The sequence below is a fragment of the Benincasa hispida genome, chromosome 2 (genome assembly GCF_027475165.1).
Source record: "Benincasa hispida cultivar pf3 chromosome 2, pf3_genome.v1.1, whole genome shotgun sequence".
In the NCBI taxonomy this organism is placed as follows: domain Eukaryota; kingdom Viridiplantae; phylum Streptophyta; class Magnoliopsida; order Cucurbitales; family Cucurbitaceae; genus Benincasa; species Benincasa hispida.
Genome location: NC_143479.1, coordinates 54,546,374 through 54,618,462, shown reverse-complemented (window position 1 = coordinate 54,618,462; position 72,089 = coordinate 54,546,374). Strand labels below are relative to the sequence as shown.

General features: G+C 34.1%; 4 protein-coding genes across 8 annotated transcripts; 2 read left to right on the top strand and 2 right to left on the bottom strand.

The window, feature by feature from the left end:
• The first annotated feature begins 12,177 nt into the window (after positions 1 to 12,177).
• LOC120071603 (Ubiquitin-associated/translation elongation factor EF1B protein) lies at positions 12,178 to 16,115 on the top strand. Of its 4 annotated transcripts, none has more exons than XM_090311362.1 (4): positions 12,224 to 12,467; positions 13,073 to 13,207; positions 13,732 to 13,835; positions 14,067 to 16,115. In XM_090311362.1, the coding sequence occupies exon 4, from the start codon at positions 14,091 to 14,093 to the stop codon at positions 16,050 to 16,052; it is 1,962 nt and encodes a 653-aa protein (XP_090167488.1). In that variant the 5' UTR covers positions 12,224 to 12,467; positions 13,073 to 13,207; positions 13,732 to 13,835; positions 14,067 to 14,090; the 3' UTR covers positions 16,053 to 16,115. The 4 variants fall into 4 exon arrangements, with proteins under 4 accessions (XP_038879876.1, XP_090167488.1, XP_038879878.1 ...); XM_039023950.2 differs by lacking the exon at positions 13,732 to 13,835 and adding an exon at positions 12,952 to 12,974; XM_039023948.2 differs by lacking the exon at positions 13,732 to 13,835 and having other exon boundaries at positions 12,178 to 12,467.
• Positions 16,116 to 16,383: 268 nt separating this feature from the next.
• On the bottom strand, positions 16,384 to 21,716 carry CDPMEK (4-(cytidine 5'-phospho)-2-C-methyl-D-erithritol kinase). 2 transcript variants are annotated; one of them, XM_039023952.2, is made up of 11 exons: positions 21,243 to 21,716; positions 21,054 to 21,149; positions 20,887 to 20,955; positions 20,081 to 20,182; positions 19,936 to 19,992; positions 19,617 to 19,817; positions 19,132 to 19,224; positions 18,939 to 19,038; positions 18,198 to 18,297; positions 17,915 to 18,000; positions 16,384 to 16,732 (listed from the first exon to the last, which is right to left on the bottom strand). In XM_039023952.2, the coding sequence occupies exons 1-11, from the start codon at positions 21,414 to 21,416 to the stop codon at positions 16,632 to 16,634; spliced, it is 1,179 nt and encodes a 392-aa protein (XP_038879880.1). In that variant the 5' UTR covers positions 21,417 to 21,716; the 3' UTR covers positions 16,384 to 16,631. The 2 variants fall into 2 exon arrangements, with proteins under 2 accessions (XP_038879880.1, XP_038879881.1); XM_039023953.2 differs by having other exon boundaries at positions 18,198 to 18,294; positions 21,243 to 21,686.
• Positions 21,717 to 38,045: 16,329 nt separating this feature from the next.
• Positions 38,046 to 54,255, top strand: LOC120071373 (Tryptophan/tyrosine permease). The gene is made up of 14 exons (XM_039023619.2): positions 38,046 to 38,551; positions 38,651 to 38,691; positions 39,155 to 39,247; positions 44,758 to 44,832; positions 45,450 to 45,499; positions 46,631 to 46,720; positions 46,846 to 46,902; positions 47,596 to 47,665; positions 48,137 to 48,238; positions 48,310 to 48,362; positions 49,077 to 49,227; positions 49,318 to 49,402; positions 53,654 to 53,782; positions 53,885 to 54,255. Exons 1-14 carry the CDS (start codon positions 38,263 to 38,265, stop codon positions 54,064 to 54,066), a joined length of 1,467 nt encoding a protein of 488 aa, XP_038879547.1. The 5' UTR covers positions 38,046 to 38,262; the 3' UTR covers positions 54,067 to 54,255.
• Positions 54,256 to 54,899: 644 nt separating this feature from the next.
• On the bottom strand, positions 54,900 to 57,334 carry LOC120071374 (cysteine proteinase inhibitor A-like). The gene is made up of 3 exons (XM_039023620.2): positions 57,176 to 57,334; positions 56,154 to 56,365; positions 54,900 to 55,113 (listed from the first exon to the last, which is right to left on the bottom strand). The coding sequence occupies exons 1-2, from the start codon at positions 57,275 to 57,277 to the stop codon at positions 56,162 to 56,164; spliced, it is 306 nt and encodes a 101-aa protein (XP_038879548.1). The 5' UTR covers positions 57,278 to 57,334; the 3' UTR covers positions 54,900 to 55,113; positions 56,154 to 56,161.
• Between the last annotated feature and the right edge of the window lie 14,755 nt (positions 57,335 to 72,089).

The following is a 72,089-nucleotide window of genomic DNA, read 5'->3' as shown; positions in this document are numbered from 1 at the left end:
AGGGTTGGCTCAATAACGTCGGCTCAATGAGCCTTCCATTTTAGAGATAAGACTATGCAGATAGCTAGGGACATAGGGTGCAAGACGGGATTCACTCCTACCTGCTTATAGGGATAGTAGAGAGGTTGTTCCCTTAAGTGCTGATTCCGGGTCTTGAACAAGAGGTCCCACCCTCTCATTGACCCGAGAGGGACTCAATTTGATGATCGGATCACAAACCAATTGTTCATTAGAGGATTAGTGTAGTGGGACTTAAGGAACAAAAGGTAATATTGGGGTAAAACAACCTTTTGACCCAATCGTTATTACGAATAACCTGTGAAGGGTTAACTTACTAATTATGGTTATATTGAGTGGACACAATATATCTACAGTAAGGGGAGTGTAACTACTGAGTTTTAGTGAAGTGACCCAGTAGTTAATGAGTAAAGAGTTTAGCTAATTAATCTCGGATCGTTGAAGCCCACGATCTGTAGGGCTATTAGATCCCCTATTAGCTCACAAACGGAACTAGCCTTGGAATAGCGTGATAAGTTGATTTGAAAAGTTTAAATTTGAATTCAGAGAATTAGTAGGTATATGTGATATAATTACACGTTTAGTTTTGGAATTAAATGTAATTGAAGAATCGATTAATATATAAATATGATTTAAATATTAATTTCATGAATAGGGATTCTTGGTGATGGTTGGGTGAAAAATTAATTTAATATTTGATATTAAATTAATAGAACTAATTAAATTGTTTAATTAATTATTAATTATTAATTAGATTAAAAAAATCAATTATTGAATTAATTTTTGTAAATTAATAAAATTTCAATTTTAATTAAAGAATTAAAATTAAAAATTGATTTTAATTTTGAAATTGAAATTTACAATTCAAAATGGAAAAAAATTGGAAATTTGGAAAAACCCATAAAGTGGGATTTTCCAGTAAACCTCAAAGCACCTTAATCATCATAATCTACTAATTCCACCAAGTAGGTGGTGTCTTCATGGGATGAAGACTTCAAAGCATGAGTTGATGGTTTAAAATACAAAAGGGATTCAGCTGAAAAGGACATGCAATTGCTGAATTACTCAGCTTTTGAAAGTTGAAGAAGTTGTTCTTCAACAAGCTTAAAAACCAGAAAATCTCTCCTCAAATTTTCCGAAGTTCAAGCTTATTTTGAGTCCCACAACTCAATCTAAGGTTTTTAAAGAATAGTAGGGAAGCTCTAGTGGTGGTCCACGGCCTGAATTGGAGAAGATTGTTGTTGTATTTCGTTGAAGAAGATGATCTTCAAAGGTATATATTGAAACCCTCTTAATAACCTATGAATATGCTTAGTTTGATGTCAAAATTGAGGAATTAGAATGCTTAATGATCCTGTTTTCTTCCGCTGCATGTTTCTGTAAACCAACAGACTGATGAATAAATATTCTATCTGCTAAATGCTCAATTTGCAAACCAAGGGAAAATTTTGTGTTTCCGAGATCTTTTTTCTCAAATTCTTTCTTAAGATATTCTATTGCTTTTGAAAGCTCTTTAGGAGTTTCAATTATATTCAAGTCATCAACATACACAATAATAATAGCTGATCCTGATTGTGATTTCTTTATAAAAACACACAGACATATTGTATATCCACTCAAGCGATTGTACCACATCCGTCCTGATTGTTTCAATGTATATAGTGATTTCTGTAATTTTATTGAATACCGTTCCCGAAAATTTGATGTATATGTTTCAGATACCTTGAATCCTTCTGGAATTCTCATATAAATATCATTATCAAGAGATTCATATAAATATGTTGTGACTACATCCATAAAATGCATATCTAAACTTTTATACGCAATCAAGCCACTTAATATATCTTAGTGTAATTGCATCCACCACTGGAGAATATATCTCCTCATAGGTCTTTATGAAAAACCTCGTGCACCTAGTCTTGCTTTGTATATTGTGACCTCATTATTTTCATTTCTTTTTCTCACAAATATCCATTTGTATCCCACAGATTTGACACATTCTGGTGTTTGGACTACTGGTCCAAAAACCTACCATTTTGAAAGTGGATTTAATTCTGCCTCGATTGCTTCTTTCTACTGAAGCCAATCTTTTCAATATCGACATTATTCAAAAGATTTTGGTTAAGAATCCTCATTTTCAGATATAATATCAAGAGCAATATTATACGCAAAAATGTTGTCAATAACTACATTAGTTCGATTCCATCTTTTTCTTGTCATGACATAGTTTATTGAAATCTCATTATTATCTTTAGATGTTCACTTTCCTCACTAGTTATGTCAAGGATTTTTTTCATGGCTATTTATATCATCAACCAAGTATTTTTTACTATTAATTATTTTTTGTTTTTTAGGATTTTTATCTTTGGAACCTACTGGTCTACCACGCTTCTATCGTGTTCCGCGACAACTTGTTGTGTTGGGATATCAATTTTATTGCAGCCGGTATATGTGGTTTAGTTACTTTCTTTGCATCTATAAATGCATCTGGTAATTAATTTTGCTATATTTTGCAAATGAATTATTTTTTGAACTTCAAGTTCACATTGATCTGTATGGGGATCTAAATGAGACAATAACGATGCATTCCGTATATAATTTAGTTTTCTAATTTCTTAATTCCTCCCTTTAATGTCGAAAAATTTGTCTCATAAAAATGACAATCAACAAATCGTGCAGTAAGTACATCAGTCCTCAGGGGTTCAAGATATTTAATAATTAATGGGAATCATAAACATATATTCTTAATCTCCTTTGAGGACCCATCTTAATGCGTTATGGTGGAGAAATTGGAACATATACTGCTGATAACTTGTAGAAATACAATTTATTTATACCATCTTACTTAGAATATGCGGCAATAGGAAGGAAAAGTTGCGTCAAACATATTAAAATTGGCTTAGAAATGTTGGGGTTTGTGCCTTAAAGTCTCGTGTCCAGTAGTTTGTAAATAACTTTGTACGAACACTTGTGATGTATAATATAAATGATATTTACTTCACTACTTGACTTTGCATATTTGGATTTTACCTCAAACCAATAAACATAAAATCCCTGGTTATTTGTATGTGACTCAAGCATCGATTTTTGTTCATTTATTGTCTTTCATTCATATCTCTATAACAAACACTTTATCTTTATCAGTTAATATCATTATCATGTTCATCTTCATCTCTCTGTTCACCATAACACATTCATATTCCATTTCTCTCACCATGAGTAACTAAACCTCTAGGGTGCGGGGGAAGGATTGAGCGAGTAAGTCAATCCATGTTGAAGAAGTCAACTAAGTTTAATTAACGCATGCTCAATGACATCTTCACCTGCGTGAGCATAAGTGAAGATGCTAATCCACTTCTCGAAAGAAGGTTGATAGAATGCGTTAACTAAAGCAATAAGGAGATGGAAATAACCTCACGTTCGCAAATGTTCATCCCTGATCATCATAGAGATATGGTGACGGAGGCGATCACCGAGAGATGTAAGCCAAAGGAAGACGAAACTTTAGTTGCGTCCTCAACAGGATTGACAAACTTGCGATGTTCTTTCCCCAAACCCGTTCTCACTCTGATTCGATCCACAAGACTTGTCATCGCATTCACTCACACATACTTTGCACAACTTCAAATTTATTTACCTGTTTATTCATTTATCATCGCATTTTACTCTTTATCCGTTTATTCATTTATCATCACATTTTACTTTTCAGCACCTCACAATCTTAATTTGATTACGGTCGCATACCTCACATCATTATCGCATTAGCATCACAAATCCCCGTGTTCGACCTCGGATCACTCTGAGAAACTTGTGGTGGAATTATACTTGGTTTCATCGCAAGAAAACTTGTGACACGCATAAGCTACATGAACGCATTCTACAGTGAATTTTGTAGCATCGCATATATTATCTGGCAGCGTGATTAAGACATCGTATATTGTATCATCAATCTTGCGGTGGCATTACATCCTCCGCACAACAACAAATTTTTGGCGTCATTTTCGTTAGCGACTTTAGTGCTGATATTTTTGTGATATTGTGCAAGTGAGATTTCTGGAGTATAGTGTGCTTAAGCGAAGAGCAGCTGACGGTGCATGAGTACTAGAACGGATCTAGAATTCAACGCCAACCCAGAAATTGAGAGAACCTTTCGCAGGAGAGCACACCAAAATTGTAATAGGCGTCTCAGAGATATGAAGAACAACAACAATGAAAGGCCCGAAGTAAATCAAGGAATGAATCAGCTGCCGCAAGACCCAGTCTTCCTGGCTGCTGATCGCAATATTCCTATTAAGAACTATGCGACGCCCAATTTATATGATTTTTCACCGGGTATCGCAAGACCACAGTGGAAGATAACACCAGGTTCAAGATTAAACCTGTTATGCTCCAGATGATACAAAACGTGGGTCAATTTGGAGGTTTGCAAGGAGAAGACCCGTATGCACACTTCACTAGTTTTGTCGAGATGTGCAATACATTCTCCATTCCTAGCGTGACACCCGAAGGCATCAGACTCTATCTATTTCCTTACACACTTAGAGATGAAGCCAAGAAGTGGGCCCATTCTTTAGAGCCAAACGAGATTAACTCCTAGGATCAGTTGGTAGAAAGATTCATGAAGAAGTTCTTCCCTCCCACCATTAACGCAAGTGACATTGCATGCAAAATAGCATATCCACATATAGATGAAGGAAGCTTATCTAAGTAATGGTTTTGCAATTAATTACAAACGTTTCATGAATGATTCTGCTAAACTATTTTGTGTATGAATATGAGCTACAAGATGTTTAACACTTATCACAATTGACATACAATAATTATCCAAAGCTTAAGATGTAAATTCACCAGCATTATCAAGACAAATGGTCTTAATTGTATAAATCAGGAAATTGTGCTCTTAACTTAGTTATTTGAGCAAGTAATCTTGCAATGCAAGATTTCGACGTGATAATAAGCACACGTGTGACCATCTACTGGATGCATCTATTAATACCATAAAATATTTAAATAGTCCACTTGTTGGGTTATTAGTCTACATATATCACCATGAATTCGTTCTAAAAATGCAGGTGATTTAGTCCCCACTTTAGATGCTGATGGTCTAATTATCAATTTTCCTTGAAAGCAAGCATTACATGATAATTCATTATATTGAAGAATCTTCTGGCTCTTCAATGGATGTACATTTGAATTCTCAATAATTCTCCTCGCATTATAGATCTTGGATGACCCAATTGGTCATGCCAAATTGTAAATATGTCTGGATTCATGAACTTCAGGTTCATTGTTTCATATGTTTCAATTAATTGTATATGAGTATAATATAATCTAAAAGATAAAGCAAGCAACTCTTCCAATATACTTTTTTCATTTGAGATAGTGGATATAATATATAGATATTTCACATTATTCTTACTATCGGTCTCAATATGATAACCATCACAACGTATATCTTCAAAACATAGAAGATTTCTCTTCGATTGACTAGAAAACAATGCATTGTTAATTGTAAATTTTATTCTTCTAAGCAAAATTATATTTGTTTTTCCAAAACCTTTGATCAAGTTTGCAGAACCTGATATTGTATTTACTTTTGCTTTCAGTATTTTCAATTTGGAAAAGTATTTTTTATTTCTAATTATTGTGTGTGTATTTGCACTATATGCGACATAGATCTTCTTTGTTCATTTTTTAAACACCTAACATATGAAAATGATCCATGTTTCTTCATTAAAAGAAAATAGTTACAATAAGAAAAACAACACTTAAAATATACAAAAAGTTTACTAAAAAAACACGAAGATGGATAAAAGAAAACAACAATATTAAGTCTAGATATTCTCAAAGTCAAAAGAAACACTTGATATTCCACCAACTGTGTTAATCTTCTTTCTCTTCAGGAGATTCAAAGAAGTTTGTCTCATCCAAATTTATCATGTGGGATAGGTCAAATATGTCATTATCCTGGTATGCAAAATTTGCTTCCACATTTTTCTCTTTTTCCTTTAGGGAGGCTTGATAGAGGTCAACTAAGTGTTTTGACGTACGACAGGTACGTGACCAATGCCCAGTCATTCCACATCGGAAGTATTTATTTTCAACACTATTTGAACTTTTATCTTGTGGTGCTTTTCCTTTGTGATCATCATTTTGTGTGGTTCTTTTGAAATTTAAATTATTAAAACGACCACGAAAATAATTATTATTTCTTCGTCTTCCACGGTCATGACCTCGACCTCGACCACAACCACTACCACAATTATTAACATTCACAACATTCACTCCAGGGAATGGTGTTGTTCCAGTTGGTCGAGATTCGTGGTTCTTCATCCATAATTCATTATTTTATTCGGCCATGAGAAGACATGAAATTAGTTTAGAATATTGTTTAAAACATTTCTCTCGATATTGCTGCTGCATGAGCATATTCGAGACATGAAATGTAGAAAATGTATTCTCTAACATATTAGCATTAGTAGTTTTCTCTCCGCATAACAACAATTTCGAACTGGTTTTAAATAATGCGGAGTTGTAATCACTTACTGATTTGAAATCTTGTAGCCACAAGTGCATCCACTCATAACAAGCTTTAAAAAAAATAACTACTTTTTTTTTTTTTAATCATACCTCTCTTTCAAATTTTTTTCACAAAACACAGGATCTTTTATTATAAGATACTCCATTTTCAATCCTTCGTGGACATGATGACGAAAGAAAATCATACCTTTTGCTTTGTCCTGATTGGATGATGTATTTCCTTATTTAATAGTCTCCTCAAGATTCATAACATTCAGGTGGATTTCAGCATCAAGTACCCATGACAAATAATTATTGTTGTTAATATTAAGAGCGGAGAATTCTAATTTTGTCAGATTTGTCATGGCAACACTATCATAAAATATTATACTTATGTTAGACATTTAATAGATATTGAATTTGCAAAATAACATTAAATTTATTAATTATACCGAAGAGAGAAAAAACTGACATGCCTTTAAGACCTACCTTTAACGAAGAAAACGACAAAAGCTCGTGATGATAATGTGTTGTGAAAATAAGGAACACGATGGGAACACGGATATGGAGAAAATATAATATAATAATAATAAATAAAATAAAATAACTAAAATTATAAAATTGGATAATCTGAAAATTAATGGAATTTTGAAGTGGATTTCTCATCAATGTGCATTATATTGAGATCCACCAAATGCCACTATTTACAAACAAAGTGGCAAGTAAGATGTGGACTTCCATGGACACCAAGCATGAATTATCATAAGGCACATGGACAATATGAAAAAGGACATATGGTTTTTAGGACCCTAAGCATTGGGCATCTATTTTTATGATATTTATGTTGGGATTGATGCCCTAAATCTCCTAGGGTCCCGTAGTTTGTAAACATCTGTACGAACAAATAGTTTTGTTATATATAATATGAGATATTTTATTCACTTCAGTTTATGAAATATGAGATATTTTAGTTGCATTAACCACAAATCAATAAACTAAGATCCCTGGTTATCATTGTAACTTAAGCATGTATGTGGAGACATATAAGTGGATTGTGCTTTAAGTGATAACCTAAATGGTTTATAGTATATGGATAAAGGAGGGAAACCTTATCCTGATTACACCACAAGTCTGGCCCTTTTGTAGATGTTACAAATGTTGTAAAGTGCTACAAATGGTCTGTTCCTGATCATTCGTGTATTAGACATGCGAGCGGAGATACTCTATACAAAGGAGTTTGCATAAGATCGGACCATGAAATGTTTAATCTCGTTATATAACGTCGTTCATGATAAAGACTTTCATTTCACTGGGATGACCATAGGTAACATGACCTTAATCTTGAGTGAGTTGTGAATGCCTATGAGGGCAGTCGTTTGTTTTGCATGGGTGCGAGTGGTCAGATCGTCGATTCAAACCTACCACTTTGAGGATTCATCTAATTGGGGGAGCTGGGAACTCAGCTACACAAGACAGAATTCACTCCTTCCTCGAAGCAGGGGTAAGTAGATAAATTGCTCTCTTAAAGGCTGATTCCAGGCTTGAACAATGTGGTGTCACACCTTTTCTTAGCCTGAGAAGGGTTTAGTCATAGTGAGACTATGATATGTTGTTCATTAGAGGAATCAGTGGTACTTAAGAAGTTAGATGTAACTACAGGGGCAAAATGGAAAATTGGCCCAACTGTATTTACGAGCGATTTGTGAAGGATCATCGTACTGTTGATTGGTTATATCCGATAGACACAAATATATTTGTAGTGCGAAGAGTGCAGCTGTAGGTCTTTAGTGGAGTGCCCGACAGTTAACGGAGGGTGGATATCGTGATTAAAGAGTTTAGTCAGTTATTCACGTACCGTTGGAGCTTCAAGCTACAGGTCCATAAGGTCCCCTGGTAGCTCGATGGATTCATGTTGAGAATTAGTTTTTCGGTTAATTTGAAATGTTCAAATTAACAAGAGGGAATTTGATTATATATGATATAATTCAATTAATTCAATTATATGTGATATAATTGATCTATGTATTTGATACATTATTTGATTGGAGGAATTAATATAAATATGATTTATATTAAATGCCATAAAGGAGAAAAAGAACTATGGTTTATATGTTGCATATGATGTGATATTAAAACTATAGGTTATAAATATAATGTGATAAATTAGTTATTATATTTATTTATAATAAATTAATTATAAGATAATTGATTTCGATTTTTATCCATATAACCACCTTAGTTGGTGGTTTTAGTAAGTTTATGGCAACCGTATGGATAAAAGATGAAAATCATTTTCATTTTTTAAATAACACGCACAAAAGGGCTTAAGTTATACGATAACTAGTTAAGAGAGTAAATGATCAATTCAGTTTTTCTATACAATAGATACTCGTTGCTAAACGATCGAGTACCCAAGTCTATACGATAGACTTCTCCTTTCTCCCACTTACTCGATCATCTAGTTCCTCCTTCCCTCTTTCCAAATCCATACAGAGCCCACACTTCCTGGATTCTCACACCGAGAATACCAAGGTATCCAAGTGGTGGCGTTGAGTTTCCGTTCGAGGGTCGAGGATCGAGTATTTGATAGTTCGTGCTGTTTGCTGAGTTTGCTCGTTGCGTTCGTGTTGATCAACGCGTTCGAGTTTGATCGAGGGAATACGTAAAGAAAATATTTCTCCAAAGGTATTGTCTTACTCAATCTTTTTGTATCTATCTTTGAAGCATGTTGTATGTTAGTCCATGATGCATAACTATTGTTGTTTGATTGTAAATATTCTTGTTCTTTCACAATGGGATTTGGAACGATTTGTTTCCGCTCACTGGTTCTCTAGATTTAGAGTTCCTTCAATTTATAATACATAAGTCATATGATATATAAGATCATAGTTACTTTGCATGCTTTCATATATATATATATACACACATATATATGGGAGGGGAGGAAGGAGGGGACCTCGTCACTATTGCGAACATTTCTTGTCGTCATTGGCTATCATCACTAGCATCATCATCATTATCACCACCTTCGGGGTTCAGGGTTCTCCCATCTCCTATCTTCCTCTTCCTCAAACTAATGTGCATGGTTAGATTGGGTTGGGTCATCAAAATATTATTGATAAAAATTTAAATTTTATATACCCTAGCTCAATATCTCTCTCTCTATATATAACAAAATTAGGTCAGGCCAGGTTGACCCAACCAAACAAACCCGAGAATCCAACTTGAACCAAAAAGGGAAAAAAATCTAGCCTAACCAGACCCTCACACTTTAAGTTAGGTAATTTTCGAGTTATTGAGTCATTTACTAGCCGCATTTTAATTATCCTCTTCACCATGCCTTACAATCATTCTCGCTACAGTTAGGTCACTAGAGGAAGGGTTACGACCCTGTTTGGGATGACAAGTTTTTGCAATTGTAAAAAAACTCTTTTATGAGATTCTTAACTGCCTAGATTGTTTGATAAAACAACTTATTTACCGATCTTCGAATAATCACTTTAAATTTGTAAAAATTTGGGATCTTCCCATACCCATCTGAGACTTCGTTTTAGATTGTTATAGCTTTTAAAATAACCGTGTGCTTTTAGAAAAATCAGCTGTGAAAATAAGTAAAATAATGTTTGGTAAATTTTAGCTTAAATTGAAAAAGTAGGTTAGAGTGTTTGGTAAATAAATACAAAAATGTCTTATTTTAGATATAATAACGAAAATAGATTTGTATTCAATTTTTAATTTTTTTTGTAATTAAAAATTTCAAATAATTAGTTAATATGATAAATTTTGTTTGTTATAGATTAATTTTTAAATATTAAGGAAAATAGCTTTATTTAAAAAAAAAATGGATATAGTATATATATTTTCAAAAGATGATGCATTTAGTTCATAAAAAATAGAAAATAGATTTGATTAGGAAATAGATAAATATATGAAATAAATCTTATTTCTAAAAGTATAAAACTGAAAACTAAATATTAAAAATTCTACCTGTTTTGAGAATTTAAAAGCTAGAATGATACTGGTTTTAAATTCACCAAAAGAAAAACTAGGAGAAGATTGTCGCCTATCCAAAAATCATATATGCTTTATTTTTTTCATTTTTCATTTCTTTTGTTTGAGAAAAATAAGAGATGAATCCTATTCACGATATCCGTTAAATGAAGTGTTTTAAAGAGTGATTTTAAAACTATTTTACCAAACGCAAACAACTGTTATTTTTTCTAGTTGACTTTTTGATATAGGCTCAAATTTGTCATTCATTTATTTTATCACATCTATTCCATTTAATTGATTCAATTTTCTTATAACTATTATTTTAAAAAATATTTGATAAAAAAAATTAGATTAAACAAACTTAGTTGCAATTCCACCCATATTTATTTTCAAATAATTACATTATAATAAATTATAAATTAATTATGAATATAAAAAACAATTGAAATGATGGTCTACTTTTGTTCTAACTAAGGACCCATTTGTTAACCATTTCGTTTTTAGTTATTGGTTTTTTATTTTTAAAAAAAATCTAAGTCTATTTTCTCCCTATTTGTATATTTCTTAAATACAATGGTTAAATTCTTAACCAAATTCCAAAAACAAAAACAAATTTTTAAAAGCTACTTTTTGAGTTCTCAAACTTTTGGATTATTTTTTAATCTATCGATAAAAAGTAAATAACAAATAAGAATTTTGGATGTGGAAATAATGTCTAAAAACAAAGAAATTGAAAACCAAGGCTCTATTTGGTAATAGTTTCATTTTTTTGTTTTTTAAAATTAAACCTATTTCCTCCTCATTTCTTACCATGATTTGCATCTTTCCTAAGTACAATAGTTGACTTTTTAGCTAAATTGTAAAAACAATTTTTTTTTAAAAGCTATTTTTTTTTAGTTATCAAATTTTGGCTTGGTTTTTTAAACCATGTAAAAGGTCAATAACAAATGAAAAATTTTAGAGGCGTAAATAATGTCTATAGACTTAATTTTCAAAAAAAAAAAAAAAACGAAATGGTTGCCAAATAGACTCAAATAATTACCAAACAAGGCCTAAATTACACAAATTTAGTATGAAGTTACCAAACATCATAACTATTTGTTTTTAAAGTTAAAATTAAACTTGACCAAATACTATTTGACTATTTCTCAAGGTTGATTTTTCCAAAAATAAAACTACCAATAATTATTTTAAAAACTACAATAATCCCTAGCTAAACTTACACCAGATAGATTAGAAAAGACGATGAAAGATATGAAGAAAAAAGAATACGTGGAAAGAGGGGGAAGAGAGAATTTTTGAAAAAAAATTATTTTAATTATAATTATAATTTTTTTATCTAAAAAATTGTAAAATCAAATTTATCGCATATTCAATAAATCATGATAATTTAATGATTCAAATCGAATATTTTATGTCAAAAAGAGCATAACTTAATAATTTACATATATTCTCTCCTTAAAGGTCGATGTTTTATCCTCCATATCTATCATGTCGAAATTTAGACGATTAATTAAACACAAGCCCTAAAAACCTAACTTGTCCAAAAATCTAATAATTATTTCAAAGAATTCTAACCTATGATTTGATGTGTATATATAAAAATTACGTAATAAAATTGTAATTTAGTTGGAGAATAAAAGAATTAACTTAAAATTTATCTCTATATATACATACCCATACAAATTCTTACAAACTTTTTGCGATGTTGAGAAGTCCACATTTCAGTTAATTAGTAACATTTGGAATTATCAAAATCTCTCTCTCCTTTTATTTCTCTCTCCTCAAAACCCTAATTTCTTCTGATTCAGCTTCAGCCTTGTGATACCTATCCCATTTCTCTTCACCATTATCGTTCATCCGTAAATTCCTCGATCTGCCGTATCTAATTTCCGACGTCAACGACGAGAACTCAGAACCGTTGTTCAAGCTCCAAGGTTGCTCTCTCTTACTCTCTCTCACTTGCTGTAATGGAAAATTTTTCTTCTCTGCTCCCCAGCTATGTTCGAGTTTGTGTTCTTCTTCTTCTTCTTCTTCTTCCTGTGTTTTTTGGAGTTAATCATTTTCGGTCAGCTTCAAGCGTTAGGATGTTGTCTCTGCTTTTGATGGAGTTTGGCTACTCCGAAGTAACAATTGCCGTCGGTATCCTGTGGATTTTGTTGCTTTTTTACTGTTTTCTGCTGAATCTTCAGTTGTTCTTCCGCGTCGTTGCATGTTTGTAATTTGTAGTTGATCTTTTGTGGTTTAGAGAAACTGGAGCGAAATGAAATTGGATGTTGTGCGTAAGCTTGGAATGAACTATGGAACTTTTTTTTTTTCTTTACTAGCTCTTCTATATTGCACCGTTTGTTATGACTTTTGTGTTATTTTTTTTTTTGTATATTTTGGCTTATTTTCTCATACTCTCTGCAATGTCACTAGTGTACGAGAGCGTGGAGAGGTTGGTATGTGCCTCTTTCTATCATGTTTTTGTAAGATTTAGGTCTCGTTTCTCATATCGTAATTCCAATTACCTGTATAATTCTGCTATTCATATTGCTAGAGTTCGAAGGACCATACTAGTTCGGCCTGCTTAATGCTTATGCAATGGTTGGCTGGGCTCCTCCGTGATGTTAGATTCAACAATGCTTCTTGAGTTCTGGATTTGGAGGAGCTTTTTAGGATATGTTTACGCTTGGTAAGTTTTCTTATCGAGTGTAGGATTTCTGCATTTGATTTTAGTGAAGTATTGGTTCTGTATTGTAGTAGTTGGGGACTCATCTCTTACTTAGGGGTCTGTCTGATCTCAACTGTTCTGGAATCGAATCCTACTCTCTTTTATTTGGTAAACTGCTCTCCTCCATAAGCATCAATGGACGCCATGGAATTGCTCTTGGTGCTCACCCTTTTATCAGGGAGATAAAAGTTTTATGGTTACCTTACAGTTCATTAGAGCCTCTTTTGGAACTTATGGCTTGAAAGGAAATGAGGAGTTTAACGATGAAGAGAAATCTCTTCTGTTTGTATTTTATTTAAAAAATCGCAAAGTGGTTTAGGGAGGGAAGAGCATAATCAGTAGTAAAGTACAAGGCTGATTGCAATCGTGTTCTTTCGTACCTGGACCGATAACTATAGATAATCTCAACTATTACTATAACTATTTCTTTTATTCATAATGAATTTTAGATTTAGAAACTCCATGTCATGTTGTGATTTGAACAGATGAGTTACTGGCTTTGGTAACTTGTTAACTGGAACAGTGGAGATTTGCTACTACTCAAAACAATAGAGCTCACTTTAGAATTTTCCAGGAAAAATTGCATCAGGTAAGACTATAAAGCAGTGTCACAGGCTATTATTTGAACTAACGGTGCTAATCAAATCAAACATAAAAAATATAAATATACAGTTCATGTGTATATTTATGCTGATTGTGTATGTGCTTCGTTGTGATGTGTCTTGATCAATTTAGTCATTTATCTATTTAGATGAATTATGCAATTATCAAGTGGTAGATTACATTACTGAAATCTGACGTAGTGTATTGCACATTTTAGAAGGAATTTTCTAGCTGTGGAGAGATGTCTCCAGCATCAAAATCTAAATCAAAAGACAAGAAAGCCAGCAAAGAAGTACAGAAGCCTACACCGAAGCCGACAGGACCTGCTGCTGCTGGTAGTAGCAGTGTTCCAGCTAGCGCGTATAATCCTCTTTCAGGAACCTTCCATGCTCTTGAATCAGCAGTATCTGTTTCTTCACCTCTTCATTCCAATGGTCGATTCAAGAACATAGATGACACAGATGCTCAATCTGGGGTTCTACTTTCTTCAGTGGCAGAGTATGATACCGTTTCTAATAATGGTAGCTGGTCTGGCGAGTCAGAAGACCATAAAGACAGGAAGTCTAACCCCACTGTCCGGCAAGAAACAATCCCAGGGGCAGACATTGATAAGCGAGAAAAAATCCGTCAAAAGAATGAGAAGAAGCATCAGCGTCAAAAAGAGAGACGTGCTCAGGAATTGCACGAACGCTGTAGTGGCTACCTTATGTCCAGAAAGCTCGAAGCTCTTGCTCAGCAACTAGTTGCGATGGGCTTTTCACAAGATCGAGCGACCATAGCTCTCATGCTAAATGAAGGAAAAATAGAGGAGTCAGTTGCTTGGCTTTTTGAAGGCGGTGAAGAGGCAAATGATTCAGCTAATCAAAATCTTGGTGGGCAAAATTTAAAACTCGACATATCAGAAGAGCTCGCTCGTATAGCAGATTTGGAAATACAGTACAAGTGTACAAAACAAGAAGTTGAGAGAGCTGTCGTTGCTTCTGAAGGTGATCTGGAGAAGGCAGCTGAATCGTTGAGAGAATTGAAGCTTGATCCGCCTGCTGCTCCTCCTAAGCCTGAAGGAACCGGTGATCCTCCAACTACTTTAAGCGGTAAGTTTCCTGGTAATAATACTAGTCAAGCCTCCTTAAGAACACAAGCTAATCCCAATCCTCCTTCAATACAACAAAGAAAGGAGGAAAAGGATTTTAATTATACAAAAGGAGCAATCACAGCCGGTATGTCTATAGAATCTCTCGGCAAGAATATACCGCAGCCTATGAGGAGGAATCAGCCAAAGATGGAATGGGGAAATTATGAACAAATCACAACAGCTGAGAAAAGGTGGCCAAGTTCAGGTACTAGTCCAATTTCCTTCTCTTTAGCATCAGCACCGACACAATTGTCATCTCCGCCGATCAAGAATGAAGCTCGTTATTTAACAATCGGAACCGAGTTTAATGGTCTTCAATCTGGCCCAGTGAGAGAACTAAATTCCATAGTACAGAGTCGGAACCTATCATTGCATACCAAGCCGGCATCTGTTGGTACTATAAGTTCATCACCTCCTGCTAGTTGGTATTCTAGCAATGGCCTCGGAAACATGACGTCGTCTAGTGGGTTCTTGCCGCAGATTCGTGGCTCGAGAGGTTTCAAACCTAGTGAGATGACATTGAATCAAATGTATCCTCAAGTTCAGTATCAACAGCAACAGCAACAACATTTTGTCCCTGGTAATAGCCGTGGGGACTTCCTTGAAGCCACCCACACCAATGCTTCATGGAGTAGGACAGGTGCATCTTCCTCCATAGCTCCAGCCTCCTCCCTCGGACTATTTTCAGGGGCAAGTTCAACTCAATCAGGATCGTCATCACCTGTAGATTGGAGTACGGGTAGCTCGATGCCGCATTTAGACTACTCCGACATAGACTGGTCTGTGGATAAAGGTCTAACTTCAGTTCGACCTGGTGGGTTGTTGCAGGGGTTGAATTCCTATATGCAGAAGAATCCTCACCTTTACGAGTTGAATACTTCCCGTTTGGTGGATGCTCAGCCGTTCGTGCCGTCGGTGCCTTCTAATTTCAATAGAGTTCCAATGGCTGGATTGCAAAATGGAGGCGTCGCTACAGAAACATCAGCTAATGGTTCTAGAGAGTGGACTTCTCCCTTTGAAGGGAAGGATATTTTCAGTTTTCCTAGACAGACTGTTTTCTCTCCTCCATAAGAGAGAGGGAAATTTGTGACAATAAATGAAAAATTAAAAGAAAAGAAAAGTGAGTTTAATGAATTGTTTTCCCCTTTTTTTCTTTTTTTGCTGGTTTATACTGTTCATGTCAAATGTTTTTTGTCCTGAAATATCGTTTCTATTTTATGCAATTTGTTTGGAAAGAAGGCAGAGAGAGAGAGAGAGAGAGAGAGGAGGCTTAGAATGCATTATTTACAAATATATCCTTTTTTATTTAGGAAATTAAATTCAATAAAAATATCTGAGTTCTCGAATTTTTGATTCGTCCTAATAATGATTATGAAAAATCATTACAAGTTAATAAATAAAATTTGATTTAAGATTTGTAAGATTATTATCATTGCTTATATTCATGCTTTTGACATTTTCACTACCAAATTTTGCACTCTTTGGTCATGGTTTTTTTGAGAGACCAAAGATTAAAGGTTGGTGGCCACAGAGAGAACTCGAGATCACCTCCCAAGTTCATCAATGGAGGATGTAGTTTGAACTGTGGTTACAGAAATTCTCACAACAACAGGAAACATAAGCTGAACCTCTTTCATTCCGAGGAGGAAGCTATCTAGCTGATTCAGGATGCTCGAAAGGTGGACTAGAAGCCGATGCCGAAGCAGGTTCTTGATACCATTGATTTGCTTCACGAGTAAGAAAGTTGGCCTCTGCATTCAGAATTTTTCAGGCAAGATTACATCCAAACATTTGATTTTAGTAACAGAGACTACACCAACAAAAATCAATGGAACTTGAGAAATCTATGTAGGTTCTTGAATCATACTAGATTGATGCATTTTTCTAGGACATCTTGTTCCACGACAAGTAACGGACGATGTCAAAAGTTGTGAGGGATGAGTTTGGAATGAGTTTTATAGTAAAATGCCTGATATAGTATACGAATATTAGATGAAGGTTTTACTAAACCAAATCAGAGTTCACGTATTCACCTTAAAAGGTCACAAGTTTTTGCAGCAAATATCGTCATAGTTTATTTCAGTTGTAACAGCTTATCCCCAAAGGACCAAACTAGCAAGCCAAAAAATCATTCTAAAAGGTAAATTCTCATTTTCATTCTAAAATCGCTAAAATTACCCTAGTTATTTTTAAAATCACCCTTAAATATACTTTAAATTATTTGATACCATTTACAAGTGTAAAATTAAATATTAAATTAACTTTGAGTAATTAAAACAGTGTTTCGGAGTGATTTGAAACAAAAGTGATTTTAACACTTTCAAAATCACTCCCAAACAGGCATAGAATCAACTAAATCAACTGCAAGTAGTACTTTCCAATTGTTTTGGAGACAATATAGAGTAAGGGTAGAGTAATAAATAAGCTAAATCAGACACTTATGAAAAGCTGTACCAATATAAGTCTATTGCTTTATCACCTCTCAACTTCATTGTTAATTTGATAGGTATTTTTTTCCAAATATGAGACCTAATGTCTCGTAGCTATACTTCCTTTCGGCTTGCAACAGAACAATAGTTTCAATAAATGTCTAAGAGATCAAAGAGTTCAATCCATGATGGTCACCTACTTAGGAATTAATTTCCCACAAGTTTCCTCAACACCCATATGTCGTAAGATCAGGTGGTTGTTCCATGAGATTAGTCGAGGTGTGTGTAAACCGGCCCGGACACTCACGGATATAAAATAAAAAAATAAAAAAATAAAATAAAACACACACACAACAATACTAGAAAAATAGCCAATGAATAATATAGCTTCTCTAAGATGCATTGGGTATGAAAAAGGTACCAGCAACAAGGATTTATGCATTGATGGTGGCATTAGGTCAAAAAATATAGAGGAAACTAGTCAGGGAGCATTCAGGTTGTTACCTGCCAAAAATACGTCCTGGAATTCATCGTCATTATATATGAAGCCTGGAGGATCTGGGGACCCAATCCCTACGATTGTGCTACCACTGCATGAAAGGAAATTTGATGTGGTGATAAGATGTTTGTACTAATAATCTTACTTCAACAGATGCTCTATAAAAGAACAAAACACATCCATCAAAAAATAATAATAATAATCATAATAACAGGAAAACATGTGATATTGTCTAGCTTACAAACAACATATGAAAAAAGATCAAGTGGTGTTCACAGAAGTTCTTACCTCCCGGACATAAATACGGCATCGAATTCTCCACGGCTGGCAGAAATTATACGTTGTTTCAATCTTTTAAGAGACGGGAGGACCTCAAAAGCAGGAGCTTCTGAAGAGAAAGAATGTCAAAGATTGAAGTACAAGTGTGTCAACTAAGAGGCACGGACACTTTAGTTTGGCTAGCGAATCCATGTTTGATACTTGTTAGTGCAACAAATGTATTAGACATGCATAGAAGACTTGTTGAGTAGATAAAAAGACACATATATGACAACAATAACAAATTTTGAGTGTGAAATACATCAAACTAAGTTTTTCTTAAGCAAGTAAACACATCAATTCATTTACTTTGAATTTCTCTTGGTATAAAAATTATTTATATTTTAAAAAATGTAAAATTTAATAATAGTGACCTTGTTGTATTGTGTCCTAGATTTTTTTTTTAAAAAAGTGGCGTGTCTCCGTGTCCGTGGCATGTTATATCCGTGTTTCGCATCCATATTTGTGTTTCTGAGTGTGTCAATATAAAAGAAAGGGCCATGTAAGACACAATGGATGATTCAGAAATAGTGTCAATCAGCAGTAGTTTTAAAATTGATATGCAAAGCAAGTCAGTAATGTTCATCCATCACTTAAAGTAATCAGGTACGATATTATCTCCATCAAACTTGAGAGAGTTCATTATATCGCATGTAATTTATGGCACATACAAATATCACCAACCCAAAGGACTTAAACAAATCAACGTACCCAAATCGTTGATACACACATCTTGGGATATTCCATTCTTTGTGATTTTATCCAACAACGTTAAAGGATCGACGTTGCTTGTTTGATCCAAACGTAAGCGCTGAGGAATACAACTCGGCCTTGATTATTTAATGGAAATAAGAACTAATTCTAATTTTTTCTCTCTCTCAACTTATACTAAAATTTCCATTACCTTATAAACTTCTGCTGTAGAGCATGCTTCCTGGGGTTTTATGAGAACCATAGGAACATCCAATGGTACTGGAGGTGGAAGATTCTGTACAACCTGGAAAAAGGAACATAAAATTTATCAAATGCTAGCCTAGAATAAAGCATCCATCCAGAAATAGCAATGGGCAATTGAAATATTATAGCCGATGCATGCAGAAATACTATTATATACATCCAATGGATAGTACTAAAATAAAGGAGCAAAGACATAGGATTTCGAGTATAGAGCATGTGAACAAGTGTATTCATATATAGATAAAAGCAAAAGTATCTTTGATTTAAGTCTATTGATTTATAGATCAAAACAGACACACTGACTCATTCTAGTAATCTGTCTCAAGATGCCAATATCTACAGCTTCTGTGTATAGATGTGAAAGAGAGAAGAATTTGCATTTCCAAATTCAATTGTATATTTCTTATATTTCTTGAAGTCATTTAAACATACCTCACCTCTCCCAGTGCAAAAGGCTGCCCCTTCCGAGAAAAAGAAGGGAATATCAGATCCAATCTCGCCTGACCATTCTTGAAGGTCCTTTTCAGTAGCAAAACATCCACTGAACTGATTGGCTGCCCACAGAGCAGTTGCAGCGTTACTGCTTCCTCCACCAAGCCCTGCTCCAGTAGGTACTTTTTTGTCGAGATGGATCTGCTCGTGCGTAAAAGAATAATTCGAAACTTTACAATAGACCATTGACATTTTCCATTCATAAAGGTGGATAGCGTGACAATCGTCGAAGATATTCAATCTTTTCATAGATTCTCACCCAGAAAAATTTGTCACTGCCGGTCTTTTTCCTGTAGAGGTTAAGAGCCTTGATAATCTGCAAATGTAGGCAGACAAAGAAATTAAAGGAAACAAAGAAAATCATCAGAAGAAACAAAACAAGAGCATTATGTTAAAACAACTACCAAATTCCTATCATCAAGAGGCACCCCTGATACATTGGTAGAAAGACGATCCTTCTTCGATGGCGACATAGAGAATTTAATAGTATCCCCTAAGCTTATCACCTAAAGACAGAAAGAAAAGGGGAAAAAAAGCATCCAAAATTCAGCAACTAAGAGAAATAAAAGATACTGCTCAAAGTTATTTAACTCCTCAACTCTTTCTAAAAGACTAAAGATGAGTTTGGTATGACTTTTTGAATTATAATAAAGTGCTTTTAGCCAATAAAAAGTTTCATGGCATTCAAAAAAATTATCAAAAGAGATTTAAAAAAAAAAACATACTAATAACAGGCATAAACTTCTCAAACTCACCCCAACTTTAAACTCAACTGCATCCTAAGAAACATGGATACAACAGATGCGACACGATAGGGAAACGCTGACACGTCATTTTTTTTAAAAAAAATTAGGACACGAATATGGCAAGACGGGTTAGAACATACATCATTTTTAAACAAGAAGAAAATTCAAAGTCATTTATTCATTTATATGCTTAAAATATTAGTTTGATGTATTTTGCTCTCAAATTTATTATTTTTGTTGTATATGCGTCGACTTAGTTATGTAATGAGTGGTTGATGCATGTGTATCAAAAGTTTGTCTTATTTTGACTTTGTACAACTAGCCTCTAATGTATCACTCTTAACAAATATCCGACCAACAGGAATGTCCTAGTATCCAACACATGTTGGACAGGAAACACTAGCCCAGGTTGTGCTTCTAAGACTGCATTTAATATCATCAAATAGAAAAATCCCATTACTTACATGAAATAGAGATGCCAAATCATGATATCCATCTTCCCTCTTCTTGGTTATTCTCAAGAAAACATTAATCTGCATCACTAAAACTCAACATATAAATCAACAAAATAGGTTCAAAAAAGAAAAACCCCACCATTGCAAAGCTTAACTTGAAGCAACACCATTGTTACCTTGCAAGGTGAAAACAGAGTAAGCCTCGAAAGAGGAGCATCCCGGTCCACTTCATCGGCTAATTTGTTTATCCTTTCATCAGGATCATAAACTATCTAGTTTCCAACTCAAAATCCCAAATTAAACCAATAGCAAACATAATTAAAGAACCCCAGAACACAATCCCACACAAGAATCCAAAATTTTACCTCAAATTGTTGTTTGGAAGCGGTGGAATTGCATGTAATGGCCCTTTGTTCCTTCAACCTCGAGGCAAAAGCGGGTGACCGGTGAGAACTATGTGAATTGAAAACGAAATTCTTTCTAAAAGAAATGGAGTGAAATTGGAGCTGCGAACTGCAAGGGATATTGCAGGAAGCCATTGACGAGTACAAGATTCTTCACTGGCTACGGACACAGATGATCAGAAATGAGAAATTGAAGAATTTCGAGCAAAATTAAGACGGAAATTAAAGTTTTCGCATGAGGGGTTGAGATTTTTTCATGGTATTTTGGGAAGTAACTTGTGTATATATATATATATAGCTGTATTCAGGGTTTTTTTGGCATCCCAGTCAGCTTCCTTCCATAGAAGCTTGGAATTAAGTAGGATTAATACTAAATAGAGAGCCTTCACATTCAATTTTCTCCCCAGTCACACTTCATTCTCGAATTTTTATTTAAATATTGCAGTTTTAAAAACTAATTACTAAAATATGATGGTTTAAAAACTATCTAAAGATTTGGTGTAGTTTCAAAATTTTATGATGTTGTGAGTTAAAATCTCGATCTAAAAGAATTCGAGGGTAGAAATTTGACCTTAAAAAAAATTAAAACACATGTTGAGGGTTACTTAATAGGTAGAGATTTCAACCCTGACAACCGTAGCATTTGCGGTGAGTTTTGAAAACTCGACCCATTTTTTTTAAACACAATCTTCACCCGTTTTGAGATCACAAAATTTCTACTATTCGTGCTCTCTCTTGCTGCTCTCTTCTTCTATTTCTTGGACCTTACTTTGTTCTTCTATTTCGTGTGATCCCAAAGTATACATGTTTGTTAATTCACTTTCCTATAATTTTTCTTTGTAAAGAATAATAATAAAATTTGTTTCTATTCTTGTATTATTATTATTTTTATATAGTTCTTATTGTTGTTCGAAAAACAAAGGTTCAAAAAGAGATATACGTTCGATCAACTAAATTACTATTTTTTAATTAAAACTATAAGTTATAGGTTCTGATATTATTATTTTTCCTTTTTAATTTTTGTTGCCGGATAACAAATAACAAAAAAAAATGTGAACGTTGTCACTTTGAGGAAAAAAAAACTAATATTGAATTTGTAAGTTTAACTTTTATTCATTACTATTTTTTTGTTTTTAATATTTATTTATACTAGATATATCATTTTAATTCCTTATATATTGATGTTAATATTTTTTTAATATTATTTATATATTGATATTACACTTAATTGAATAATATTATTGATCTACCATGTTAATGTCTACCGAGTTAATATTTTAGATCTACCATGTTAGTCTTAATTCAATAATAGTTCTTTAATAGTATGAATTCACTAATATTGATATAATAATGTTGGTAGTTTTTTTTTTTAATATTATGTTAGATCTATCATATTAATGTTTTATTTTGTATTTTAAATAATATTAGTGTTAGGAGTTTTAGGATTTTTTGGATTTATTGTTGGCTTTGAAGATTTTTTTTATGTAACTTTACGTTTATAATTTTAAAGTTTAGTTTTTAATTTAATACAAACTTATTGTGATTTTTTTAAATATACTTCCTAAGATATTTTATTTTTTTAGTATTAACTTTAAAAAAATAGTTTTAAGAAGTTAAGTATTTTCTAATCGTTTTTTTTATTAAGAATGTTTAGTTTATGGTCTAATACAAAATTATTAATCGGATGTTTAAAGTTTTTTATTATAAAAAGTTTAGTATTAATTTGAAGTTTAAAGTTTTTTATTATAAAAAGTATTTTATTCGATTCTTTTAGTTTTTAATAAGTTTAATGTTCAAACTAAGTTAATATTTTTAATCTTTTTTAAAAATATTTTTGTTTGTTTGTTTGTTTGTTTTTTTATTTAAGTTTGATCATCAGTAAAATAATTAGTAATGTATTGTTTGTCTTTTTTCTTTTAGAAAATGGCGGACAAATGTTTGAGATTTATGTTGGTTACAAATGGTAATGTGATTGATGGCGTTGATTATGACCAACCACCATGGGGAGGTTTTTGCATAAATGTGAATAGTAGAATTTTTTTGAACAATTCATTAAAATGGTAGCGATATCACTTGGTAGAGATGTGAGAGCAAATCAATTAGAAATAATATATAGAAATCCTAATCTAACACTATCAGGATTTTATGTCATTCCTTATTCCCAATGAACCAGCAATGAACTTAATGTTCTCATCGCGATGCCACCCTTGGATTTACATGTTAATGTGAGTGGGGTAGGGTTGGATATAAACTTGAATGTACCCTTTAGTCAGTTTGAAGATCCGACTCGATGTATTTACCCTAATCCGGAATACGTGGCACCACCTATGTTGATGAAGATATAGTGGCTAACAATCAATATATGGATTTTAGAACAATGAATTTGAATAGTTGGATTTTTATGGTCGTGAACATGAGTTACCTTCAGATACATTCAACGATTTGGATATAAATGTAATAGATAACATTTGATAACACGACCTAATCTTAGTCCCTGTGGATGTTGGCAATACCCAATTGTATAAAGGGATGATTTGTCAAAATAAAGAAATGTTACAACACGCGGTCAAATGTTTTGCTATTAAGTGTCACGTACCATACGAGGTTGTGAAATCGACACTAATGATTTGGGCAATTCGTTGAAAGAAATGGGAATAAGGTTGCAAATAGAGATTCGTGCGACTAAGAAATAGTCATATGGCTTGTTTGAGATCACTAAGTATGTTGATGAACATACATGTTTTTACTCAGAACTAGTCAAAGTCATGTTCAGTTAGATTCATCAATGATTGCACTAGAGTTTTGTGATGCCGTAAGAGAAAAACTATTTATCAGTGTGTGGCACAACTGCAGTTCGACATAAAAACAGAGTTTGAATATCATGTTCCTTACCATAGGGTGTGGGAGGGCAAAAGAAAGGCGTTTGGTTAAAGTGTTCGATACAGGGACAAGTCATACAAATTGTTACCCAGGTAGTTGTATATGGTTAATTAGACCAATCCTAGAACATGTGTGGAGTTTAGAGTGAAATAAACGCCAACTGGAGGACATGTTATCCTAATTTATGTATTTTGGGCATTTGGTCCTTGTATAGAAGCTTTAATAGATGTCGACCGGTGATTCAGATAGACGATACCCACTTGTATGGAAAATATCGAGGAAAGCTACTGATTGTCACATCAGTTAATTCAAACGGGCATCCTCTTCCACTTGCATTTGTCGTTGCAGATGATGAGTCTACAGACTCATGGGGATGGTTCATGAAACATTTGAGAGAAATTGTTACATATAAAGATGTGTGTTTAATTTTAGATCGACATGCTAGCATTATCTTAGCAGTGAACAATCCAGCAAATGATTGGACAGGACCAAAATGTCACCATCGGTTCTGCTTACGACATATCATCAACAACTTCAATAAAAAAAAAATACAAATTTAACACATTAAAGAATTATGTTTATCGTGCCATATGTCAATTTCAAATTTGAAAGTTTAATAAAGCCATTGAGGACATTAAAGGAATAAATCAGAGTTGTCTGAGTTTTTTTTTACAACATTGGTATAGTGCAATGGACTCAAGCACACGATGGAGGGTTCAGATACGAGTGGATAACGACAAATCTATCAGAATGCATAAATGGCATTCTCAAAAGAGCTCGAATGTTGCCGATAAATGCTCTTGCTCAAATAACATTCTCCAACTGCGTAAATTATTTCGAAAAAAGAATAGAAGAAATAAGAGTTGCTTTGGAGCATCAAGATAAATACACCCAGTAATATATATATTGAGGCTTTGTAATTAACAATTTGTTTCAAATATATTTATAATACTAAGTGAGTAAAAATTCAGGTACGCACATGAAAAAATTAATAAATGGGCTGCAAGGTCTAGTAAACATGAAGTATAATCATACGATCGATATGAAGGTGTGTTTCATGTAAAGACCGGACATCACAACCTCAATGCTAAAGGAGAAAATGTTAAAATACTGAGGCTAAAAAGGTCCGAGCAGTACTATTCATGTAACAAATATTGGGATTGTTGTCCTAATTCTCCCGAAGTCTCGTAGTTTGTAAACAGTTTGTACACATTGTTATTAATAAAATAATAGTTATTTTATTTGCATTTACTCATATCCAATTAACTAAGATCCGTGGTTATTTTATGTAAACTTAAACATGTATGTGAGACATACAAGTGGATCATACCTTAAGTAATAACCTAAATGGTCTGTAGTATAAGGATAAAGGAGGGATACCTTATCTTGGTGACACAACGGATACGGCTGCTTTGTTGATGTTTACAAGTGTTGTAAACTGCTGCAGATGGTCTGATCCATCGTCTTTTTCCTGCCTCTCTTTCAAAGTTAGACGACGTCTTTCACCTCCATCGTCTTTCTTTTCAATCTTCTCTCCTTTCATTTCAAGGAAAACTTCAGCAGGGTCGTATTAACTACCATAGTTTCCTTTATGGTGCTCTTCACAACCTTCTTAGCGCCTTTTACATCTTTTTTATCCTTCCTCACCTCGGGGATCAGGAAATCCTTCGTTCCTTTAATAGCGATGCTCAGCTCCATGTTTGGACACGAGTTGCCAATTCTTCAAATGCACGGGGTTTTATTCCCTACAAAATATAGAGAAGTCTCCAATGCATACCTTCGGTGCACACTTCTACAATAGACAGTTCGGTGAGTCGGTTTTTGCAGTCCAGACTCAGAGCTCTCCATCAGTTGATGTAGTCAATGACTGGCTCTCCTTTTCGTTGCTTGGCATTCATCAGCTCCATCATGCTGACAATGCATCTAGTGTTGTAGAAGCGGTTCAAGAATTCTCTTTCGAGCTGCTCCAAACTGTCGACCACCTCAAGCACTAGGTCTGTGTACCAGTCAAAAGCATTTCCTAAAGGTTCTAACAAACTACTTGACAAGCAGATCTCCCCTGATTACCGCGTTCTCGCACATTTCCACGAAGTTGGCAATGTGCTGCTTTGGGTTGTCTTTTTCGTCGAATTGTTGGACTTTCGGAGGTTGATACCCAACTGGCATTCTCAGGTTGTCGATTCTCTAGGTGTACGACTTAGAATACATGAAAGAGGTCTAAGACGAGTCTCCTAAAGGAAATCAAGCATGAATATTTCCATGAGCAGTGGAAGAGATTGTTCCAAATTCTATTCGAGTTGAACATAAACAATTACAGTACAAGAACGGAAACTAACAGGTCATGCACAACACGAAATCACAGCATGCTAAGATATAATTCAAGGGATAGAGTATGCGTATTTTTGAATAAACATTCTTGAAGAATCCCTCAAACTGTCCAATGCGTCCAAGAACAGCAACACAACCTTTCAAACGCGACGATCGGTACAACACAATCAACACCACGAACACAACGAACGACCAACAGCTTCTCGAACCAATCGAGTCCAACTCGATTCACGAAGTGAGTGAGAACACTGCCACAATGGTTACCTTAGTATTCTCGATGTGAGAATTCAGGAGTTGTGGGCTCTGTACAAACTTGCCTTAAGGAAGAGATAGAAGGACAACGATCGTGTAGACGATCGAGCAAGTGGGAGATAGAAAGTTGTCTATCGCATAGACGATGTGCTCGATCGTTTAGCTATGACCAACTGAATGACTATCGTATAGTCAAAGCTTTATGATCGTTTACTCTCTCTATAGTTATCGCTTAGTGAAACACTTTCCGAATGAGGCAACTCTCTAAATTTAGAAAAATATGTTTCCTTTTATCTCACGGTTACCATAAAACCACCAATAACCTCTCACTCAATTGGTTATTAGAGAAAAATAATTAATTATCATATAATTAATTCATTATAAATAAATATGATAACCAACTTACCATATTATATTTATAACCTATAGTTTTAATATTTCATCTCATGAAACATACAACCCATAATTCTTTTTCTACTTTATGGTACTTAATGTAAATCTTACTTACATTAATCCTCCACTTGATGTATCTCATACATCACACTAATTATATCATATATAGTTGAATTTTCTCTTGTTCATTTGAATATTTCAAACTAACTCCAAGAACTGATTCCCAACTGGAATCCATTGAGCTACCAAGGGGACCTTATGGATTTGTAGCTTGAAGCACTAACGATACGTGAATAAACGGGATCCACCATCCGTTAACTATCGGACACTCCACTAAAAATTAACAGTTGCACTCTTCTCATTACAGATATATTTATGTGTCCATATCAACCAATCAACAGTGCGATAACCCTTCACAAGTCGCTCGTAAGTATAGCTGGGCCAATTTACCATTTTTTCCCTATCCTTAAGTACCACTGATTTCTCTAATGAACAATAAGTCATAGTCCTACTATGACTAGGTCATCTCTTTCAAAGAGAGAATGACCATTATGTTCAAGACCTAGAATCAGCCCTTAAAGGAGCAATCTATCTATTTACCCCTACTTTGGGGAATGAGTGAATTTCATCTTGTGTAACTGAGTTCCCAGCTCTCCAATCAGACAAATCCTAAAAAAGGTAGGCTTGTTGAGTTGGCAATTTGGCCACTCTCACCCATACTAATCAAAATATCGTCCTCAAAGGCAAGAGTTTCCAAAACATTCAGGATCAAGGTCATGTCATCTATGGTCGTTTTAGTGAGATGTAAGTCTCAAGTATCAACAGCGTTATATAAAAAGACCAATCATCTCGTGGTCCGGTCTTATACAAACTCTTTGTATAAGAAACACTTGTTCGCATGTCTCTACATGAATGGTCAGGATCAAACTATATGTAGTAGTTCACAACACTTATAGACCTCTACAAAGCGGGTTGTATCCGTAGTGTCACTAGGATAAGATATCCCTCATTTATCCTAATACTACAGACTTTTTAGGTTATTAATTAAGGCATGATCCATTTGTATATCTCCTATACATGCTTAAGTTTACATACAATAACCATGAATCTTTGTTTATTGGATATGAGTAAATGCACATAAAATAACTCTTATTTTATTCATAACAATGTGTACAATGTTTACAAATTAAGAGACTCCAGGAAAATTAGGACACCAATCCTAACACCTCCCTACTGAGCCCTTACAGAGGTCACGATCATATCCTGCAACTGTTGGACCGATAGAGAGGCCACCGAAGTTGACTCACCAGCCTCTCGAGATTGCATCTGTTCTCTTAAGGCAACGATCTCGTGATCTCGCTCCTCGACGACTTTCATCAGAAAGTTTATCTTTTTCTCCATTTATACCACGCGCCTCGATAGTTATGTCCACCATCATGACTAAGATCACATATGGGTGTGACTCCCTTTTCGACTTGCTGGAGGCAGAAGTAGAGTTGTCAAACAAATGATTCTCCTTGATGACAATCCTGCCTTTCAGAGACTCTTTCATCTGCCTCATGATGTTGTGCGTGATGACGAAACCTTGTTTTTGCCCCTGTATGACTTCCTTTAAACAACTACGGGTGACAAGCCCTATGTAGAAGTTGCTTGCAGATGACGCTCTGGATGTGACTTTCTTTGGTATCATCGATTTTATTGGGTGCTAAGAGAGAGATGAGAGGTAGAGATGGTCCCACTGGGCGTGCCAATTTGTTCGCATGAGGTTTTCAGAGAAATTTAACTTGTGGAATTAAACTTGAGTTGGTGTTAATGTAGATGTTGATTTGATGCATTATGGTTCAATCTCTAACACTTGATCCTATGATTCTCTTTTGGATGAAAGTATGCACTTGACTTGAAGAAGCGAAGCGCCGAACGTTCTTGAAGTAGAAGTCTTGAAAGAGTCTTTATACCTTCAAAGAGGATTGTGTCTTCAAGGAGTGTGCAACTTAAGGAGTCTAGGAGCCTTCTGTTTGTTGGTGAAGTCTCTCTGAGCTCTCTAGAATATAAAATTGCTCCTTCATAAATAAAGAGAGCTTCTCTATTTAAAGAGTTCTCTGGTGAGCCTCGTGGACTTGGGCTTGTTTGGTCCATGGGTCTGACCTTAGGCCTAATTAGTTGATTTGGGTTTGGTTGGTCCATCAGTTTGGCCTTTGAGCTCAATCAATTGGTTTGCGTCTACTTTGGCATTTGAACTAAATTAAGCCCATTTTTTGGCATAACTAGAATAAAGCCCAAATTATAATGTCAAATTAGGCGAATTAATTTTACTCAATCCAACACTTGCGATGAAAACACGTGACACCATCAGAATTCGTCTTCAACTTTAATTTGGGACACATGTCAATTCCTAATTGATCCCAAATTTGATGATTTGCGATTTCGTTAACATGGCAACTTGGGATTTACCGAAAATTTTACCCTCAACAGGGACAATCTGCTTCCGCTGCGAACCCTCATAGGGATCCTTCAGTAGGGGACTTGAAGAAGATGAGTTTGATGAGATTACTCACAATGTGGAAGAATTGCCTCTCATGATACAGACACAAAGCCAAACGGATTATGTTAGTCCAATGGTGATGATGTCAGCAATTGGTTCAGGATATTATGATTCAGAGGTTGGTCCATCGTCTTCATATATGCATGGACATAGGCGCAACCGTGGAGAGCATAATGAATATTTATACTATGAAGCGCCTGCAGAAGTACCAAAGTAACTTCAAGAGGAACCAGAGCAACCTCAAGTTCGACGTCGACAACGACAACCAGCTCGAAATCGACAACGTTCATCTTGTGGGATACATTGATTTTTTTAATTGTTTTTAAATGAATGAGATAATAGTTGTATTAATATGAACATTTTAATTTATATTTTATTATTTTTAAATTATGAAAGAAAACGTGAACACTCGACATACTATTATTAAGAAATACAATGACAAATATAATTACAAATAAAATGGTGGTAGAAAATAATAACAAAGAAGATGAAAATGGTAGTCGAAAATAATAAATATTAAAACTACACTCGACATACTTGCAATTCCTCTAAATTGTTTTCAAACTACATTATTTTTCTAATTAGTTTTTAAAACAACAATATTAATCTAAATTTCTCCTTGATTTTTGGATACATTCCAAAAACTACCCCTAAAGTACGGGACAATTGTAATTATATGATTTTTTTTAATAATGTTTTTTTAATATATAATGACAAAAATAGGGTTGGAGGGAAAGCATTCCCAAAAATAGGTTTTTAAATCGTGTACCGGGTACATGATTAGCTCTAAATCGTGTACCGAGTACATGAATCTCTGTCCATCTGGCACGCGCAGTCTGCCGTGGCAGTCATGCAGGGTTGACTAATTACCTCAAGTCGTGTACCCGGTACACGACTTCCTCTTCATTAAATCGCCGCATGCCCCTTCTTCTTCCTCACCGAGAGCTTTCTGCCTTCCGAATGAAACTTTCTCCATCTGAACGATTTTACTTCTTTTGTTGCATTTCTCCATCCAAAATTCTGAAATCTTCCTCATTTTGTTTCTGTCTCGTGCATCCAAACACCTTCATTTACTCGAAATCGTTCGTCCGTTCGTCCATATAACAGTTGTGTTTCTCCATTTGCTCCAAACGCCTCCGTCCGTACAAGATTGTTTGAAATCATCCTCCATTTGTTCATCCATCCAAAATTTTCCGAACGCTTCTGTGGTAAAATTCTTTCTCTAGTTTTTTTTCAATATATAATTGTCCGAACTTAGATCTTATATTTTTTTTATTTGTTTGGGCGGATTTAAGCTTACAAATATATGTATGTTAAAATTAGAAATATATGTATTTGTTGGATTGATCTTATATGTATATGTTTATAAATCTTAAATCTTAGATCTTATATTTTTTATTTGTTTGGGCCGATTTAAACTTAGAAATATATGTATGTTAAACTTAGAAATATATGTATTTGTTGGGCTGATGTTATATGTATATTTTTTTATTTGTTTGGGGTGATTTAAACTTAGAAATTGAACTTCTTAGATAATGGAGCATGGTCTTTCTAATCCTGTACAATTATACCAACAAAATACGCATCGTTGTATGGGATAGTTCTTCCAAGGCGACTGCACAACATACTATCTCATTTGATCACTGCATTATTCCATATGTTCAGCAGACAGGTTTTCTTGGGTTGCACATATTGGTTTTATCCAGCTTGATTGACACTTTATTATTGCTCTAGTTAAGCATTGGAGACCAGAAACCCACACATTTCACCTGCCTTATGAGGAATGTACGATTACGCTGCAGAATGTTGCCATACAATTTGGGTTACGAGTGGACGGGCAACCATTGACAGGTTCACTACAGTATGACTGGAAGAACGTTTGTGAATAGCTCTTAGGCGTTCTACCAGAGGATCTGAAGGGATCAAGATTGAGTATCCTTGGTTGGCGTCCTAGTTTCCAGAATTACCTCCCGATGCCGACGACATTAGCGTACGTAGGTATGCACGAGTATACATCTTACAACTTATTGGAAGATTTTTATTTGTTGACAAGTCAAATACTCTAGTGCATCTCATGTTCTTCCCATTATTGTCTGATTTCGAGCACGTCTAGTACGTACTCGTGGGGTGGTGCATGTCTTGCATGGTTGTATAGGGAACTTTGTCGGGCTTCCAATGCACAAGCATTGAAAATAGCAAAGCCACTGATACTATTAAAAGTATGGGCTTATGATCGATTTCCAATTATAGCACCACAAGTCCAACTACAGGCCCCAGATCATCGTCCACTTAGTGCCAGATATTATTTCATTTATATATTTATTTCGTTACCATTTTAGGTAAGAATATAAATTAATTGTATTTTTTATAATTTTAGATGGAGTGGTGTATTAGCTGCCTCTGAACAGTCAACAAATATGTTACTTGTGTACAGGAAAATATTCGACATGCTGATACACAATCAAATAGCAAATGTATATATAAATGAATATTTAAAATATTTTATATGTATACTTATTATTTTTTTTTATCAGATTATTTGGACGTCATACACACAACAAATTTGATCAATTATTGTCGTGACGGTGAAGACATCTGGTTGACCATTAGCCCTCTTATATGCTTCCATATAGTAGAGTGACATCATCCAGGTTGTGTGTTGAGACAGTTCGGTCTACGACAAACGATATCATCATTGTCCTATACACTTCCAGTACTACACCAGATCGAGTTGAGAGGTAAGCACGACCAAGACTGACGTTGACTCCATGCCGAATATTTATCCTACTGGCATGGACGACATGATCGTTGTGCACAGGGATAATTAACAAATGAGCCAGCTGTATCAGACGACTACTTTCCCTGGTACAATTCGATCACGAGGCGATTTATCACAACGACGCTTACTATTACTGCATGGTAAGAGATTTAAAATCATATATTTTCTATCTATATGATATGAATATTGTTTAATATTTATTTTTTTTATTGTATAGAATAATTTTATCGGTGATGTTCAAAAATATTCAGTGCAGAATAACTTACTAGAATTTGGTTCAATGTGTCAACAAACATTGGTCGTATTATTCAACAAACAAGACGATTCAATGTTGCTAACACCCATCGAAGACGTATCCGTAGACGACAGCGACAACAGGGTGAACCTAATTTAGAGGGACACGAAGACAACCCCATGAGGGGTAAGGGCCATGGGGTCGTTTTTAAATTTCATGTAAATTTTTATTTTCAAATTGTAAATTAAAGAACTAATTTAAATATTCTTTAATATCATGGTATTTTTTTAATATGAGTGCAAGATGTTTTCATTGTAGATTAAATATATAATTAAGTTTAATAATGAAGGAATTTGTGGACCAATTTCTAAAGTTTTAATATTGTTGTACATCTACAATTAAAAAAAATAGTCAACAAACTTAAAAAAAAAAAAAAGATAAGCAAATCATGGACCGGGTCCACGAGTTTGCGTCTGACCGGTCAACCAGCCAGCCGACGTGGTGCTGACTGGATTAAACGGTACTCGTGTACCGGGTACACGAGTTTGCCACATGGAAATCGTGTACCTGGTACACGATTCCACTACCCTAATTTTGTCAATAGTTTTCTGAAACACCCATTCTTAGAAAATGTTTCCCTCCAACCCTATTTTTGTCATTATATTTTTTAAAAAAATATTATTTTTAAAAAAAATCTAATTATACCATTAAACTTTCAATTTAAAAAAAGTTGGATTAAATTGGATCTTCAAACTTATGTAATTGTATAAATTGTAACATTTGTATAAGTTTAAGGGTTCAATTTATCATTTGTGGGTCTAATTTTTATAAGTATTATGATTTTGAGGACCCATTTTAACACTGGTAGAAGTTTAAGGGTTTAATTTCTACAATTAAAAGTTTGAGGAATTACAATTACCACCATACTTGTTTTTCCAATTTACCATTGATTTTTCTGTTAGAGTTACAAGATCATATAAATTATTGTTGGACTAAAGTTGTACTTTGAGTTTTGTTTCATTTTAGTTCATATACTTACAATCGAGCTTGTGTGTCCCATGACTAAATTTATTCTATGTCTTATTAACTCATAAAATTTGTATGAATGTCCTAAAAATTAGGCTCAAAATGCCAAATGACCGATTTTGTTTTATAAAAAATGTCAAACTACCTTTTGCTGACGTCAAATTTGAGTGAATTATCAAAACGAAATCCTCTCGTACGCAAATTGGCCTATCACTCTCATTCTTCTCTCACAGATAGCTCTCGTATCTCCATTTTTCTCACGGTCGCTCTCCTCTCTCTCGCTCGATCTAGCTCTCCTTTCTCCTTTTTCGCTCAATCTCACACTTCAGAGCCTAGTCTTATTTTGCAACACAAATAGAAATGAGGTAGATAAGAAGAAGATTCGGATCTAGTGGAAGAAGTTGGTCGTATAGACTCGCTATAGGGGTAGCGTACGCTAGATCTAGTTGGGGCAAAGAAGAAAAGCAAAAGTTAGAGTGGAGAAGAAGAAAATATATGACATGTATATGATCTATAATTAAATTGGAAAGTAATATTTGAATAAGATTCAAATTAATTAATTCAATTCAAGTGAATTAGATTCATAAAGAAATAATTAATAGAGAGGTATTGCACATATACATGACATGTAGATGATAATTAAATATATACAATAAATTGGAATTAATGTATAAATAGTTATTTTATTATTGTGCAAATTAAAATTAAATAAGTGTTATTTAATTGGACTAATTAATTAAATAAGGATTATTTAATTAAATAGACTAATTAGTTAGATAAGTGTTATCTAATTAATTACATAAGAGGAAAACATATATCTACCGAAAAGGAAAATATATTGGAAAAAACCTTGACCACCCCGCAAATACACATTCCTACACAATTTTGGTTATAGATAAACTATGACAATATACAATTCTCTACTGTTAGTTATTGTATAAATTTTTTTCTAAGCCATAATTCCTCTCAATTCTACTAAAACCCTATTCTCCCCTCTCTCCCCTAATAGTTAGATATCATCTATCCCTCTATTAGAATGCTAGAGAATAACGAGGTTTCTCTCGGTGTAGTGTTCGAGATCGCTCAAGGAGTTGTTCGTGTTCGAGATCGTTTGGAGATCTGTTCGTTGGAACTTTAGAGAGCTTTGTTCGTGGTGCTAGGAAATCTACAAAATTAAGAACTGTTCTAACCATTCTCCCTAGAAGCATGCTAATATAAGTGTTTGTTTAGCGGGATCCGATCCCTACAATAAGCAAGTCTGTTTGGGCTATATTTGGAACGGCTAGCCAGGCCGGCCCCAATGGACTTATAAAATTAGACCAACCCAAATATATATGCATATGTATGGTTTTTCATATTTTATATATATAAAAAAAAAAGTAAAATTTTAAATTTTTTTAAAAAAATATATTTAGATATGTTGTAGTCTTTAATTAACATAAGTTTTTAAGATGTTAACAAATTATAGAACTTTTTAAGACAATTGAACACTAAATAAAACCTTATAATATCAATACTTTTATCCTAAATTTAATAAATAACAAATTTAACAAATTTTAATAGTATTCCCTTATAAAAAATATAAAATATACATATATATTTTAAGACAAGAGTCAACGGATTGGACCATGGTCTTGGAGTAAATTTGGCATGGAAGAAATAAACAACGGAAAAGGAAGCCAAAAATATATTGCATCATTAAATATGAAATGCTCATCAGATAAACACACAAAAAATCGAAACCGAGGCAAAAATCCGATTCCTCCATTTCCAGTAGACACAGACAACTCCCAATAAAATGGATGCTAATTAAATGGAATTTGAAAATTTACATTGAAAAAAAATATAAATTTGTACTTATATTACAAATCTATAATTTAATCTATTAAATACTGCCTATTTCGTCTTTATATTTTGGATCTAGTTTCTATTTGGTTGCAATACATTTTCAACGATTTAATTTAAAAAATAAATCATTTAAAAATAAATTAGAGTATTTTACATAGTTTTTCAAATGATGGTTACATGAAAGCTACACCCAAGTATTACTTAATTTTTTTAGGATTTTTAGGTAGATATTTTCTCTTTTTACTTTGTTTTGAATTCGATTTGTAGCTTTTTTTTTTTTTTTTTTTTTTTTTTTTTTTTTTTTTTTTTTTTTTTTTTTTTGGAATTTGTAGTTTGTTAGACAAATCGTGCCCTTTCCCTTTCTCCTTCTCTCTTCCCAATTTCATCGGCTACCATGAAGTGTAATTTTTGGGTTCTTGGTTCTCGTCCCAAGTTAAACTTTTGGCCCGTTGGGTGTATCGAGTTATTATGAGTGTTCTTTTCTTGACGAACCTTCATTTAAAGTGCAACGCCTAACGTTCATCAGGTTATTATGGTCTCCATAACTACAAATTTTGAAGATCTTGAAGGATGAAAAGAGGATGAAGATTTTAGAGAAGTGTTAATTGGTATGTAACAAAGTGACGAACATTGTTTGGATGCTCCAATGCGAGTATGGTAGCACTTGGTATACAATAAATTGTTGTCTGTTGCACGACCAAGTACAATGTGCGTATAACAAATGGAAGATATATTAATATTTTGTAGTGTATAGTGTATTTTTTAGTAAAACTTAATCTGACGATAATTTTAGTTATTTAGTACAAAATAGTTGGTAACCATGCCTAACAAAAATTTTCACGAAGAAAATCTTATGAATTTTTTAAGTTGTTTTATAGTATCATTACAAGGAGTTTCCAATTTCTTTCTTTTGTCTCGAATGCTATTAATGTTATGACGTATAGAATAAGATGAAGTAGACAAATTGAATTTGAGTATGTATATCACGTGTTTCTTCTCATATCTAGCTTCCGAACTATGTCTTTCCTAATTGCATGCTAGAAATTAGATGAGTTTTAAAAAATTTTCCATTATTTTTTTTGTTATTTAGTTTTGACTTTATTAATTTGGATTTGATTACTATATTTGATTTTAGTATATTAGATTTTGTTTTAAATACCTTATATTTCAGTAGGGATACATTTGTCATTTTAAAATTAAATAAATTTAAAGAATCTAGATGTTTAGATATTTTTTTAGGATTAAATATTTTTAAAAAATGTGTTTTAAATTCAGACATTCGTCCGATCGCCCCAATTTAAAATTGGTTAAAAAACGTGTTTCAACTATTTAATTTTTGTATGTATTTTCAATAAATCTTAAATTTAGTAACAAATGCTAGCATATTGTTAATTTTTAAAAAACCTCTTATCATCCATTAGCATTTTTACTATAAACTTTGAAAACATATTTATACATTATATATATATATATATTGCATATGAAAATTATTATTATCATTTACTCAACTTTCTAAAAATTAATTTGAAAATTCATGACTAGAACTGAATAATTGAAAGTCCAACAACTAAAATTGAACAAATATAGAAGTATAAATATCAAAATAATAGTTTGATCTCAAGGAGATGTTTGGCCCACCAACCCAACTTTAATAATAAAGACTATTGAACGAACAATTTCATTTATTCACTTTCATCATTTTGCTCGAAAAACTTCATCTTACAAATTTACACCCTTAACATAAGTTTCTGATTCCAAGCTTCATAATTTAACTCATTGTCACAAGCATCTCCTAAAATTTATTAAGAATATGAAAACAAAATTAAAGATTTGAAATTATACCAAGTAAAATCAAATGATTTAAGCCAAAATGAGTATAATAATCAATTGATATAGTAATTGTATTTTCATGGTGAGGCTCAAATCCTCACCTCACATTAAAAAAGAAAAAAAAGAGAAAAGAATATTTTAATCAAATTTTAATTAGTTATAGAGAAATTAAGGGTCTGTATGGTAGACAATCTAAAAACAAAAATTTGAAAAAAAAGATATTTAATGAAAACAATATTGTATTTCATGTTTTCAGACATGTGTTTGGTAGCAGATTTAAAAATTAAATTCCAATTTAAACAAAATTTTAAAATGTGATTGAAAATATATTTAGTTACTCACCAACTGCTAGATCTAATATAAACCATAATCATTACAAATTAATTTCTAAACTTGTTTTATGTTAAAGTTTTTATATAACTATTATTTTGTAATATCGTATAATATATTCTATATTTTAAATTTAACAAATATAATTAAGTTTATAACCTGAAATGGTATAGTAATATATTCTATATTTTAAATTTAACAAATATAATTAAGTTTATAACCGGAAATGGTATAATTGTGTTATTGTTTTCATTAGTTTTAATACAGCACATATTCGCTACACTCAATTAACCTAAAAACATAAAATACAGTTAAAAATATAAAATACAATGCCAAACACCCCTTGGGTCCCACGTTATCTGTTGGGTGGATCCTCTGAGTCCAACGTTCTTTGAAGCTCTTCAGTCCCGGCCATGGCTTCTCTTTCTCAATCGGTTTCCTTTTCAACATTCTCCCTCAACGGTCGCTCCTCTTCTTGTTGTTCGCCGGAGTTCAAAAATCGCCGGCCAGTCGGACGGAAGAGAAGATCCAATTTCAGATGTCAAATTCTTCCTATCTCCGACTTCCATTTCCTGCAATTCAATCGAAAAGAAGAAGCATCGTTTTGCCCCATCAGAATGTGACTTGCCTGTGGTCTACTATCAAGTCATTTCGGCAGCGTCCTCTCACGGTTCTTCGTCCTGTTTCCACCTGCTTCTCGCGGAGGCCGGTGGAATCTTTTGCGTCTGGACAAGAGAAGGAAATCGATAAGGTAGAGGCATCAGAAGAGTACGTGCTGGAGCGGCTGTTCTCCAACCTTAATCAAGTTACGTTCAAGCGAGAACCTGGTGATTTTCCGGTCCCTGCTGATTTTTTGATTGGCGTTTCCATTGGATGTTGAAAACTAATTCTTCAATTATGTTTGTCTTTGATTTCTGGCGCGGCAGGAAGTTTATCCAGCGCGATTTTCCTTGTGGCTGGGACTACTGTAAGCATCTCATCCTTTAATGTTCTTTCCATTTCCCTTCTTGTTTACGTCTCACATATTTCATTAGAATTAATAATCGTATTTTGACATAAAGCTAAATGAATTTAAAATTTCTTCTTAAAAACTGAGGGCTAAGGTTACAAAATGTTTTCATCAACTATAAACGACAAAAATATATGATGATAAGTTGTAAATGGACTAATGTTTATTACTTCCAATTATAAATTCTCTACATAACATTATTTATTTCTTTATAACTTTTATGTTCTAATGGAAACAATAACTTGAACATAGCTCAACTAGTTAAAGACATATGTCCTCAATCAAGAGATCAAAGGTTCAAATTCCCCAATCCCACTTGTTGAATGAAACCATATCATGGGCACTACTCTTAATAGTCCTATCCTGTACATTTCTATCGAGCATTTTTTGAAATTGTAAAAAGATATGTTGTTGTCTACAGATTGGTGCTGGGATCCTCGCCATTCCTGCAGTAACTCAAGAATCCGGATTTCTAGCCTCAGCTATTACGTGCATATGTTGTTGGGCCTACATGGTAAGACAATAGCAGTACCTTGTACATTTATTTATTTCCTTTTGTTATATTTACGGATGAAAAATAAGGTAGGGAAAAGAAAATAGCACACCAAGAATTTATGTGGAAAACCCTAATTAGGGAGAAAAACCACCACGGGATAAGAGAATTCTTATTAGAAAACTGATATAAAGAAATACAACAGACCAACAACATAAATAGAGAAAGGGAAATCCTAGGGTACAATGAAAAAGACAAAATTGTCCCTAGAGTGCAAAACCCTAATTTCAACACTCTCCTCAAGTTGGGGCGTAGATGTCAATAAGACCCAACTTGCTCACACATGCGTCAAACAACTGTCTGGGTAGTCCCTTTGTTAGGACATCTGCAATTTGTTGATTGGAAGGAATATAAGGAACACAAATGTTGCCACTATCAAGTCTTTTCTTGATAAAATGTCGGTCAACCACATGCTTTGTTCTGTCATGTTGAACAGGATTATTTGCTATGCTTATGGCTGCTTTATTATCACAGTAGAGTTTCATTGGACCGGTATGCTCTTGATCAAGGTCTTTCAAAACTTTTTCAAGCCAGATCTCTTCACAGATTCCCAGACTTATAGCTCTGTATTCGGCCTCGGCACTACTTCTGGCAACGACACCTTGCTTTTTGCTTCTCCATGTAACAAGGTTGCCTCACACAAAGGTACAATACCTTGATGTTGATTTTCTATCTACTACAGATCCTGCTCAATCAGCATCGGTGTAAGCTTCGATGCATCGTTTTTCAGTTTTCCTGAACATCAAGTCTTTCCCTGGAGAGGTTTTCAGATATCTCAAAATGTACTCTATTGCCCTCATGTGTTCTTTGTATGGAGACTGCATGAATTGACTTACCATACTCACTGCATAAGAGATGCTGGGTCTAGTATGAGAGAGATATATTAATTTCCCAACAAGTCGCTGATATCTTTCTTTGCTCACTGAAACACTTTCACTCATATTACTTAACTTTGTATTTGCTTCTATAGGGGTATCGATTGGTTTGCACCCCGTCATACCTGTTTCCTTAAGCAAGTCCAGAGTATACTTTTGTTGGGAAATTGAAATTCCTTCTCTTGATCGAGCTACTTCCATTCCAAGGAAGTATCTTAGTTTTCCAAGGTCCTTGAGTTCGAATTCCTCAGACATCTTTGCCTTCAATCGGTAATCTCTGAGATATCATCGCCTGAAATAACAATGTCATCAACATAGACAATCAAAACTGCAATTTTCCCGGATTCAGACCTTTTAGTAAACAGAGTATGATCAGAATGACCCTGTTTATATCCTTGCGACTTTACAAACATAGTAAATCTGCCAAACCAAGCCCTTGGTGACTGATTTAGCCCATATAAAGACTTTCTCAATCTGCAAACTCGGTGATTAAACCGTTTCTCAAATCCTGGGAGAGGACTCATATAGACTTCTTCCTCCAGTTCTCCATTGAGAAAGACATTCTTTACATCAAGCTGGTGAAGGGGCCAATCCTTATTAACTGCAACAAAAAGGAGGACCCGAACTGTGTTTAGCTTTGCAACTGGCGAAAAGGTCTCGGAATAATCAACCCCAAAATCTGAGTAAACCCCCTGGCAACTAATCTGGCTTTGTATCTGTCAACAGTTCCATTGGGCCTATACTTTATTGTGAACACCCATTTACATCCGACTGCTTTATGACCATTTGGAAGATTGACTTAATCCCACGTATGATTTTTCTCGAGAGCTCTCATTTATTTCGTAACTGCGGCTTTCCATTCAGGACTTTCCAACGCTGTGTGTATACTGTTTGGTATCACCATTGTGTCTAGGTTTGTAGTGAGGGCCTTGAACTCAGGAGATAAATTACTATAGGACAAATAACTCTGCAACGGATATTTAGTACATGATCTCATACCTTTCCTTAGGGCAATCGGAAGATCAAGGGATTCATCTCTATCTTAACTTTCTTTTGACATACTGCATTCTCCCTCCGGTTCTGTTATTTTCCCACTCTCAACATTTTTTTCAGCGGGAATGAGAGATGCTTCTTTTCCAGGTTCTACCATGTCCTCAAGAGTCACACAATCATCTGTCTCTGCACCATCATCGACCTCAATCACATCTTTGCTGTCATTATCTTCCCTGCTTTTGCTTTCAACATTTTCAACACAAGCATCAGTTTTATCACATTTATTATCATGATCAGGGATAAGACTACTAGTACTTGGAATTGATCTCTATTCAGACTCATGAACTAGAGCCGGAGAGATAACAGGCGGCGTTATTTCCTTTCTGAGATTCTTTCTATAGTATGTGATCCAAGGGACTTATTTGGTTGGGAGGATTGGTGCGTTGGTAATGATACTGACATCAAGGATGGGTTCAGGTTCAGGTAAGGCAGAAAGGCTGGGACCCCAATTGGTTTCTTCAATGGAATGCTCCCCTGAAGAGAACCATTGGGAAAGAATGGATGATCTTCAAAGAATGTCACATCCATAGAGACAAAGTATTTTTTGGAAGGAGGGTGATAACACTTATACCCATGCTGATGTAGAGGGTACCCTACAAAAACGCATTTTTGTGCCCGAGGGGTAAACTTGGTACGGTTAGGTCCGTGTGTATGGACGAACACCACACAGCCAACGACACGAAGGGATACATCAGAAAGAAGTCTGGAATTTGGGTAAGACTCTTTGAAGAAGTCTAAGGGGGTTTGGAATTTTAGGACCCGGGATGGTATGCGGTTTATTAGATGGGCTGCTGTCAGGATAGCATCACCCCACAAATAAGAGGGAAGAGAAGTTGACAACATAAGAGAGCGGGTAACTTCAACGAGGTGACGGTTTTTTCGTTTGGCCACTCTATTTTGTTGAGGAGTGTACGCACAAGAACTCTGATGGACAACACCTTTGGAGACAAGGAATTTGCGTAAGGCGTTACTAAGGTATTCTCGACCATTATCATTCCTGAGAATAGCGATTTTAGTGTTGAACTGGGTTTTTATAGAATTGTAAAATTGTTGGAAAACTGAAGTGACTTTTGATTTATCTGTTAGAAGGAAAACCCAGGTTAGTCGAGTATAATCGTCAATAAAGGTTACAAACCAACGCTTCCCATTTATGGTAGTGACTGGTGAAGGACCCCAAACATTGCTATGGAACAGAGTAAACAGTTTAGAGGGCTTATAGGGCTGAGAAGAGAAAGAAACACGAGGCTGTTTGGTCTGGACACACATCACATTTCAATTTAGAAATATTAATGTTGCGAAAAAGACGAGGAAACAAATAATTCATACACTGGAAATTAGGATGGCCAAGGCGATAATGCCATAACATATAATCAGTTTCAGAAATAGAAATAGAAAAATGGGAAGAAAACAAACTAGTCCTATCACATATTCTAAAGGAAGCTTCTTCAGTGAGGAAATAGAGTCCCCTGTCATGCCGGGCAGTACCAATCGTCATCTCCGAGTTTAGATCCTGAAGAACAACATCATCAGGTGAGAAGATAACACGACACTTCAAATCTCTTGTAAGTTTACTAACAGATAACAGATTGTAAGACACTTTTGGCACATGCAACACATTTTGGAGTATTAAGCCGGCAAAGGGTGACACCCGTCCTTTTCCAGCAACGGGGGCAAAGGACCCATCTGCAATTCTGATTCTTTCATTTCCAGCACCAGACTGATAAGATAAAAATTGATCAGAAGAGCCAGTTAAATGATCTGTAGCTCCTGAGTCTAATATCCACGGTTTATTACCAGTTATACTCACAAGGCCAAAGGAGTGAAAAGTACCTGTATGGGCAATTACACTTACACCCACTGTAGTAGTAGTTCCAGAACAAAAATTTGAGGGGTCACAAGGCCAAAGGAGTGAAAAGTACCTGTATGGGCGATTGCACTTACACCCACTGTAGTAGTAGTTCCAGAACATAAATTTGAGGGGTAAGTAGGGAACGAAGTTACCGAGTTTTCAGGGTATGGATTTAGATTTGGTTGGATCATGGATGTCGATCCCAGGGCTTCCCCAATAGCAGCAAGCTATTGCTGAAACATCTCGTTCTATCATTTAATCTGCAATTGTAACTTGATCTTGGATTATATTTTCTTGGTCCTGGTGGTATGATGAAGACTCACCCCTTCCAAACTCATCCATGATCGGCGAAAACTGCCCCATTCGGTTGCTCATACCCAGCTGGAAAATACCCATACTTCTTCCATCTGTCCTTTGGTGCGGCAGAGATTGAGATGAGGCATCGATTTGAGAGGAGAAGGTCGGCGGCAACCCTAACGGATGGGAACTGGATTGATCGGCGCTGGGCATCACGGATCTAGACCAATCGGCGTTAGGTATAGTAGATCGGGGCTCGGGCATCATGGATCTAGACTAATCGGTGCTGGCCGCTGGGTATAGCAGATCGGGGCTCCAAGGCATCGGTCGGCAGCGTCTGAGATCGGCCGGACAAGTTTCGAGTGGTCGGTCTCTGGTCACCCTTGTCTGCGCGCGTCCGAACTGGATGGCCATCTTCATCTGCGTGCGGCTGGATTGGATGGGTAGTGGTTGGATCGCTGGTCGCCGGTTGTTGGGTCTGGCGGTGGGTTGTTGGGTCTGCGAAGGAGATAGCTGGCGGTGGATAGGGTGGTGACAGCTGGTCTTCACGAAAGTGGGGAAGAAGGGTTTAGAAGTACCTGACAATGGCTTTTTGGATAATACTGGTTATATCTTGGTTATTGGTTTGAGATTCTCTTGTTGGATTTTCCTCAATGGTGGCCAGGGTTTTGTCTCCATGCTCGGATACCATGATGAAAAATAAAGTAGGGAAAAGAAAATAACACACCAAGAATTTACGTGGAAAACCCTAATTAGAGAGAAAAATCACGGGATAAGGGGATTCTTATTAGAAAACTGATACAAAGAAATACAACAGACCAATAGCTTAAATAGAGAACAGGGAAACCCTAGGGTACAATGAAAAAGACAAAATTGCCCCTAGAGTGCAAAACCCTAATTTCAACATTTATCTATTTTTTATTATTACATTAGAGTTCAAATTTGCAATAGAATGCAGTCAGAATGTGGTTGTGCGGTTATATCATTTCTTTCTATCTTGAATAATATTGTATGTCTAATTATTACATTAAATGTAGTTTAATATATACATTTTTATAAGTATATATCATTTTTGTATAAGAAGGAAGTTTAAAGTCAATGAGTTATGCATTTATATGTTTTGTTCGCAAAATTTCTTATTTTTGTTATGTATGTGTCTATTTAGTATACTTAACAAGTGTTCGATGCAAATATTAAACCTACTTTGACTTGTTGAGGTTTCTTTCAAATTTCGTTTGTGTGTTACTCAAATTTTTCCTGAGTGGCTGTCGTCCAATTATCAAATGCAGTTTCACTAATTTGTTCTGGATGGGCACCTTTAATCCTTTTTTTTTATTATTTTATTATTTTTATTTTTATTTTTTATAGTTAGTTAGTTACAAAACTAAACCATGCAGGTTGTGACAGGACTGCTAATTGCTGAAGTGAATGTGAATACCATGTGTGAACTGGGTTCTGGTGGCGTGTCTCTGGTAAACTCTTTTTTGTTTCTAAAATTCTAGGGTGAAATGAAAATGTTAGTTTTTGCAAGGATAGATACATATTCTGGATGCTTGTCGTTCAACTTGAGCATTGTGAAAAAAACATATATATCATAATCAAAAAGTTATGAGATTTATTCCCATGTTGTGAGATTGAATCATTAATCATAGTTCTGATTGGAAATCATCTTCAATTATAAAGTAGTTATACAACTTCTAGAAAATGGAAAAAAGGAAAATATCGCAAGCAAACCTACAGAAAAATGAGCATGCTAAAGTTTCTTGCATTAAGAAAAGTAAGTTCTGGAACTGTGATGTAGAAGTTATTTTGAATTTTGAATAATTTTCCTTTCAATTTCTATACTGGAATGAAGAGAGAAGCGGCACATTAAAGTTTAACGCATGAACTATAAAAGAAGAAACTGGTTGGAATGCATTCCATTAATTGATATAGTAAGTTACTTTTGTGAATGCATTCCATTCTCCAGTTTTCCAAGTTCATTCTTTATGCTTGTTCATCAATTTGTTGCCGACCATTAATTTCATATTTTCCGATTGCAGCATATTTAGCATGTGATAAGCCTAGAGTTTGAGTTGTAATGTTTCAGGTATCGATGGCCATGAGAACTCTTGGGACAGTTGGAGTTCAAGTTTCTTGGTAGGCTGTTCTCCCCCCCGTCTCTCTCTCTCCTCCAAAATAGAAATTTCAATTTTACTATCAGTATCAACTTGATGCCTTACATGATGATGATGGATGTATTATTGTTCAATTTGAAATTTGTATTGGGCACGTGAATGTTTCTTTATCTCTTTTACCATAAAAATAACAAGCAAATAATACTAAAAGAGTTATTCATCATTTTATTATATATTGCTTATGGTTGGATAAAAGGTGTGCTGGCATTAGACTTATGACAAGGCAGTAACACCAAACTCTTAGGCGGTATTGAAGAAAAATAAATAATTTAGGCTCTGTTTGGTAACCATTTTACTTTTGGTTTTTGGTTTTTGAAAATTGTGATTATTTTCACACAATTTCTCACTCATGATTGTCATATTTCCTATGTAAGCATTTGAGTTCTTAGCCAATTTCCAAAAACAAAAACAAGTTTTCTGAAAACTACTTTTTTTAGTTTTTAAATTTTGGTTTTGATTTTGGAAACACTCCAAAGATGTAGACAACAAACCATAGAAACCAATAGATTACTTGTTTATAGCCTTTATCATCAAAAATCAAAAACAAAAAACTAAGGCCCTATTTGGTAACCATTTTATTTTTTATTTTTGTTTTTCTAAAATTAAGCATATGGACACTACTCCCATCTCCAAATTTCTTCATTTGTTGGTTTAAAAAATTAAGCCAAATTGTGAGAACTAAACAAAGTAGCTTTCAAAAAGTTGTTTTTGTTTTTGGAATTTGGCTATGAATTCAACCATTGTACTTAAGAAAGACGCATATTATTATAAGAAATATAGATGAAATAGGCTTAATTTTCAAAAATGAAAACAAAAAACCGAATGGTTACCAAACGGAATCTTAAGTAGACTAATTATGGTAGACAGAGTCACATTTCTTGTGAGTTATACTTGTGTCATTGAGAGTCCCATTATATGATATTCAATGGAAAGGATCAGGATTAAAAAAAATTTAAGCATGTGGCTGCTTGTGGAATGATGTGATAAACCATTTGTCACTGTACTTCTCAATCCTTTTATCCAATAGGGGGTCTACTGCATTTTCTCCAGTGTACGTCTGTCAATTCTGACAATAATATTTTGTAACTTGCAGTTGGTCATACATCCTTATTCACTACGCGCTTCTGGTTGCTTATGTGGCTCGTTCTTCAGACATCTTGACCAATTTTCTCGGCATTCCCTTGTATGAACAAGGAGTCCAACCTTCATAGATCCCTAGTATTAGAACTTACATATCTTTCCAATCTATGCAATCATACAAAAAAAATGTTTTTTTTTTTGGGTGTTGATGCAGCATTGTAATTGCAGATGGGAGAGTGCAACATTGTTCTCTTTGATATTTGGAGGTGTATGCTACTTTGGAAGGTTTGTACTTCGTTCTCTAACTGTACTTGAATCATTTTATCTAAAAAGATTGAGGTTTTCCTTTGGGTGACTTTGTTTTTGGCCTTAATACTAATGACAAGGTGCAAACTATTCATCTGGCTATTATCTTCTTCCTAATTGGTGCTTCTTCTGTAAAAAATACACTGAAGATATCACTTGTTTCTCTTGAACTGTCCTTTTCCCGCTTATCTTTGGTGGAAACATGTTCAGACCTTTGGAAGATAATACAAACCTCACTTTGTTCTTCCTTATGGTTTTCATTTCGAGAAAGAAAGTTACGGGCCTACGGCATTAGAGGATGATTGTGATAGTGCTGGAGAGATTTCAAACTTTGTTAAATTTGCTTCCTCCCTTGTTCTTAGGAGTTTTGTAATTATCTCCCTTCTTTAATCATTCTCACTTAGAGCAAGCTTTTTGTATATCTCGTACTACTCAAAATATCTTGTTATCTGGTTCATTGCCCAATAAACTTTGTATGTGTATCTTTTTTTTTTTTTTTTCCTTGGGAGAAGAAAGAAAGAAAAACACTCTACACTTGTATCTATTTCAAGGAATCTATTCCGAATACTGATTTAGGTTCATATTCATATATATGTGCATTTACATATACAAATACATATAATTGCAGCCAACTTTGCTGGGATTTGACTGCAAAGATGTCTTTAATTGCAGCCAACGCTTTATTGGTGCCATCAACGGAGCCCTAGTACTTGGTATCATCGTTTCCTTTGCAGGTCTTGTGGTAATATGTTCACTTCACTTCAGGAATTACACATACTTCAAGTTAATTATTAGGTAGCAACTAGCAAGTGACCTCATGTTGTATTTGGGACCGATGCACGAGTTGATGTAGTAGCTAACCATATTTTCTTGAATGTTACCGATAATGTTGAGGTCTGAGAGCATAGTTTACTCAAAATATCCCCTCAAGCAGATAAACTTCATTTGACGTTTATTGTTTGAACATTTTGAAATGAAGCTTAGTTTTCTAGCCGAACATATAAACGCACTATTAACTTGGAAGAGCATTGAATTTTACTCCTTTGCTTGTTTTACATAGGTCCGTTTCTCTCAATATTTTACTAGTTTACTAGTGCTGGGGCTAATTATGAGTCTACTGTTGCAGTCAATCAAATATCTCTATTTGATGTTATGGATATTGAAATGCTTTTTTGTCGATTTTTCATGCACAAATATCAAATTTCGTTATTAGGCAGTCGCAAGTGGAGGTCTGCACTGGGATGCTCTTGTTAAAGCTAATTTCGAAGCTGTTCCTATGAGTATACCTATAATTGCCCTTTCATTTGTTTACCAGGTAAATTCCCACGCTACTATATTTCAAAATTGTTATGTGAATTATATTACATGATGTGATTCATTTCCCAGAATGTGGTGCCAGTACTCTGTACGAATCTAGAAGGAAACCTGACAAAAGTAAGGTGACAAACATTTCCTTTTCCATGTTTGACAACTTTTGGAAATTGAATATATAAAGTATAAATTATGAAACCACCTCTTTTTTTGACATGCCTAGAAGAAAAGATTCAAAAGAATTTGTAATTCCATTTGTTCTTTGTTTGGTTCACTGCATTTTATTATCAATTTTAGGTTTAAATACTACTTTGGTCCATGTACTTTTGGCTTTCATTTATTTTGGTCTCTACATTTTTAACTTTGGTTCATTTTGGTCCTTCAAAATGTTCATTTTAGTCCTAACTTTGGTTCATTTGGTCCTTGAACTCTAAAAAAGTGACCATTTTGATTCCTTAAAAATGAAGTAAAAATGAAAATGAAGTTATCGAAATGGTCATTTTTTGAAAATATAGGGACCAAAATAAATATTTTAAAAATATAGGGGACCAAAATGGACCAAAATTGAAAGTACAGGGACCCAAATGAATATTTTGAAAGTATAGAGACCAAAATGAACTAAAACCAAAAGTTCACGGACCAAAAGAGTATTTAAACCTTAATTTTACAGTATCATTCTAAAACTACTTACATAAGTTGCTTATTCTGCACATGCTTCACACAATCTCCAGAAAAATGGCTGAAGTTCCCCTTGTTGATTGTTTCACCATGTCGTATGCTCACTTAAGTTCAATCGAAAACAATTGCTAGTTGTCTATATCGTTGTCTGGACAATATTTCAGGACTTCCATCGTCCTTGGGACTGCAATACCTTTGGTTCTATTTCTTGTCTGGAATGGTGTCATTCTGGGGACTATTTCAAATCTTGAAATGGGATCAGATAAGATATTAGACCCTTTACAGCAATTAAGATCAACAAATGGAGCTGTAGGAGTAAGTTCCTGGACTGCTTAGTTTATTTACTCCGTCGCATTTCCATCGGACGACTTACTTAAAGCAACTATAACCTATATTTCTATGCAGCCTATAGTAGAAGTATTCTCTCTTTTGGCGATTGCAACTTCCTACATTGGATTTGTTTTAGGATTGTCCGATTTTCTTGCTGACTGTAAGTGACTTCTCTCATCAATTTTCTAGAATAAGAACTTTATTTGTTTTATTGCGAGTTGAATTGTGTTTTATATGACAAAAAAATATCTAGTGCCACCATAATACCTACTCCTCTTATTTATTATTTGACACGTCATTAAATGATTTATTAATTTATTTCATGAACTCCTCATAATTTTTTAATACTACTCTTGTAGCAAGCAATGAATGAAGGTAGTATGGAAAATTTTGACCAAAATTTCCCATACTGTGATACTAGAATTTTTCTCCTATATAGGTAAATCTATACAGAAATAGAAAGGATCCTTTTGTTGGAACTGAAGGGTCAAAATGTCAGGCCTAATGATTATAGTCACTTGAAAAATATCAATAAGATAACAAAGAATACAAAGAAAACCAATATATGTAGGAAAAACAAACATTGAAAACTCATCAACGTTGAAGGAAAAATAACAGGACAATCCTTGAAAACCTTCCACTATTAACTAATAGGATTACAACAGATTCTAGAAGAAAAACGACGATAATGATGATAATAATTAATTACGAAAGAGAGAAAAGGAGAAAACACCTCAATTTTTAAAAGTTAAGAATGATCTATTCTCCCCAACATAGCAAAAAAATGAGTGGTTTGTCAACCACAGTGGCTTTTCATTGCTTGCTGAAAATATATTCCTTCTCTCAAGATCTTTTGAGTAGCATCTTTTGTGTCTTTTTCTATGAAAACTCTCTTGTTCCGCATTTCTTTTTTTGAAAAATTGAAACAAGACTTTTTATTGAAATAATGAACGAGTCTAGTGTTCAAAGTACATGGGAGGAAACAAGATAAAAACTTCAAACTTGCCAATACAATAGAACCAAACTACAAAATAGAGACTAAAGCTCTGAAGAATAATTAAAAACAATCCAGTTGAATAAATATCTCAAGATGGATATTAGCAAAGTGCTTAGATAGAGAACAACGTGATAAGCTTTAACTCGAGCAAACTCAAAACGATTAGAATAAGGAAGTGGCTTTGTCTTGAAATATACACTGAATTCTCCCAAATCAAATTTATGAAAAAAAGAGCTTCCACCGCAATAGCCTGAATTTTAATGAGGGGTCCATTAAATATTAAATGACTAAGCTCCAATCCAATGAAGAAACAAGCTTCCTCCAACAAACCGACGAATAACAACATCCAGAGAAAATATGAAAATCTTCAAAAACCATCAAAACAAAGAAGACAAACTGAGGGCAGTAATGAATGACTTAGAAACTTCCTTCGATGATTTTTGGGCAAATGATCACTGCAAAAAACTCAACCCAAATAATTCGATAAATCTTTTTGGAAAGCACAAAAATTCCACACAGCTTTAAAAGCTAAAACTCCATAGGAAGAGTCGAGAGATGCCACCTGATGCCTAAACGAGTTACTCGAAAAAAGAACCTGAGAACTCCAATCTCCAACTCCACTCTGCTAACGAAGCTATGATTTGCTTAATAAAACCCCAAGATCAACACCCCAAACGGATAAAAAAAATGATTGTTTTTCTTTTCATTTTTTTAAAACGGAAATAACACTTTCCATTGATGAAATGAAAAGAGACTAATGCTTGAATTACAGTGCAGTATAACTAATAAAAGAGACAAATATCCAATAAGACTAGGAATTAATAGGTGCACCTGGAAATCTCAACTAGGTTGACACACCCATAGCACTCTCATCACATCCCAAAAGAGAAATCTACTAAAACCGACAAATCTTCCACCTCGATTCTTCCACAAAAGGATCAATTCAATTAATTTGGTTTAAGTGAATCTTCAACCTCGAGATGAATTAAAAGCTTCCTTTCAACCCAAAGAGATGACAAACCACCAGAAATGCCATTAGCTTCCACAAAAGGACCAAAACGATATCTTTAGAAATCCACAAAGAAGACAAAAACTTCTCTTTTAGTCTCCTTGTTCCACATTCTAATTTTCTTGCACCTTTTTCCATTTTCTAGATTCAACTTTCTTGTGTCCCATCTTCTTGCAATAATAACATTGAATTTCTCTCCTGGTTTCCCTTGGCGATTCGCCACAATCACCATTCCCCTTTCGACTCCAACCTCGATTTTTCGTGGCCAAAGCATCGACTATATAGCTAAAGAACCCAATGCCATCCTCATTAATTCTTCATTTAACAAACTACTCCTGATCTTATCTATACTCAACTTCTCGCTAGAATTGTTATTACTTAACGATTCTACTAGCCTTACCCAATCATCTGGCAAAGAACTAAGAAGTAGCAAAGCTTGCAACTCATCATCTAAAACTATCTCCAATGATGATAGCTGATTCATTATGCTTTGTATCTCACTCAAATGACTGGAAATTGAAGTACCCTCATATTTCAGGTTGATAAGCATTTTTTACCAAGAAAAGGTTGTTCTCATTCGTGTTTCTCTTGAACAATTCTTCTAATTTCTTCCATAACGAATATGCCGACATCTCATCTGAGATGTACCGGTACAAACTGTCATCTACCCTTAAACGAATATACGCAACTGCTCGTCTATTCAATAAGTCCCAATCTTCTTTACTCATGTGTTCTGGTTTGTTTGACTCACCATCAATAGGAGCATGTAGGTCGTTACAGTAAAGATCTTCCATTCTTGTTTTCCATATCTGCCAATTTGATGAGCCATCCAAACTTACCATCCAACTTGAGTCCAATTCCATGGCTAATCCAAGTAGATATGATATAACCAACTTATTGATTTGACTGTGTGATTCCACCAACAATGGTTGATACCAATTATTGGAGTTGAGAAGTCATTTTCTGAGTTGATTGAGGAGAAATATAGCTTTCTTTTCTCTTTCCTGGCGATTTTTTGTTCCTCCTCTTAGAATGATGACAGACACAGAAGATCAGAACATTGAGGCTGAAGAAGAACCAAGAACAACTCGTAAATTGCGTTATCAAATCAAGAATCAGCCAGATTGAAATTTTGAAATAAAATATATATATATAACCCTAGTGGGAACCTTTTAAATAAAATATATATATAACCCTAATGGGCCTTTAAGAAGCCTTGTGTAGGTTATTACACTAGGGGTCTGTTTGGTGCCCCGTACTCGGATGAGATTGTAATGTAATATAATAAAAAATTCAGGTTTGAATTGAGTGTTTTGAGTCCTATTTGTAATACAAAACTTATTCCGTTCCAATAATTTTCAATTTAACCGTATTCATGCTTCACAATCTCATTTTCGTTCTGTCTTCAATTATTCACGCTTTCCAACACTCCTTTAATTTCTAGTAATTCTAATTACATTCCAGCTCCCCAAACACATTCTAGAAGGACAACTCAACGCCTTCCACATATTTTTGTTTTATGTCACTATTAGTATTTAACTAAAAAGGTTTAGAAAATACTTTTCGTCCTAAATTTTCATGAAAATAACAATTTAGTACATGAATTTTGATTTGTGACGATTTAATTCAAGTACTTTCAATTTTACTACAATTTAATCTTTGAACAATAATTTAGTCTTTGTACTTTCAAATTTGTTAACAATTTAGTCCTTAACATAAAAATATTTCATCATAATTAGATGTCAATTTTTTTAGCATTTATCATGTATATATAATTTTGATGAGGTTTTATAAAAATACTATTTAATTAATTTATCAATTTATTTATATAAGAAATCTTATTAAATCTCAACATTATTTTCTATGATAATGACAAACTCGTTATAAATTTTGAAGTGTAAGGATTAAATTGTTACATAGTTAAGTTCAAGAGCATTGTTACAAAATTGAAAGTACATTGATTACAAATCAAAATTTATGGACTAAATTGTTACTTCAATGAAAATTTAGGGACTAGAAGTGATTTTTAACTTAACTAAAACTTTTTTTCTTTCCACTTTAGTTAAAGTAATTAATGCTTTTCTCGACTTTTTTGTATATTTTTATTACAACGAATGGAGGTATGAAGATTTAAACCTCCAACCTTGAAGGAAGGAATTGGCGACATGTTTCTTTGGAAGAATTTGATTTACTGTATTAGATGGTGGTAAAATATGGAGATTCGAATTTGTGATCTCAAGAAGAGTACATGTCAATTAAGATAATTTAAAATTTGACTTCCCACTGTAAATTCCTTGTACATGAATAGAGGTTTTTGTGATATCTAATATATTCCCACTGTAAATTCCTTGTACATGAATAGAGGTTTTTGTGATATCTAATATATACCTTCTCTGGGCAACCAGTGCTAAAACTACCAAGTGGAGAGAGCAAACCTTTGCCATTCCTTTTGACATTAGTTCCACCACTTATCCTATCATTGCTTGACCCAGAAATATTTTTCAAATCATTGGACTTGGCTGGCACATATGGAGGTAAATATTGACAATCTCTATATCTAATTGGCCTTCTCATCATTTTGTTTTCCAACTTTGACATGAAGATACCAAACTAATTCTTTGCCATTCCTGTTCTAGTGTTGCTGCTGTTTGGAATTATTCCAGCTGCAATGTCATGGTCAGACCGGTATTCTAAACCGTCCCCATCGGTGAAACTACCGGAGGTGGTTCCTGGAGGAAGGTTCACTCTTGCGCTCGTGATCGGAGGTGCTGGATGGGTAATTTTATCAGAACTGTTGGATAACTTGGGGCATCTATGAACTTGAGGATTATTCATCTCCTTACAAATCTACCTTCAACTTCACAATTCATAGGCCTCCACAACATTAAATATAATTGTTTATCTAAACAAGTTGTTCATATTTCATGAATATATTTGTAATAAAAACTTCCTTCGCATTTCTGTTCAAATAATAATAATGATAATAAAGAAAATCATTCATTATTAATTCATAAGAATCTCTTTTATTCCACCGTTGCTTTTTTTTTTTTATATACAATATTTCAATTTCAAAAGTTCAAAGGGCAGTTGGAACTTAAAGGTGATTTCAACTGCTTATGTATATTATATATGTAATGAAGAAAACGTAAGAATGTGAAAGTGTATTATTGGAAACCATGGCTATTCTTGCATTAAATAATAACATTTTTTTAAAAAAATGTCCCACCTACTCTTTTTGACTTTTGCCAAACGTGTTTTTTCAAACGGAAGAAAGTAGTAATAAATCTAATTATCAAGTGTGCATTGTTCTAATATGGATGAGTATTTGAGTCTACCTTGATTAATCTTTTCGAATATTTTTGTTTATTAAGACTTCATTTATAAAAGATAATGATTATAAGCTTAATATTTAGAAACCAAAAAGCTACACAAATCTAAAATTTATACCTTGCCTCAACAAATAATAGTCTTTATGAGGCATTTTACAAAAGTTTGACAAAGAAGTTAATTCAACTATGCTAATTTGCTAATATTGGCCTATGTCAATGATAGGCCATCAACTATCATTTCAAATTTCTATGGTTCAATCTCTCATTTCCATTATGGAAAGGGAATTCAACTTAGAAAGTTTAGAGAGGAGAGAGAGAGAAATTTTTGCTTTTTAGTAGTTAAGGTCTATGCATATGATATTTCTTCCTGAAAATACATATATTATGCAATTGCCACATAATTCACAACTATTGATATTTGATAATAAATATCCATACAATCATCCATAGCTTACAGAATTTATTAAATCAAAGACGCTATAAAGCAAATGATCTTGTTCCCTTCGTATTCCACGCATCATCATGATTTAAGGACCCTAAATTTCAGAAACACATAAGATTTGGAGGGGTCACATAAATCCAAGTAATTGTCCAAAAATTATAAGTAACTAAATATGGTGCATGCAGAGCAAATGATTTAAAACAGATCCCCTCTACTTATTAAGCGAACTAATAATAAACTGTAAAAGTGGTAAATCATCCATAACTATACTTCTATAATTATTTTTCTAGTACAACAAATAGAAGTACGAGGATTTGAACCTCAATTTCGAAGAAAAGAATATACACTAATTATCGTTGACTTTGTTAATACAACATTTGTTATCATATTCCTACTGCTCGTGAGTATCCTACTTAAATGTCTATAAATTTATGAAATTCTAGTCAGATGTACCCAAACAATGTAAATAACATTAAGTTGGTACAAAATTCCTTCCTCTCATAGGACTAAATCGTTAAATGTGATGAAAGGAATAAAAAAAAAAAAAAAAAGAAGAGGTGCTTGTGCGGGAGGACCTAGAACCAAGACCAATCATGATGGTAGACTGCTTAATAAGAAAAGAGCACTCCTGAACCATTTGAACTGTCCAAAATAGCAGCAAAGTCTCAAAAGTCTAATAACCTTTACAAGATTTCAAACAGACTATATACTTAACCAAGGAATTAATTCTAAAATCCGATTAAATTGCACCGACTCTTTGTTTGGTTACTCTCTTTTTTAGTTTACTTGATGGAAGGTGGAGATTTGACTCTTCGATGCTAAGCAAAAGAAGTGGCGCCTTACTTATTGAGCAGGGTTGTGTTTAGCTACTTTAGAGGGCGTTTGGAGCAAAGACTATCATAAGACTATAATAACCACCTCTTAATACAATAAATACGATTTCAAAACCCCCAACAATTAGCTACAGTAAACACTATTCTAATAACACGAGACTAAAAACGAAATCATCATGGATTTAAATTGAGAAGATAAAAGGAGAGAATTCTATCTACAATAAAATATAGTACTAGATGCCTAAGATTTAGATTTTGGAGTATCATGATAATGCAGAAATTAAGAAAACGGTTTGGTTACCTAGCAAACTAAGCAGAGGAGCCCACAGATCCATCACCAACAAGCTTGAACTCTTGAAGCTGCTTAAAATTCTCCCACTGCTTCACCCAAATCTTGGCTTCATAAACCTTCTTCTGACCTCCCTCACTTGCCTCAAGGGTTATGTGATAAAGTGTGCCAGAAACCACCTGCTCCTTCACCTTCACAACCTTGCTGAATTCCAGAAGCGCATTCTGCACACAAAATGTTTTCAATCAGAACTTCTTGATTACTCGGTATTCGCAGAAAAACTATTCGATAAGACTGTCACACCGTCGCTGACTCATAATAACGGTTGAATATGAATTCTAACTTTCTTGTTTTCCCTAATAACCCCTGGACAAGATTACAAATTCAAAATGCCTTTGACAGTTTTTCTATCCTATATCCATCGGTACAGAACTATTTTTTTTTCCAATCTGTGAGTGTCCAGATCAGTTTACATATATCTGGACTAATCTCACGTGACAATCTATCTTATCTTACAATATTTGAGCATCAAGTAACCCGTATAATATTAAATGTAGATGGGCACCATGGATTGAACTTATTACCTCTTGACCTTTATCCTAAGTTGTTTATTTACCACTAGATCAACCCATGATGATTCTAAAACTACAATGGTGTCGATACCCCAGTTCCGAGTACCTATCCATCCCCAACTTAAAGATTGGATCTAGAACTAGAAGACACCAAAAATTTATTTCTTATTGAGCCCACACAATTTATACAAAAAAGAATTTTCATGGGAGACTAAAATTACAAAACATAAATCCCCATCCCTACCCAACCAACCATTCTTCCTGTTCGTTTGTAAAGTAATACAGAAAACTTCCTTCACGATTGAAGAAAATGATCATCCACGATCAACACGAATATATACAAAAGAACGCAAAAACGAAGGTAGATAAACGCAGAAATCACACAAAATCCACAAGATTAGGGATAAAAAACACAACCCAATTCAAAAATTGCGAAAAGGTATAGGAAAAGTAAAGCCAAACCTCTTTCTTGTTGTGTTCGTCAACAGCAAAACGAGCAAGATCATCAATCTCGATGCTGTTCTCGTTTCCAGGAACTTCCTTGATACCTCCAACAGTCGCCATTACAATCTCTTCAGTTCAGTAAACAGAGAGAGAGCTTGATTGATCGATGAATCGATGGATTGATTGATCTGCCTCTTCCTTCGAATTCCATCACTTCCATTTTATAGATTTTAAGAAGCGAGGAGCATTGATTGGTCTGCCGAATCGTCATGGGCGATCTCCGTTAATGATGGAGCGTGAAGAACACGCTCGCGCCTTTATCTTTGCAGTTTGCAATATACAATTGGTTTCTTCCTCTTTATTTTCTTTAATAAACACATTAAAGAAAAAAGAAAAAGAAAAAGAATAGGTTGGCCCAAGATTTGAGATAAGAATTACAAACATAGCAAAAATTTATTTGTAATACGCTCCGTATTGTCTACACGGATAAGTTTCTACTCATTAGTATACTTCGAAAACAAAATCTAAATTTTTTTTATATCTGCAAGTTCTTTTAAATTGTATTATATCTGTAAATATTTTGAATATAATTACTATATTTGTAATTGTCCCTAAATATTTTGAATTTGTACGTACTTGTTACTAAGGCATGCACTTTTTTTCTAATTTACATAACTTCTAGTTGTATTATAGTGGGTTCTTGAATAATTTTTTAATCTAATGTACAAACGTAAAAACTATTCATGTAGGACTCATTTGGTAACCATTTGTTTTTTTTTTTTTTTTTTAAATTAAGTCTATAGATACTAATTTTCATCTCCAAATTTCTTCTTTTGTTATCTACTTTTTACGGATGGTTTAAAAAACCAAACCAAAATTTGAAAACTTAAAAAAATAGCTTTGAAAAGCTTTTTTTTTTAATTTGGCTAAGAATTCAACCATTGTACTTAAAAGATGCAAATCATTGTAAGAAATTGGGAAATAATAGGCTTAATTTTCAAAAATAAAAAATAAAAAACGAAAGACTTAATAAAGAAAGACTTAATTTTTTTTTTATATATATAAATATTTTTTAATCATCCTCTTAGATTTAGTGACGATCATTTTTGTTTTTGGTATTAGGTTTTTTTTTTCTTTTTTTAAATAAAAAAGGGTATATGTTTGATAATTCTTTTTTAAATGGATAGATAAAGAGATGTATTAGAGAGTGAAAAATATGTGTAGAAGCAGGAATACAACTTTAAAACAAAGATTATTTGTTTTAGATCAAAGTTAAAAATATTAAAAATAGAATTACATAATTTAGTCATGAACTTTTTATTTTTTTAGAATTAAGGATATATTAGACATAAAATTTAAGTTCTGAATTAGAACAAATTTAGATTTTATTTTTTATGATCAATTAAATTCATAAATAAAAGTTACAAGTTTGTTAGGAACCATTACACACAAAATTAGAAGTTTAGAAATGTGATAGACACTTTTAAAACGTTCAAAACACCAAATTAACTCCAAAGTTAGAAAAATTAAACTTGTAACTTATAATTTAGTCTCCTTTGGTAACCATTTGATTTTTTGTTTTTGTTTTTGTTTTTTTTTTTTTTAAATCAAGCATATTTCATCCATATTTCTTGCCGTGATTTACATTTTCTTAAATACAATTGTTGAATTCTTAGTCAAATTCAAAAAACAAAAATAACTTTTTGAAAACTACTTTTTTAGTTCTCGAGATTTGGTTTGATCTTTTAAATCATGGGTGAAAAGTAGATAACAAAGAAATAAATTTAGATGTTGAAGTAGTATTCATAGACTTAATTTTAAAAATAAAATAAAATGGTTACCAAAACCTTAATAATTTAACTGTTTCTTAAGCTATATATATATTTTAGCCAACAAGGTTAAAAATTATTTAATGGCCATAATGACATTTTTTAAGTAATTCAACAAAGCAATTTAAATTTGTACGGATGACCCAATTTTTTGCTCCAAAATGTCAAATGACCAATTTTTAAAAAATAATATCAGTTGACCTCTGCTAACATCATCGTCATACCAAATTACATAAATTACCCTTACACCAGCCACACGAGATAAATCTCGCTCTTATCTAATTAAACGCTCTCGCTCTCGCTTGAAATTTCCGATTTGATGTGATTGCTCGTCGGTGTATGAATGATTTGACAATTTTCACGATGGAAGCCTCAAATCAAATCAATAATACCTAAACACAATATAATGGTGATTTCTTTAAACTCTAAACTCCATTTCAAAGGTGATTACTTCTCTGGTTTTCGACAGTGTTTTGTTGAACGGAAATTTTTTCGAACGAGGATTTCCAAGACGAGGCTTTTTAAGAACGGAACAACTTTTTTAGAAAGGTGTTTCATTATATTGAGTCTGTTTAATTATTTTTTCTGTGTTATTTCTGGAAATGTAGCATTACGAAATTTTGTATTAGGAGAGAGTAAGAAAGAGGAAGAGTAAGAGAGAGAGCGAGATTAAGAGAGAGCGAGACTATGAGAGAGAGCGAGATTGAGAGCGAGAGTACACTTCAATTGCTTGTACAACTTAATGACAAATGTTCTCTTGCTTTGTAGGATGACAGAAAAGTGTCTACTTATTCGATATGAAGGTGATTGGGATGAGAATGAAAGTTCGTATATTGGGGGACAGTTGACAGGAACCATTGTGCCTCATACATTGAAGTATGAAGAACTTAAATTTCGTATTTATAGGGTTACAAATGTCAATTCTTCAGAGTTTGATCTTATACTGAAAGTTAAATATAAGCTTGAATTTGAAGCCCTTCCATAATGCATAAGGAATGATGATGATGTTCGCTTCCTTCTTTTGCAAGAAGAGCTTAGTAGATTTCAGATAGTTGTAATGTTGAAATCTAATCAGGATGAAAATATTGGAATGAGGTTTGAAAATGTGAGTTATGATGATACGGCTGTCGACAGACAATACGAGGAATCATATCAGTTTCATCGGGAAGAGGATGATATTCTATTGTCTATCGACACTGTACCATCAACATTCGATTATATGGATTGTGGTCCTTCAATGGATGTGAATGAGCAACCAGCAGGATTGAATGAAATGGATCGTGATCATGGAGATGTGCGTCGTTCTACACCAGTTTCAGTGGTTCCACCATCTGTGTCTTCAAGTCATAGGACAGAGTTGATTATGCCTGACACATCTCCATTTGAGACAGAGCACATTGAAGTTAGTCAATTATTTTTGAGCAAAAAGAACTTGAAAATGAGATTATCTATTCTGTCCATCAACAAAAAAATTGAATTTAAGGTCAGGAAGTCAACCAAATCTCTGTTCATTGTCAAATGTATTGGGGAGACATGTAAGTGGAGCCTTCGTGCAGTCAAAATGGAAGGGTTTGATATATTTAAGATCACAAAGTACTGCAGTTCGCACACATGTTCCATTTGAATTCTGAATCACGACCATAGAAAACCAACTGCTACGGTTGTTAGTCAGCTCATTAAAGATAAGTTCACATGAATAGGACGTATTCATAAACATTGTCATATCGTTGAGGACATGAGGAAAGATTATGGCGTGAACTGAGTTATGATAAAGCGTGGCATGCAAGGGAAGTCGCGTATGATCTCACTAGAGGTACTCCAGAATACTCATACTCTATACTACATGCTTATGAAGAAGCGTTAAAAATGGAGAATCCGAGTACAATCTTTGAGATCGAACTTGAAGATGAGGTGCATTTCAAGTATATGTTTATGGCAATAGGGCCTTGTATTAGAGGTTTCGCAAGCTGTCAGCCTTGTATTATTGTTGATGGGTCGCACTTGAAAACAAAATACAAAGGCACCATGTTGGTTGTGGTTTCTATGGACGGGAACAATCAATTATACCTACCAGCATATGCAATAGTGGACAATGAAACCGATCGATCATGGAAATGGTTTATGTCAAACTTGAAATGCAGTATCGAAGAACCCGATAATCTGGTGTTTGTGTCTGATCGGATGGTATCTATTGCCAATTCTATTCGTGCATTTTTTCCCACGATATTTCATGAATTGTACACATGGCATATAGAACAAAATATGGTTACAAACTTTAAGGATAGCACGGTTGTTGGGATATTTAGAGATGCAGCAAGGGCATTTCGCATGACAGAGTTCCAGACAAAATGGGATGAACTCCGTATTTTTCAAGATGGTGTTATCACAAAATATTTGGAAGACATCGGTCTTCAAAGGTGGGCACGGTTTTACCAAATAGAACGAAGATATGATAACATGACATTCAATAGTGTAGAGTGTTTCAATTCATTAACTAAAGAGTATCGACTATTACTCATAGTATGCTTGATTGAACATGTTAGAGGAATGCTCTAATCGTGGTTTTACGAATGGAGGAATTACTGGGCATCTCGAACGACATTGCACTCTGACTATTGTGAAACCCGATTGGCAAGTGAGGCCGATAAAGGCATACGATATCAAGTTGAGCCTATTGATTGTTATCGAGTACACGTACGAGATAATCGATTGGACAGTATTGTTAATCTTCATACGAAGGAATGCACGTGTAAGGAATGCGACTCATTTGGTATCCCGTGTTCGCATGCAATTGTTGCTGCCAAGGAACGAAATATACCCATCCATAGTCTTTGCAGTCGATTTTATACAGTGGACTCTCTAATGACTGCGTATGCGGAGCCTATAAATCCACTTGGCCACATATCTGAATGGAAGAGACCTCCTGGATATGTAGAAAAGATTATCCTTCCTCCAAAGTTTGTGGCACAAGTCGGGCGACGGAGAGTGAGAAGAATACCATCCAGAGGAGAATTTCGCAGACAAATGAAATGTGGTCGGTGTGGAAATTATGGTCATAACCGCCAAAATTGTACCGAACCGCTTACAACCGTGCGACATGCTGAAAATGCTAGAGACCGTGACACAAATAACCCTCATCTAGTTTAGTTTGTAACTAACTTGTAACATTTCATTCGTTATAAATATCATTGATAAGTTTTTCATACGTCATACTTTTAACATACTTGTAACATACTTCATACTTTTTCATACTTGTAACATACTTCATAATTTTTCATACTTCATACTTTTTCATACTTCATACTTGTAACACTTCATACTTCATACTTTCATCTTGTAAACAAAAAACAATAATAAGCTGGAGTATTTCTATAATAGCAATCTTCATACTCTCTCAATCTTTATACTCTCTCCATCTTCATACTCTCTCAATCTTCATACTTGTAACAAAAAATAATAACTTCATACTCTCTCAATGTTCATACTTGTAACAAAAAACAATAACTTCATACTCTCTCAATCTTCATACTTGTAACAAAAAACATTAATTTCATACTCTCTCAAAATCTTGCTCTCTCTCAAACCTCGCTCTCTCAATGTCGCTCTCTCAATCTCACTCTCTATCAAAATATCGCCCTCTTAATGTTTGAACTTTGAACCGATCAGATTCGATTTGTTGGCGGCAGTAGAATCGTTTGCAAGCTGAAATGATGGATTCTAAAGAGTTTTTAGTTTATGAGCGAGAAACCGTTAGCCTTGGAAAATTTGAATGAAGAGTTTTTAGTTTTGGTGGGTTCTCAGTAAAAAGGTAAGAAGACGAAGAAGTAACGGCAATTTACGTAATTTGGTATGACGATGATGTCAGCAGAGGGTCAATTGACACTATTTTTTAAAAATGAGTCATTTGATATTTTGGACCCAAAAATTGGGTCATCCATACAAATTTTCCAAAGCAATTAGTGGAGTAAAGGCGTTCTATTCAAAACATGTGAAACTTTCCACATCAAAAAAATTCAAATATATCATTTAGGTGGTGTGCCTTATTAATCATAACTAATTTTGGATGGTTGGTTTGATAACATTTTTTAAATAAAGAAAAGTATAATCTTATGTGTTTTTTTAATACAACGACTATGGAGATGGTATCGATCATCTTATCTTAAGAGAGTGCATGTTCACTATTGTTGGACTTAGTTAAGTTTGGCAAGCATAATTGTGTTTAATAATTGTTGTCACTTATTTCTTTCTATTTTAAAAGAAACAAATAGAAATTTGTTTTCTATATGTATATTTAAATATTCAGTGGCGAAGTCAAGAATGACAATATAGGGTTGTTTTCAAATATAGAAAAATGAACCAAAATATTTACAAATAATAGTAAAATATCACAGTCTATATGTGATAGACCGCGAACGATACTATCTATATTTATCATGATACAGATAGACACAAATACTAATCTATCATTGTTTATCGCGATCTATCACAGATAGACTGTGATATTTTGCTATTAGTTGTAAATATTTTTAGAAATTTTGTCATTTAAAACAAATTTTCAACAATATAATGTCGAAACTATTTATACATGATTTTGGAAATGAGTATAAAAAATGAATAACGAGAAGCAAGAACATTTATTCAAAACTTATAGATCTAGAAAACTAGAAACAAAAAAGGTCACGAAAAATAATAATATCAACGAACAACAATTTTCATTATCAAATAGTAAGGATTTGTTTGGATTGACTAGAGATAAAAATAAATGTTTTTTTAAAACTCTTTTTTATTTAAATATTTTTTTATAAAGACCATTGGAAATAACCTTTGAAAGTCTTTCAAAAACTATTTTGAGCGGTTAACAAATACTTTCATTTTTTCCAAAATGATTTATTTTTAAAATTAAACATTTAAAAAGTTAAATCAAACATATCCTAAATATTGTTTTGGTGGTTAATTTTTGTTTTTTGTTTTTTTGAAGATAGGTAGTTGGGTTTATTGATAAGGATGGAACATAGAATAATATTTCCTCTCTCACAATCTAAGTACTATTGAAACTTAGAATTCTCTTGTCACATCCTAATAAATGTTTCAACGATTGACTTTATCGACAATTATGAGATATGGAATAACCTCCTCTTATCACATCCCAACTCCCAAATACTATAAAGGGGCGTTTGGGTTAAGAACTATCCTAAAACTATAATAACCATCTCTTACTACAGTAAATACTATTTTGTAGTCCCCAATTAACTACCATCAACACTATTTCAAAATCTTTATTTAGTACAATATTTACTATTTGCTATAGTTTTTACTATTTTACATTCATCATTTTTTATACTTTGCTCTAGTGTTTACTATATTCTTCTCAAACTAAAATAGTTTATACCTCAAACACATACTATTACAACCCAAACTAAAATAATCTATACCCAAACATGAACTATTATAATCCAACTATAATAACCTAAGACTATAATAACAAACTTCAAATGTCTCATAAGTTTTTAGTCTTATTCATAGGTTACAATATTTTGACTGAACTCTTAAATTTGAACTTCTTCAACAACTCTTCCTTTGTCGTATCTAAAATCTCATATACTATTTAAGTTGTTAGCCTTATCAATGGAGACATTTGACGTTTGATGACACCCTCAAATTGAAACTTCTTTAAAAATCCTCGCATCCTATGAGATTAAAAGTTTGAATCTCTAACCCTATATATTTTTGAATTTAAAGCATTGTCTTTAGTATCATCTAGAGGTGTTCAAAAAACTCGATGATCCGAACAAACCGATCATCTTAACTCAGTCCGTGCGATTTGGGTTGGATTATCAACTCATTTGGTTTAGGTTGGGTTCAAATAAATAAAAATTTTATGAGTTGAGTTGGTTCATGGGGTTCACCTAACGTAACACAAACCAACCCAAACTTATTATTAACTTTAAAAAATATATTTTTCGTTACTTATAATACAATTATTTATACACATATTGATTTTAGTTTTATTTAATTTCATTTTTTTAATAACTTATTCTCTAACAACTCTTAAAAATTATTTCTTAGCATTTTGGAAAGAAAATTTTCATTATATAAATTGAAATTGAGTTGTTAATCTTAATTCAATATATGAAAAATAACTAAATTAGATTTTTACGTATTTACATTTTATTCTTTTTAGAACAAGATTTTAAATAAATGATCAAAGTAATCCGAACCAACCCAACTCAAATATTTCATGGTGGGTTGGGTTGTGTAAGCCTCTCAACTTGATTTACTAGTTAATTATGCTTAAGTCCTCTCAATTATGTGTTTAATTCATTGTATGTCTATGTTTATGATAATTATAATGTTTGTAATAATATGAAGTGTAAGAGCATGTATGAGATGTTAAGGGAGAAGAAAATTTCTAAGCGTTAAAGGATGACCATCAGGTGTTTTGAAGGTAGAAAATATTCTAAGTATGATGTGTGAGCTATCGGGTGAATTAAAGAGGGTTCACACTTAGAAGGAAAACAGAAGGTCCATGCGACAAAGTCATGTCAATGTATGCAGCCAACCCTTCCAAAACGTTGTGTGGCCAAGTATTTAAGGAAGGAAAACTATGCCAAAGTATAGCCCATGAAGTATGTGGAAGGTCATGAAGGAAGTTAAGTTAGCTGTCGAGTTTGATGTTTAGTCAAGGATTGTGAGAGAAGTATGCGACCAACTTTGTCACACCCCACCCCAGACTATCCTCTGAGCCTGGGAAAGGGTGTGACTGCAGTAGTTCAACCCTTTTGTTGACACTTGCTGCCTAATAACTCTTGCGAAAATAACTCTGATACCAATGTACAAATTGAACAATCAACTAATTAAGTAGGCTCATTTTATTTTACAACAATGTAACATTTATACAACTCCAAGACTTAACTACAAAATTTATAACAACAACTGTAAAACTCTCCGGAAGTATAACTGTGGCACGTGGCAGACCTTAACCTTAGCAGCACCATGGAAATCCTCACCTTTCGCTACTTGGGGTGGAGGGGTAAAACATAAAACATGGAAAACATGAGCTACAAAGCCTAGTGAGTGGTGCTTTTAGATAAACAAATAACTTTGTCAACAAAAATATACTTTTGGAAAAGCAATGCAAAGTCAACAAGAACACTACCACAAGTTCAATATTATTTTCCAGCCAAATCGCTGGACAATCCCCAGCTCGACCGCTGGTTAAAACAATCAATCCCTAGCTTGACCGCTGGTTATCACATAATAAAAACATCCCCGGCTTTACCATTGGTTATCCCTGGCATGATCCTATATTTTTCCCAGTACTTTCACATGTTCACTAAAACAACAACAATTCCTGTAGAAACTTTCCCTGTACTCTATTATCCTACCAATGTGCACATCGACTATTTTCCCGCTAGCTATGCTTAGGTAACTTGACTATATTTTTCGTCGGTTATCACCTACTATCATTTCCCGCCGACCGAAGCCGACTATATTTTCCCGCCAAGTACCCTTTTCAAGCATGCTAACTATGTATCCCGGGTACAATTTCAGTTTCCAATACAAACATACAAGCAATATCTTAACAAGCATAGTGATCAGATAAACATATATCCCTGATCATGCCAATTTAACATTATCCCTATATATATTTACCTATATATAGAAATTATATCAACAATACAACACACAATAACCACTCACCTTGGTTAGTTAGGAACTTTCCTTTCCGAAGTTCCTTAGCTCAGAACTTTCCTTTTGAACCCATAAAATCTTAGCTCAAAACTCCTCGTGGTTTAGCCAGAATCTTCAAAACATCAATACTGGCCCAGTTTACCCGACAGCCTGACCCTTCTGTCTTTTTCTCAGCTTCCTTGGAGCTTTTTCTCCAACAGCCCCACCAGGAAAACTAGACTCTTTTAGCTTTCAGATGGCTTTGAAATCACATCAAACGCACGAGTATTCTGGGAGAACTCTTCGTTCCAAGTTGATGCTACTTCCTGTCTTTTCTGCCCGACAGCATCTCCCTTCTTGGAACTTCTTGACCAACGCATGGTCTTGCTAGCAACGCATGTGTTCTTCCATCGACGCATAGTCTTCTCTCAATTAGTCCTTACACACTCTCCTTTATGTCCTTTAAAGAGGATTTGAGTTCTCATCTAAAGTCCTTAGCCCTATTTATAAGTGTCCAAGATTGCTCCATGGCCGACCCTCCTACTTGGCTACATGTCCAAGTGTCTTTTCTTCACACCATCAACGCATTCTTACATCAGCGCAAGCCAAAGTGTCTTCTTCTCCTTTCACCAACATATAGCCCTCATCCTTTACATGTCTTCTTATGCATCCACCTAATTTGCTTAAGGTTTAAGAATTCCTCTTAACAAGCCACATGTCCGGATGACGTCCTCCATATGCTCATCCTTTCTATGCGTCCACAAACCCTTGGATGTTCAACGCATAGTATGCCATCAACGCATAGTAGGCCATCAACGCATAGCAACCCTTGGTTCCCCTTGGTTTTCAACACGGCACCATCGCAACCTAACTCACTCAGTCATCGCAAGTCTTAACCAACGCAAGGGCCAACCACCATGTGTCCAACCTAGCCCATCACATGGCCTTTGTCCAACACATCCATCGTGCAAGCCATCGTCAACCTCCAACGCATAGCAAGGTCGCACGGCCTCGACGTATAGGACGGTTGCTTAGCATCAATCGCATGGCTCGCTCGTCATCAACGCATCGCTCGCATGAGTCGCTTGGCATGGGCGTTTGGCCGACAGCTTGGCATCGACGCATCGGTTGACACGACAGGTTAGCATCGCTCGCAGGGTTCACTCGGCCGCTCGATGCATGGGCGCTGGCATTGATGCATGGGCCTGCTCGGCATGGGCGCTTAGCATCGTTCGCACACCCTTGCATCCGCATGCCCTTTGCATCGACGACCCTCGTGCCATCCCAAACTTCCAACGCATCACTTTCAACTTTCTTCTTTCAACCGTATGGACGCATATCACCCATCCAACGCATCCAACGCATCCAACTCATCCATATCCAACGCATCCATCATCCAACGTATCCAACACATCCAACGCATCCATCTAGCCTAATGCGTTGGTCTAACCTCCAAGGCATGCGTCACTCCCACTTCAACTTTTCCCTTGGCCCAAATAATCTCTCTAAGATCTTATGGCCAACGCATGGCAATGCCTAGTCCAACACTTAGTCAATTTTTCATCAATTAAAACTTAACTTAAAGCTACTCAAGGAAAATCTATTCAACACTTAGAAATTTCCTTCTCTTCAACATAGATTTTAACTTTCACTTAGTAATTTCCTTAACCATCTGCTTAAGTAGGAAAAATGAAAATCCGGGTTTCACAAACATCACCTAAGGTGGAGAAGGCTAGTACAGGTAGTATGCAAATAGCTAAGTTGCCTAGACAGGCACACCAAAGAGCATGCTAAGGCAGAATGTTGAGATGGTTGCAAGAGAATTAATGGTCGTGAAATTTAGAAGTTGGCAGGCAAGACTGCCATGGACAGATGCGATGACGGATCATTCAGTTGATATGAAGAGGTGTGTTAAGGAAGTAAAGATTGACTATGTAAGGTGTGCTAAGAATACTTAAGACGAGATAGTGCAATTATGGCTAAGAGATGCGATAACCAGTGATGTGGCCTAAGTGATCGTAAGCTCTATGCGATGAAAATTAAGCTAAGTATTCGATTTAATCACTGGATAGTAGGCTAAGTGGCAACCTTAAAGATGCTAAGTTAAGGATTAGCATGTCAGGTGACGATTAGTTGAGATTAGCTCACATGCAGGCTCAACTATGCCTTGCAAGGAAGAAATCAATTTTGCCAAATTTTGCTTACACCTAAGAAGAAGTGTGAGCACTTATGAAGCTCTGAAGGTGCTAAGGGATTGTTGAACAAGCTTGAAAGAACTTGAAGTTTTCCAACTAAATCTAGAGGATTTAATGCTCAGATTCTAAGGTAAGCACATTAAGAAGTTTTTAAGCACATTCATGGAAAGAAATTTAGTTAATTGATGACTGGAGTTAGAATTATAAGGTTTGTATGGGGACATACTATTTTGCAAAATGTATTACGCCTCCTAAGTTGTTAGTTCTTACATTTTTATGGGGACATACTATTTTGCATTCAACGTCACTTGTATGCATTAAGCCAGTAGCTTATCATAAGTACTCGCCATTACAATTAGCTTATAGCCATGAGCCAAATATTTCTCATATGAGAATTGTTTATGTGTAGTATATGTTCTAATTGCTCAACATAACGCACTAAGATGAGTCCTCATGAAAGGAAGTTAGGAATATATATTGGATATGGTTCTCCATTAATTATTAAATATCTTGAAACTCTAACGGGAGATGTATTTGTTGGGTTGTATGTCCTAAAACTCGTGGTTTGTAAAATTAAACATATTCTATTTGCAATAAAGATGTTATTGAGGTTTATTCAATAAAGTTGTTATTGAATATGTAAATTGTACTTGTAAAGTCTAATTCCAATAAACTAACGAACCCCTGACTATAGTATGAATACTTAAACCTTATATGGAAACATAAAAGGGGATCATGTTTGGGTATATAGCCAAAACGGTCTAGACGTATAAGGATAGGATTGGGTACCTTATCCTAGGAACACTATGGATGCGACCCGCTTTGTATTTGATATAAACAATGTGATTCCAAAATCGTTCATGTGGAGACATCTTATGCAAAAGATATTTGCATAAGGCCGGACCATGAAATAGTCGCTTTTTCTTTATAACGTCGTTTACTATTAAAACTGACTATTTCAATATGATAACCTAAATAACTCGATCTCAACTCTGAGCTAACTATGAACTCCTATTTATTTGGGATTATTCTTTAATGCATTGGTGAGAGTGACTCAACAACGCCGCTCAATAAGTCTCCTATTTCAGGGGTAAGATCGAGTAGATAGCTAGAGACATAATCCTGCAAGATGAAATTTGCTCCTACCTATTTCGAAGTTAATAGATAGGTTGTTCCCTTAAGTACTGACTCCTGGTCTTGAACAAGGGGCCCTGCCCTCTTTATGGCTAAGAGGGGCTCAGTTTATTGGTAGGATTATAAACCAATTATTCATTAGTTGATTAATGAAGACTTAAGGAGCAAAATGTATTACATGAGTAAAATGGTAATTTTGACCCAACTACTAATATGAACAACCTGTGAAGGATTGATTTACTGATCATTGTTAAATCAAATGGACATAAATATGTCTACAGTAAGGAGAGTGCAACTACTGGGTTTTAGTGGAGTGACCCGATAGTTAATGGATGTTGATTAATTCGTTTTAAAGAGTTTAGCCAATTAATCTCCAACCGTTGGAGCACATGATCTGTAGGTCATTAGGTCCCCTAGTAACTCACAAACGGATTAAACCTTAGAACAGTGTGATGAGAAAATTTGAAAACATTCAAATTCGAACTAAGAGAATTATTAATTATATGTGATATAATTAAATGTTTAGTTATCTAATTAAACGAAATCGGGGGGCTAAAGAATATTTAAATATGATTTAAATATTAATTACATGAATAGGGATTTATGTTTGAGAAATTGATATTAAATTAATTTATATTTGATATTAAATTAATTTAATTAATTATTAAATTTAATTTTATACAAAATTAATTATGGAATTAGTTTGTTTAAAAATTAATGTTTTTATTTAATATTAATTATTGAATTATTATTTTATATATAAAAAAATAGCTTTTCATTTTAGTTTTCTGAAATTGGATTTCAAAATTAAGAAATTGATTTTGCTTAAAATCAATATAAAATTGAATAACTATTAAGTGGATTTTCCCCCTTTGAACACTAACATTCCACCCATTTTTTAAGATGTGGTGTCAATTTCTCATATTTTTAAATTACATGGTGTAATTAAATAAAAACCAATCTTTGGCTGAGATTGTTTTGGTTAATGCAATTGAAATTAAAAAGTAGAGAATTATTCTCTCCAGCTACAAAAGCCGAAAATCTTTCCAAGTTCAAACTCATTTTGGAATCCACCTTCCAATCTAAGGTCCTAGTCTCTTAGAGAACAGCAGGAAAAATCAAGTGGTGGTCTACTAGCCATTGAAGAGTAAATTCGAGTAGGGAGTTGTTGATTTGTAAAGGATTCTTCAAATGTATGAATTTCAGAAACATTATTATTTTGTTATGAACATGCTTACTTGATTGCTTAAATTAATGGAATTAGAGTGCTTAAGATCCAAATTGTTTTCACTTGTTGATGATCAGCACAACAATATTTATTGCTCAATTTGTTGATTGTCATTTTAATTACACAAATTTTCCAACAGTAGAGGGGAAGAATTAAAAGGTTGGAAAAAAAAATTCATGGAATGCATTATTATTGTCTCATTTATCCATACAGATCAATGTGAACTTGAAGCTCATAAAATAATTTTTTTTGTAAAATATAACAAAACAATAACTAGATGCATTTATAGATGTAAATAAAGTAACTAAATCGCATATTCCAGCTACAAATATCCCATTGAAAATTGATATCTCAACATAACAAGTTGTCACCAATGAATCTAGAACATGCTAGAAGCATGATAGACTAGTGAATTCCAAAGATAAAAATCCTCGAAATAAAAAATAATTAATAGTAAAAAAGACTTGGTTAGGGATATAAATATCCATGAAGAAATCTTTAACATGATTAGTGAGGAATGTGAAATATCTAAAGATAATAATGAGATTTCAATGAACTATGTCATGATAGGAAAAAAAATGGAACCAAACTAATATAGTTATTGGCAACATTTTTGCGTATAATGTTGCTCTTGATATTATATCTAAAAACTAGGATCTCGAACAAAAAACTATTGAAGAATTTTGACATAGAAAAAATTGGTTTCAGTGAAACAAAGCAATCAAGGCAGAATTAAATACACTTTCAAAACGTCAGGTATTTGGACCAGTAGTTCAAACCCCAGAAGATGTCAAACCTGTGGGATATAAATGGGCATTTGTGAGAAAAATAAATGAAAATAATATGGTCACAAGATATAAAGCAAGACTAGTTGC

Excerpts from the sequence above, each read along its gene's own strand:
- LOC120071603 (XM_039023948.2), top strand. The coding sequence starts at position 14,091 with ATGTCTCCAGCATCAAAATCTAAATCAAAAGACAAGAAAGCCAGCAAA.
- CDPMEK (XM_039023952.2), bottom strand. The coding sequence starts at position 21,416 with ATGGCTTCCTGCAATATCCCTTGCAGTTCGCAGCTCCAATTTCACTCC. Across the intron at positions 19,039-19,131 it reads CTACAGCAGAAGTTTATAAG|CGCTTACGTTTGGATCAAAC; the intron begins GTAATGGAAATT and ends TGTATTCCTCAG. Across the intron at positions 16,733-17,914 it reads CCAGGACGTATTTTTGGCAG|AGGCCAACTTTCTTACTCGT; the intron begins GTAACAACCTGA and ends TTCTGAATGCAG.
- LOC120071373 (XM_039023619.2), top strand. The coding sequence starts at position 38,263 with ATGTCAAATTCTTCCTATCTCCGACTTCCATTTCCTGCAATTCAATCG. Across the intron at positions 48,363-49,076 it reads GGAAACCTGACAAAAGTAAG|GACTTCCATCGTCCTTGGGA; the intron begins GTGACAAACATT and ends ACAATATTTCAG. Across the intron at positions 53,783-53,884 it reads CTTGGCTGGCACATATGGAG|TGTTGCTGCTGTTTGGAATT; the intron begins GTAAATATTGAC and ends TTCCTGTTCTAG.
- LOC120071374 (XM_039023620.2), bottom strand. The coding sequence starts at position 57,277 with ATGGCGACTGTTGGAGGTATCAAGGAAGTTCCTGGAAACGAGAACAGC. Across the intron at positions 56,366-57,175 it reads ACGAACACAACAAGAAAGAG|AATGCGCTTCTGGAATTCAG; the intron begins GTTTGGCTTTAC and ends TTTTGTGTGCAG.